The following is a 72,089-nucleotide window of genomic DNA, read 5'->3' as shown; positions in this document are numbered from 1 at the left end:
GTTGAAAAAAACATTTGGATAGGTACATGGCATGAGTAAGATTGGTATAGGGTCAAACGCAAACCAATGGGATTATCCTAAATGGGGCATCCTGGTCGAGGGTGTGGACGAGTTGGGTGAAAGGACCTGCCTCTGTGTTAAATGACTCAATTGCTCTAATAGGATCAAAAGCAGACAATCATAAAGATCTGAACGCCGACATGCTTGTGGTTTAAAAAGAGTGGCATTAGAGAAAGTGGACACTTGGCTTTGACCTTCCAGTACATGCACTGGCACATGGCAAAATAACTCCACTATTCAAGATGGGGAGATGGGGTCGAGGGGGGTAAGGGAGCGAGAGGGGGAAAATAAAGCGCCAAGGACTAGATTCATTGCGAAGAAGCATTTGAATGATCATGCAATAATGCGGCACTTAGAACCATAGGCTGATATTACACTTGGATTGGTGGAGCTGTTTTATTCAGGTACCTGCCATTCTCCAGTGAAAATTAAAGAGCTGTAGATGCTGGAAGTCTGAAATATAATCAGAAAACGCTGGAAGCACTCAGAAAGTCAGTCCACATCTCTGGAAAAAGGAACACAGTTATTGTTTCTCGTCTGAGATTCTTCGTCGGGCCTTTGGGCTGAAGCATTAATCCTGCTTCACTGTCTACAGTGGGCCACAAACAGACACAGTGGTGCAGCGGTAGAGCTGCCGCCTCACAGCGCTAGAGATGCGAATCCACTCCTGACTTCACTTGCTGTCCGTTTGCCTCGTGGGTCTCCATGTGACCGCGTGGGTTTCCTCTGGGTGCTTCGATTTCCTCCCGCATTCCAAAGACGCGCAGGTTTGTCGGTTAATTGGCTTCTGTAAATAGCCCCGAGCGTGCAGGGTGGGATGGCACAGAACTAGGGTATGGGGAATCGATGGTCGGCATGGACTCGGTGGACCGATCGGCCTGTTTTGTACGCTGCATCTCTAAAACTAAAACTGAAATTAAAAGATGCTGCCTGACCTGTTGACCAGCATTTTTTTATTTTTCTTCTGGAGTGCCTGCCATGGCTTCTAAATTGGTTCCCTACTGTTGCCTTTGGAATAATGTTTCTGCTGCTGAGCGAAAGCTCAAATCTAGTTGGAAGTGGAAAATCTTTTACTTTTAGCCCCCAGTGTGAGAATGACCCAGCTTGGTTTACGCTGAGCGTGTGACAGATGCAAAGTGAAGCTCCTTCACCTCATCGTGAAAATTCATCTTAATTGCAATTTCCATGATCCTGTCGGGTTTTCACCATCGGATGTAGCAGTCTTTCCTCAGAGAAAGGTTGGAAATCTAACACCAATTAGTGTTAAATTATGGCCAGATTTATGCTGTGATCTCGTGAGTTTGAGCCGGTTTGCCACCATTCACATTTGTTTTGCAGCTTTCCAAAGCGATGGGTCTTCAGAAGAGATGGGGTGGATTGTGAAGAAGGACAGCATGGAGTCCCACTCTTTCAATCCCCCCTATGCGAATTTCTTTGTCCTATCTGGGGCATATGACAATTAAACACACTTGACTCTGGATACGACCATCGAGAGATCTCAATAGACAATTAGACAATAGACAATAGGTGCAGGAGTAGGCCATTCGGCCCTTCGAGCCAGCACCACCATTCAATGTGATCATGGCTGATCATTCTCAATCAGTACCCCGTTCCTGCCCTCTCCCCATACCCCGTGACTCCACTATCTTGAAAAGCTCTATCTACCTCTCTCTTGAAAGCATCCAGAGAATTGGCCTCCACTGCCTTCTGAGGCAGAGAATTCCACAAATTTACAACTCTCTGACTGAAAAATCTCCTATGATGTTCATTCTTTAGCTCTTAAACTCTTTACCAAACAAACCCTGGATCCAATAGCACAGTTGCACAACTGATAGAGATTGAGGTCACATCTTTCCTACCCAACTTTGGGCTTACCAGGCACTACCCTGCCTGAGGTAATTTGTGTCTGGTCCTGGTCTGTTCTCGCCTCCACAGCCCCCCTCCCCCCCACCCCCATCCCAGCCCCTACTTGAAGAAGGGTCCAGACCTGAAACATCACCCACCCTATTTCTCCAGAGATGCTGCCTAGCCCTCTGAGTTACTCCAGCTCTTTGTGTCTATCTCGAGCTACAGCCTCACAGCGCCAAAGTCACAGATTACATCCTGACCATGGGTGCTGTCTGTGTGGGGTTTGCACCTTCTCCCTGTGAATACATGGGCATCCTCTGGGTGCTCTGGTTTCCTCCCATATCCCACAGATGTCCGGGTTTGTAGGTTAATTGCCCTAGCGTGTAGGGAATGGATGTGGGATAACATAGAACTAGTGTAAACGGGAGATCGTTGGTCAATGTGGACCCGATGGGCCGAAGGGCCTACTTCCATGCTGTAATTCCAAACCTATCTAAATAATAATCGGTGTTAAATTTTAAAGGATGTAGAGGACTGGGTAGGTCTACTAAAATATAAAGGAAAGAGTTATTGTATAACATCCTTTTTAAGACTTGTCTCAAAAAGAATATGTTGTGGTGTTGCTTCATGTTTGGATGTCAGCGTGGGACTATTATTCCTGATATTAACACAGAACAAATCCAATAACGAAGACAAAACTGACACAGTATTTGCCAAGGTAATTAAAGTTCTGGCTATTACAAAATAAAAAGGGCTATTGAGATAGCAAGGGAGAGCTCCTTACGGCCGTTTGTATCCACTTGACAATTGTCGCCCCAGTTCGGTAGCTGCCTTGCGCAGAACAAATGGATTCTCTGCACATTGATAGCTCTCTGTTCTTTTCTCTTGCGCCACTGGCCAATCCCATTGTGGTGGACTGACCAGGAAACATTATCCTGTGTCCCAGAGCTCTGCATTTGTCTAGCGCTCTGAAGAGGTGGGCAAGACAGAAAATATTTACCCTCACAGGGGCTGGTGGTGGGGGGGGGGGGATTGCAGATGTAATGGGGTGCAGCTTCTGAAGAGGGAGATATTGAGGAAGTTCTTCTCTTAAAAGATTGACAACATTACGTTATGTATTCCAGAGATCTTTGGAGTTTGAACCATTGAATAATTTCAAAGCAAAAAAATGGAGATTTTTTTTTTTGGAATCGAGAGTTTCAGGGAAAACAGGAAATTGGGGCTGAGTTCAGATCATCGGTGATTTTATTGGATGATGGACAGGCCTGAGAGGGTAGATGATGCATATAGTACAAGGAAGACTTTCTGTTGCAATGTATTTAACTGTAATAGTGTCCAGGCAGTTTTTAGCATCTTTCTTGGCCAATTTGATGATTGCCTTCTAATATCTAATATATTTTTTTTCCCCAATCCTTCCTTTGCTAATTTTGACATTCTTTCTTTTGCCCAGCTATTGTTCCATGCATGTTCCCACTCAACTTAAACCATTGATCCAAATGTCTGGATTGATGTTAAACTTAAATCCAATTGGACTGTGATTCCCACGACCAGTCCAGCTACCGGAGTTCCACAAACAACATGCTGAGGAACTCAAAGGGTTAAGCCACATCTTTGGAGGTAAATGGATAGATGACGTTTCAGATCGGGGCCTTTCTTCAGTCTCCATCTACCTGAATTGGCCATTTGAGGGATGTCAGGACAAATGGGTGGACCAGGTCACCAAGTGAAAGTATTTCAGGACAGCCAACTGAATGTGTAGGAAGGAACTGCAGATGCTAGTTTATACCGAAGATGGACACAAATTGCTGGAGTAACCCAGTGAAGATGCCACCCTTCCTGAAGTCATCGGTTGCCAGCCCTGTTTCGTTCTGTCCTTCTCTATCTTTCAGTCTGAAGAATGGCTCCAACCCATACACCCCCTATTCCTTTTCTCCAGAGATGCTGCCTGACCTGATGAGTTACCCAGCATTTTGTGTCTATCATCAACTAAATACGCATTCTTGACAAACCCTAATGGCCCAGGCATTGAAAGCTTACAATTATAGAAAGTTATGCAGCAAGGTAAAAAATTATTTAAACAAAAATGACTTACCATGGTACGATAGTCATTGAGTCCCACAGCATGGAAACAGGCCCTTCAATGCAACTTATCCATGCTAACTAACAGTGATGGCCCCATCTAAGCTAGTCCCACCTGCCCACATTTAGCTCTCTCTTAAATTCATCCAGTAATTTGGCCTCCACTGCCCTCTGTGGCAGAGAATTCCACAAATTCACAACTCTCTGGGTGAAAAAGTTCCTTCTCTCCTCAGTTTTAAATGGCCTCCCCTTTATTCTAAGACTGTGGCCCCTGGTTCTGGATTCCCCCAGCATTGGGAACATTTTTCTTGCATCTAGCTTGTCCAGTCCTTTTATAATTGTATATGTCTCTTAAAAAAAAAAAACCCTCTCGTCCTCCTAAACTCCAGTGAATCCTATTGTCTGTCCCCTTAAACCTATCCCATTAGTTTTTGATTCCTCTACCCTGGGAAAAAGACTCTGTGCATTTATCCTATCTATCACCCTCATGATTATTTTCACCTCTAAAAGATTACCCCTCAGTCTCCTGCACTCCAAGGAATAAAATGTTAGCCTGCCCAATGTCTTCCTGTACATCAGGCCCTTGAGTCCTGGCAACATCCTAGTAAACCTTCTCTGCACTCTTTCCAGCTTAATGACATCTTTCCTTTAGCAGGGAGACCAAAACCAAGCACAATGCTGTGCTCCAAATGCAGCCTCACCTATGTCTAGCCTCACCTATGTCTTGTACAACTGTAACATAAAAGGACCATAACTTATGATGATTTTCACCACTGCAGACAGAGAGGTGTTGAATTTCTCACATACATTTTAATATATTACCCTTTAATTTTGAAACTATTATGGATTTGTCCATGTAAGACTTTGAAAGCGATGATGTGTAGAATGTTTTAAGACTGATGATCATCAGTTCAGCTCCAGAATATGTTAATTGTACCTTCTGTCAATAAAGACAACACCAGGGACATCACAGCAGAGTCAGCAGTATCTGATGTTTACAAACCATGGTTCAAGTCTCCAAACATAGCGGTGAATGAGTTCTTCTCCCCACAGATGCTGATAACAAGGATGCACGTTTGGAAATGTCAAGGCTCTGAAGACACATGTGTGCATGGTGCATCTCCCACACCAGAGGAAGCTGAATGCTAATTGGAATGAAATCTGAACGTGTAAAGCAGTGTGAAAAGTACAGAGAGCGATCAAGGAAATTTATGTGTTAAAATCTGGCAGCATGATGTAAACCAGAACAGTGGAGATCAATTGAACAGTGGAGAGAAATATTGGATACAATTTCTAGGATCAACCTTGCTAAAACTCCCAATGTTCATTTCTCTCACAAATACACTTTGGCTTAACGTCAGCAATAACAAGTTGATGTGAAAATAAAAACTTTCCAGTTTCCCTGAAACTCTTCTTTCTTCGTTCAGTCAGGAGATTGCAGAAGCTGGAATCTTGAGCAAAGCACAAAGTGCTGGAAGAACAGGGCTGTTCGGGCAGCATCTGTGGTGGGTATGGACAGATGATGTTTCAGGTTGGGGCCTGTCTTCAGATTGATTTTCAATTATCCTCATGTAAACGTGCAGCTTGAGCTTCCGAATTTACTGCTTTCTCAATTTACACAGTCTGGGTCAGTTCAAAGACTGTGATGACGGATAGGACAGGTTTGGAGGGATATGGACCAAACACAGCATGTGGGACTAGTGTAGCTGGGACATGTTGGTCGGTGTGGCCAAGTTGGGCCGAAGGGCCTGTTTCCACACTGTATCACTCTATGACCCTATGAGCACTTTATATGTCCCTTAAGAGAAGCATCATAGTCAGTGACTTCAAAACAAAGGTAACATCCACTCAGTGTTGCACTAAAATGGCTACAGTGGAAATTCCAAGGTAACTTTTCACCGGCACTGACCCAACAAGACAGACATCATATTCTCATGGAACAACAGTGAGGGGGCAGAAGTTTCCCTTCCCCATTAATGGGGAGGACCTGGTCAGGTGAGTTTAGACGTCAGGATAGAACTGAAAAGACATGTTTTGCACATTCCCTATATTTTAGCAGTAGGTTTATGCTCTGACCATGAGAAGCCAAAAGAATAGTTTATGTGGAAAATCGAAAAGATAAAACGGGCCTTCTTGTTAGCTTTGATGAGCATGTTTGTGGATCATGCAGCCTGGGTAAGGGAGTTAGCTCGAGATCCAGATTAATAAGCGTACAAGCAATAGAAGCAGTTATCAGCCACATATGCCCGCAAGCCTGCTCTGACATTCAGGAAGCCCATGGAGGATTATTAACTGATCATGGGGTTTGGATCTGGATGACTAGAGGACATAGGTTTGAGAGGGGAAAGATTTAATAGGATCCAGATGGGCAATATTTTCACACAGAGGGTGAAGGGTATGTTGAACGAGCTGTCAGAAGCAGTGGTTGAGGTTGGGACAATAACATTTAAAAAACATTTGGACGGGTGCAGTGGCAGGAAAGGTTTAGAAGGATACGTGCCAAGCAGAGTAAATGGGATTAGGTTGGATGGGCCTTTTTGATCGGCATGGACGGATTGGGCCGAAGGGCCTATTTCCGCGCTCTATGACTCTTGATTATGCTGGTGGCCTTGCCGAGGCAGCGTGATGGAGTCAATGGAAAGAAGGTCAGTTTGGTGTGATGGCCTGGGCTATGTCGCAGCTCTCTGCAGAGTTTAGATTTAGATTTAGAGATACAGCGCAGAAACAGGCCCTTCGGCCCACCGGGTCCGCGCCGCCCAGCGATCCCCGCACACTAACACTATCCTACACCCACTAGGGACAATTTTTGCATTTGCCCAACCAATTAACCTACAAACCTGTACGTCTTTGGAGTGTGGGAGGAAACCGAAGATCTCGGAGAAAACCCACGCAGATCACGGGGAGAACGTACAAACTCCGTACAGACGGCGCCCGTAGTCAGGATCGAACCTGAGTCTCCTGTGCTGCATTCGCTGTAAGGCAGCAACTCTACCGCTGCGCCACCGTGCCGCCCATCCACCGTGCCGCCAGTTTCTTGCTGTCTTGGATGGGGCTGTTTACCATCTCCAGAATAAAATGTTTCGAGACCAGGTGCAGAAAAAGTGAGACATGTTTATTTTAACCATGGCCAATTTACTCTGCAGGGATATTCCCATGGTAACTGAGTGCTGGAGAGCATGAACACTCTCCTTGTACCACCTGAGACTGTGGGAAATGCAACCTTGACCAACACCGCGAGAGACTGCTTCATCTGTTGTCTAAAAACACTGCAGGTGAATTTAGTTTTTACGTTCTTAATCAGTTCCCAATGGACAGGGATCCTCTGTATAAACTTTCCCAATTCTGCAGAAATTGGCTCTGAATTACTGGTCTTACATAGCCGAGGGGATGTTTAGGGTCAGAAATAAAAAGCTACTGATCAAAGGAGCTAGTTTCTTAAGGTGGATGTAGGTTTGGCATGAAATGTCAGCTCACATTAATAAAGGCATGAAGGTTTAGAGTTTAGAGATACAGCGCGGAAACAGGCCCTTTCGGCCCACCGGGTCCGCACCGACCAGCAATCCCTGCACATTAACACTATCCTACACCCACTGGGGACAATTTTTACATTTACCAAGCCAATTAACCTACATACCTGTACGTCTTTGGAGTGTGGGAGGAAACCGAAGATCTCGGAGAAAACCCACGCAGGTCACGGGGAGAACGTACAAACTCCGTACAGACGGTGCCCGTAGTCGGGATTGAACCCGGGTCTCCGGCGCTGCATTCTCTGCAAGGCAGCAACTCTACCGCTGCGCCACCGTGTCTTACAGAAAGTAGGATGTGAATCAATGGTTCCGAGGATGCAAGGCTAGACTGGGGAAGCTGTTCTCTCAGTGCAGAATGTTGAGATGAGATTTGATTCGGGTGGACAAAATTATTCTGGGGTAAACATAGGGAACCCATTCCATGAGCAAATAGTTGAAGGAGCAGGAGGTGTTTGGGATGAGGTTAGGTTTAGTTTAGGTTTAATTTTTATTGGCATGTATACCGAGGTACTGTGAAACGCTTTTGTTTCTCATGCTATCTAAACAGATCAGATACACCATACATAAAGTAGTATAAGAAGATAACTGCAGATGCTGGTACAAATCGAAGGTATTTATTCACAAAATGCTGGAGTAACTCAGCAGGACAGGCAGCATCTCGGGAGAGAAGGAATGGGTGACGCTTCGGGTCGAGACCCTTCTTCAGACTGATGTCAGTGGGGCAGGACAAAGGAAGGATATAGTTGGAGACAGGAAGAAGGAAGGAGATCTGGGAAGGAGGAGGGGACGGGAGGGACAGAGGAACTATCTAAAGTTGGAGAAGTCGATGTTCATACCACTGGGCTGCAAACTGCCCAGGTGAAATATGAGGTGCTGTTCCTCCAATTTCCGGTGGGCCTCACTATGGCACTGGAGGAGGCCCATGACAGAAAGGTCAGACACACCATACATAAATATCATCAAGTTAAACTCAAGCAAAGGGGAAGATACCGAGTGCAGAATATACAGTAGTTCTCAGCATTGTATCTCATTCTTCTACAGTGGGGAAGAGGGGAATTAGACAGTACACGAGCTCACGGAAGGACCGTTCAGAAGCTTGATAATGGAGGGGAAGAAGCTGTTCAGGATTATTCAGGGGTTATAAAATTAAGTGGAAGTAGCAGCAATTAATTCGAAACAAGAACCAGTCTTCGGAGTATCTGTCCTAATGAACAACAGTAATCAGTTTGAAATTGAAAAAGAACAGCTTTGCAAACAGACTGCCTGTCCTCAAATGCATTAGCCAAATGAAAGACAATGGCATGTGTTAATGGGCCTGTATCAACCAGAAATCTTCAACTTCAATTATTTTGCACTGTTGTGATAGAGAGGAAGGAAGTTTATAACCATACGGCCCTTGGCACATCAAACATGGTCATAGTTTCACAAAATGCTGGAGTAACTCAGCAGGTCAGGCAGCATCTTGGAGAGAAGGAATGGGTGACGTTTCGGGTCGAGACCCTTCTTCAGACTGATCATAGTCTGGTCATGGTCATAGGCTCAGTCTACCTTGGCCTAGGTGATCTTTCCAGTTGCTAAATACTTTAACTCCACTTCCCATTCCCAAACTGACCTTTCTGTCCTGGGCCTCCTCCATTATCAGAGTGAGGCCAAATGCAAATTGGAGGAACAGCACCTCATATTTTGCCCCGGCACCTTACAACCCAGTGGTATGAATATTGATTTCTCTAACTTCAAATAACCCTTGCATCGCCTCTCTCTCCATCCCTCCCCCACCGTGGTCGTCCTGTTAGTTTCACTGTCGTCCTGTTGAGTTTCACTGTCTGTACAACTCATTATCACCTACCCCGCAGCCAACAATGGACCATTGTGGGCTCCACCTTTCCTTGATCGTTGTTGCTTACTGCATATCTTTCATTCGTTTGTTCTATGTGCCGTCTGTATCTCTCGTTTCCCTTTCCCCGGACACTCAGTGTGAAGAAGGGTCTCTATCCGAAACATCACCTATTCCTTTTCTCCAGAGATGCTGCCTGACCCGTTGAGTTACTCCAGCATTTGGTGTCTATCTATGGTCATAGGCACGTTTGTCTGCCGATCAATAGCTGGGTGTTTATGTATCCAGGGTGCCACCCTTCAACACTGTACCAAACAAGATGTATATTTGGGTGTTAGGGCTCAGTGGCTGCAGAAACCTTTGGACTATCCGTAGGAATTAATTTGAACCAGCAAAGGTGTCGAAACATTCAGAGGTGTTTTGTCAGCTGTATCGTAAAGGTGTGATTCAATAGAACCTTTTGTCTGTTGAAGAAAACAATATTATTGTAGCTTTTCAAATTGTATTGGGTCACCTGCTGTTACCTTTGATCTTAAGAGTGGAGGCAAATTCTCTGAATGCATTCAAGAGAGAGCTGGATAGAGCTCTTAAGGATAGCGGAGTCAGGGGGTATGGGGAGAAGGCAGGAACGGGGTACTGATTGAGAATGATCAGCCATGATCATATTGAATGGCGGTGCTGGCTCGAAGGGCCGAATGGCCTCCTCCTGCACCTATTGTCTATTGTCTATCACAATATAGAGTCACACAGCACGGAAACAGGCCCTTCGGCTCACCTTGCCCATGCCAACCAAGATACTCTATGAGTCCTACTCACCTGACTTTGGCCCATATCGATCTAAACCTTTCCTATGAAGCCAACACAGATGTCATCTCAACATTCTGCATAGAGAGAAGAACAGCTTCCCCAGTCTAAGCTTGCATCCCCGAGACCATTGAATCTCATTCGTCTCTCTGTAAGACCATCGGATGCTTATTAATGTGGGCTGAGTGTGAACATGTTAGTGTGAACAGTTGCTGTGGTAGCAGTTCTTTAAGTCCACATGTGAAGCTGCTGTTGAAGTCATTCTCTCAGCTTCCTCGCCTCCCATGGGAACTGGCCTTGCTGAGGCACGCATGGTGGGAGATGGCAGGAGAAATGCCTACAGCACCAATGGACAAATAACAAAGTGCTGGAGGCACTCAAGATTCCAGCATCTGCAGTTTCTTCTGCTCCACTCTACCACACCTATGGACATGATGCATTGGGCCACCATTCCTATCTCGGAAGGTACAGAAGCCTGAAGTTCCACAATACCAGGTTCAGGAACAGCGACTTTCATAGCAATATCAGGATTTGAACCAACCTACACAACCCCAACCCAACCTTGGCAATAGAACACTACAGGTCACCTCTTGCACTGCTGTGAACATGCTTTCCTAATTATTTTTTTTGCACTAACGTCTTGGTATTTTTGCACAGTCTTCCTAGAAATTTTAGAAATGTTATGTATAATTTATCTTTGTGGGTTTACTCTGAGCTGCACTTGTGCATCTGAGAGTAAACGTGACCTTTCGCCTCAAGCTTTTGTAGCCCCACTGTTGTTACACGTTGGAAAAAAGCTGGTGATTGTGCCATTGTTCAAAATTCCAAGAAAAAAACCAACACGTCACGTCACTAAGGAAGATACAAACAATCTCCCATATGTTCGAGTGGCCAGAGATCCTAGGGTGACGGAGGGACTGAAGGAGATTCACATTAGGCAGGAAATGGTGTTGGGTAGACTGATGGGACTGAAGGCTGATAAATCCCCAGGGCCTGATGGTCTGCATCCCAGGGTTCTTAAGGAGGTGGCTCTAAAAATTGTGGATGCATTGGTGATCATTTTCCAATGTTCTATAGATTCAGGATCAGTTCCTGTGGATTGGAGGGTAGCTAATGTTATCCCACTTTTTAAGAAAGGAGGGAGAGAGAAAACGGGAAATTATAGACCAGTTAGTCTGACATCAGTGGTGGGGAAGATACTGGAGTCAATTATAAAAGACGAAATTGCGGAGCATTTGGATAGCAGTAACAGGATCGTTCTGAGTCAGCATGGATTTACGAAGGGGAAATCAAGCTTGACTAATCTTCTGGAATTTTTTGAGGATGTAACTAGGAAAATTGAAAGGGGAGAGCCAGTGGATGTGGTGTACCTCGACTTTCAGAAAGCCTTCGACAAGGTCCCACATAGGAGATTAGTGGGCAAAATTAGAGCACATGGTATTGGGGGTAGAGTACTGACATGGATAGAAAATTGGTTGGCAGACAGAAAGCAAAGAGTGGGGATAAATAAGTACCTTTCAGAATGGCAGGCAGTGACAAGTGGGGTGCCGCAAGGCTCGTTGCTGGGACCGCAACTATTTACAATATACATTAATGACTTGGATGAAGGGATTAAAAGTACCATTAGCAAATTTGCAGATGATACAAAGCTGGGTGGTAGTGTGAACTGTGAGGAAGATGTTATGAGGTTGCAGGGTGACTTGGACAGGTTGTGTGAGTGGGCGGATGCATGGAAGATGCCTACTCCTGCACCTATTGTCTATTGTCTATTGTCAATAGACAATAAACAATAGACAATAGGTGCAGGAGTAGGCCATTCAGCCCTTCGAGCCAGCACCGCCATTCAATGCGATCATGGCTGATCACTCTCAATCAGTACCCCGTTCCTGCCTTCTCCCCATACCCCCTCACTCCGCTATCCTTAAGAGCTCTATCCAGCTCTCTCTTGAAAGCATCCAACGAACTGGCCTCCACTGCCTTCTGAGGCAGAGAATTCCACACCTTCACCACTCTCTGACTGAAAAAGTTCTTCCTCATCTCCGTTCTAAATGGCCTACCCCTTATTCTTAAACTGTGGCCCCTTGTTCTGGACTCCCCCGACATTGGGAACATGTTTCCTGCCTCTAATGTGTCCAATCCCCTAATTATCTTACATGTTTCAATAAGATCCCCCCTCATCCTTCTAAATTCCAGTGTATACAAGCCCAATCGCTCCAGCCTTTCAACATACGGCAGTCCCGCCATTCCGGGAATTAACCTAGTGAACCTACGCTGCACGCCCTCCATAGCAAGAATATCCTTCCTCAAATTTGGAGACCAAAACTGCACACAGTACTCCAGGTGCGGTCTCACCAGGGCCCGGTACAACTGTAGAAGGACCTCTTTGCTCCTATACTCAACTCCTCTTGTTACGAAGGCCAACATTCCATTGGCTTTCTTCACTGCCTGCTGTACCTGCATGCTTCCTTTCATTGACTGATGCACTAGGACACCCAGATCTCGTTGAACTCCCCCTCCTCCTAACTTGACACCATTCAGATAATAATCTGCCTTTCTATTCTTATCTGCCTTTCTATTCTTAATCTGCCTTTCTATTCTTAATCTGCCTTTCTATTCTTAATCTGCCTTTCTATGTCTAGGAGGAGATGATGAGTTGTCCTGATTTCAGTGCTCTGTTTAGGGACACCTCGTTGTCAGCATGCGTTACTTGAAATTCAGAAATAATACGAGTCCAGAGAAGAGAAGTAATGGTCTCAACTGTTATGATAACGATTTCATATTCCAAAACCTCATGCATGGAAAATCTCCAGACTGATTTTAGTGTGAACAGTTGCTGTTTCTGCTCACAGCACTGGGCTTCTCTGGAGATTTTGATTTCCTTGTTGACACACAGTAAGAGCAATTCTTCAAGCAACAACTTCAATACTCCTCAACTTGGATGTACTCGAAATAGAGAGAAGCCTATTACGTTTATTGATTTGTTTTGTCCTATATTTACCACTAAATGTCTTTGGCTCTGCTTGACACATTAATTGGCTCTACGGCGTATACTTCAGCTAGTATCCTCTCTTCGAAATGCAATCGGGTACAGTGTTGTCATGTTGAAATGTATTCAACAACATTAACATTGTTTGAGACATAGCCAACATTGTCTTTTGACTGGAGTCATCGAGTTATAGAGCTGTAGAGCTCAGAAACAGGCCCTTCAGCCCACTTTGTTCATGCCGATCAAGTTGCAATATTGGGCTAGTCCTCTTTGTTCCGCACATATCGCTCTAAATCTTTCCTATCCATACACCTGTCAGAATGTCTTTTAGATTTTGTCATTGTACCTGCTTCAACTACTTCCTTTGGCAGCTCGTTCCACATAGCCTCCACCCCTGTGTGAAAAAGTTGCCCTCAGGTTCCTATTAAATCTTTCCCCTCTCACCTTAAACCTATGCTGTCTGGTTCTTGATTCCCTTACCGTGGTAAAGGACTCTGTGCATCTATTCCCCTCTTTATTTTATACTCCTCTACGCTCCTCCCACAGCCTCCTGCGCTCCAAGTTCACTCTTTCTCCAGTAAAACTGGGGTTGTATCCAACACTGTTGGAGGCTGTGCAGGAGTATGGAGGCTGACCACTCGCATATTTTCTGGAACTGTGCAAAGATAAGGCCATACTGGGAAAATGTTAACGCAGTTGTTAAAAATATCTTGGGGTTATAAAATCCCAAATAGCTACCCTGCGATGTATCTGGGGTGCATTAAAGATAATGTGAAGATAGAAGATACCGACTTGATTAATGTTTTACTTGCAGCAAGTAAGAAGGCCATTACCAGGCAGTGGCTTAATGAAAAAAGTTCAAAACAGGAACAGTGGCTAGAAATTGTGCGAGACATCTTAACTATGGAGAAACTGACATATCTCTTGAGAGTCAAGGAGAATTCATTTTAGAAGATCTGGGAAAAATGGGTCGTTTATTTGAGTCATGACACCAACTAGATAAATGCCTCGCTAGATATTGGAAGATTGTGTTATATCGAACTAGATGGTATGTTTGTGCGAATATTGAAATATCTCCAGATAACCAATCATAGTTACTTTTTATTTTTTTTATTTGGTGAGTGTACCACACTGTCTCATTCTAATTTTTTTTGTTTTTGTTTTTTTTCTTATTTTATTTTAATTTATGTTGATGGTGTTGTACGGTTTTATATTTATCTCTGTGAAAAATTAGTAAAAATAAACAAAAAACTGGGGTTGTATCTGAGTTGACCTCGTTTCTGTGAAGTTAGTTCACTACAAAGATACTAGAGCAGAGCAAGATAGACCACTCGACCCTAAAAACCGTAGTATGTCATGGCGCCATTTTAGTAGGCAGAAATTTGCAGAAACATTTAAAAAGAAAAATAACAAAAATCTGTGAATTGATAGATGAGAAATAGTCTGCATGTTAATGGTATCATCACACATACTGTTCCCCCAAAACACTGATTACACTGCGAGAGGCATAGCGAACGGCAGGTTTTGCTTACTAAAATGGCAGACGTTACGCTCCTTTGCGTACTACACTTCAGTATAGGCGATTTCAACGGAGTGCTTCATCTTGCTCCTCTAGTATCTTTGGTTCACAGTCACTTGATCACGCGCCCTTATAAACACTGCGGGGATTTACTGGCAGCTTTGTTGCAGCTTCTGGATCTTGTCCACGCCGCTCCATCTCATTTTCTGCAAGTAAATCAAAGCAAGCAACACCACATTTGCACCTAAAATCCCACATTTAATTGGGCCAAAGATAAGTCTTTTGTGTATCGTACATTGCAATTTGTGCAAACTGACCAGCTTTGGAACAAAGAACAGAGAGCAGTTGCCATATAATTCAGCTTCAAATGGCCACAAGTGAAGTGTTTGAAGAAGGGTCTCGACCCGAAACGTCACCCATTCCTTCTCTCCCGAGATGCTGCCTGACCTGCTGAGTTACTCCAGCATTTTGTGAATAAATCAAAGTGTTTTAAGATGTTGACTTGAAAGCTGCACTGTCTGGTTAACCTGCAGGGCTGTCTGGTTAATGTGTGACATGGACAATGGTCAAACACTGCTTGTTTGATATCAGGCAATTATAATCGTACATCCTTAACAGCCATCTGCTCACTGCCACACAAACATATTCTGTTTAAGTAACCCACATTCCACACACACAGGAGTGATCACGCTTCCAAACTGATTCTTGGTATCTTGATTTAAGCAGGGGAAATGCAGACATATTAATTCCCATGGATTAAAATTTCATTTGGAACTGATACATGAGATTGGTGATGACTCTTGGTCCTCGTAACACACCTTTGCAAACTGGATGCGAACATCTGAAAGAATGAATTAAAAGGGATTTGGAAGCACATCAACAGCTCTACTTTGATGGATGACTGAGGAGATTCGGTACATTCATGAGTATTCTATTTAATGTCTACAGGTGTAAAGCAGAGAGCAGAATACTGTTGGCATCACAGCCTGGATCGGCAACTCAAACGCTCAGGAATGAAGGAGATTACGGAGTGTGTTGGACTCTGCCCGGTCCATCACGGTTACTCACCTCCCTGACCACTGAAGGAAACTGCAAGAGGACCTGCCTCAAACTAACAGACAATATCATCAAAGGCCCACACACCCTCGCCAGGCTATCATTTCATTAAGTCCATTGAGAGGAAAGTGCAAGAACTAGAAAATCATGACCACCAGGTTCAAGACGAGCTTCTTCCCTGCAACAATCAGGCTCTTGAGCACTGCACAACACTAACCTCAGCAATTGTTATCTGCTATGGGCTATGTCTTTGGTAGCAATATTATGGTTATCTACTATATAATTATTAATTTATTGAATTATTGATTATTATATAACATCTGGGTATTATTGTGTTTACAGGTCTGTTAAGCTGCTGCAAGTAAGAATTTAATTGTTCACGTTTGCCAGCAATCACCTGTTCACATTAGTTCTATGTTCTTCCACTTTCTCGTCCATTCCCTGCACACTAAGAGCAATTTACCCGAGGCCAATTCACCGACAAACCCGCACGTCTTTAGAATGTGGGAGGAAACCGGAGCACCCGGAGAAAACCCACGCGGTCACAGGGAAAATGTGCAAACTCCACACAGACAGCACCTTACGTCAGGATTGACCCCAGATCTCAGGTGCAATGAGGTGGCAGCTCTGCCAACTGTACTGGTCTGATTCAGTCTTTAATTTGATCTGATTAAGGAACAATCTGTGGACTTGGACAGAATCAGGGATGAGCTTTGAAACCTCCTGGACATTTGGATTGGGGCAGGATAGTGATGGTCAGTGGAACTGAAGATTGGCCATAGAGCTTTTGGGTGGCCTGCTTCCCATTAGCCACCGAAGGCATTTCCTGCCTTGTGGAGTTTAAACCTCTCCAATAAAACTACATAAAACTTACAACAATTGCACGTTTTTCCACCCCTATTCCCTCTTCCACCACGTTCATTCATCCATCTCTCTCTTTCTATTTCACTTAAAAATCTGTGATGAAGTGAGCTCTGGACCTCAGTGTCCATCTGTTATGTTTGGAGATCGACTCCAATTTCACGCATGGCTTGTTTAACCTTTCTCTTAACATAGTTGAAGATTATCAATATTAGCAAGCCTGGCTCACTGCCCCATGCTCCATATGAGGGTCTGTGACAGTCTGTGCAGATCAAAGGGAACGGACCAGCCTCTTGGAAGAAGTTCAAATTAATTATTATCTTCCATTATATAGAACTGCACCATCTGTATGTGGAGGAAAGGTTGGAGAATTGGTGCAGGTTGACAGTGATTTCCAGAGAATATTTCCATGTTAAAATAAGAAGTTTCACAAGAAATGCTTTGAAGCTGGTACACTGTGAAACACTTGCAACCATTCAGGGGTTGTGAAGGTATCAGTCCCAGCAAGAGCTTCAGTGACAGTTAAAACAGGGGAGCACGGCTGTATATGGGGAGGCACAAGGAACTGCAGGTGCTGGAATCTAAAACAAAATGCAAAGTGCTGGAGGAACTCAGCTGGTCTGGCAGCGTCTGTGGAGAGAAAGGACAGACAACGTTTCAGGTCAGGACCCTTCTTCAGACTGAATCGGTCTGAGGCGATCCATCCTGGACAGGTGTCAGAGGTTAAGGGGAGAAGGCAGGAGAATGGGGTTAGGAGGAAGAGATAGATCAGCCATGATTGAGTGGCGGAGTAGACTTGATGGGCCGAATGGCCTCTTTCTGCTACTGTCACTTATGACCTTATAACCCTGTTTAGTTGTCCGGATTAGGAGGTATTAGCTACAAAGAGAGGTTGGACAAATTCGGATTGCTTTTGCTGGAGCATCAAAGATTGAGGGGAGACCTGATAGAAGTATAGAAGTTGATGAGAGGCATAGGTAGTGTTGTACGGGTTGCTGGGGAAACCAATTGCCCGGTGCTTCGAACACCAACTCCTCGTGACCTTTCCATTTTAGCTCCTACAGTAGGGAGGCACCATTGTTGCCCCTTGGGTTATCATATCATATCATATCATATATATACAGCCGGAAACAGGCCTTTTCGGCCCACCAAGTCCGTGCCGCCCAGTGATCCCCGCACATTAACACTATCCTACACCCACTAGGGACAATTTTTACCTTTACCCAGCCAATTAACCTACATACCTGTACGTCTTTGGAGTGTGGGAGGAAACCGAAGATCTCGGAGAAAACCCACGCAGGTCACGGGGAGAACGTACAAACTCCTTACAGTGCAGCACCCGTAGTCAGGATCGAACCTGAGTCTCCAGCGCTGCATTCGCTGTAAAGCAGCAACTCTACCGCTGCGCTACCGTTCCTGTTAAACCTTTCACCCTCACCTTAAACCTATATCTTCTGGTTCTTGACTTTATCTTAAACTAAATATTGAATCCTTTATCCTTTATCTGTGCACTGTGGACGGCTTGATTATAATTCATGTAGAGTCTTTTCTTTGACTGGATAGCACGCAAGCAAAGGCTTTTCACTGTACCTCAGTAAAGATTTATAACCAAGTCAAAGAAGAAAAATATATCACTGGGCAGGATAGAAGAAGCTTATCTGTGATCAGTTATAGAACCATACAGTATGGAAACAGACCTTTGGAGCACTTTGTCCATTCCAACGAAAATACCCCATTTTGGAACATTTTGTTGAGACTTAGGGCAACAGGTCAACAAATGGATAATCTCAAAGTGGAAATTCGAAGGTTATGGGAATAATCACTTTTTTTTAATAAGTAAAGGAAGTACACAGGCAGAGTTAACATAAAATGAAGAACAATCAAATCGGGCGGCACGGTGGCACAGCGGTAGAGTTGCTGCCTTACAGCGAATGCACCGCCGGAGATCCGGGTTCGATCCCGACAACGGGTGCTGTCTTCCCGGAGTCCATACGTCCTCTCCCCGTGACCTGCGAGGGGTTTTCTCCGAGACCTTTGGTTTCCTCCCACACTCCAAAGACGCACAGGTATGTAGTATAACTGGCTTGGTAAATGTAAAAATTGTCCCCAGTGGCTGTAGGATAGTGTTAATGTGCGGGGATCGCTGGTCGACGCGGACCCGGTGGGCCGAAGGGCCTGTTTCCGCGCAGTATCTCTAAACAAATCCTCCACAGTTTAGCCGCAGAGAGAGGATTACTAAATGAGATTCGGTGCACTTGGTATAAGGAATTATGAGTCTTTAAAGCCAATTATAATTAGTGCAATAATTGAAAACTGCTTCATTAGAAAAGTGATGGATGCGGAAGAAAAGTGCAAAGTGATATCTAGATAGATACATATTTCTGTCGTGCCTTTCGGATCTCAAAGTGCCATGCAGCCAAGCAAGCACTTTTCGAGGGTTAGAATTTATCATTTGGGAAATGCATCATTCCATTTGAGTACAAAAATCTACCAGGGAAACCATTGTGATGGTGCCACAGGGTGGAAACGTCCAAGACCAGAGGACATAGTTTTAAGGTGAGAGGAGCAAAGTTTAGAGGAGATGTGCTGGGCAAGGTTTTTACAGAGAGAGTGTGGGTGGGTGCCTGGAATGTGCTGCCAGGGCTGGTGGTGGAGGCAGATACTAGTGGCATTTAAAAGGCTTTGAAGTAGACAATAGACAATAGGTGCAGGAGGAGGCCATTCGGCCCTTCAAGCCAGCACCGCCATTCAATGTGATCATGGCCGATCATTCTCAATCAGTACCCCGTTCCTGCCTTCTCCCCATACCCCCTGACTCCGCTATCCTTAAGAGCTCTATCCAGCTCTCTCTTGGCCTCCACTGCCTTCTGAGGCAGAGAATTCCACAGATTCACAACTCTCTGACTGAAAAAGTTTTTCCTCATCTCAGTTCTAAATGGCCTACCCCTTATTCTTAAACTGTGGCCCCTTGTTCTGGACTCCCCCAACATTGGGAACATGTTTTCTGCCTCTAACGTATCCAACCCCTTAATAATCTTATACGTTTCGATAAGATCTCCTCTCATCCTTCTAAATTCCAGTGTATACAAGCCTAGTCGCTCCAGTCTTTCAACATATGATAGTCCCGCCATTCCGGGAATTAACCTAGTAAACCTACGCTGCACGCCCTCAATAGCAAGAATATCCTTCCTCAAATTTGGAGACCAAAACTGCACACAGTACTCCAGGTGCGGTCTCACTAGGGCCCTGTACAACTGCAGAAGGACCTCTTTGCTCCTATACTCAATTCCTCTTGTTATGGAGGCCAACATTCCATTGCCTTTCTTCACTGCTTGCTGAACCTGCATGCTTCCTTTCAGTGACTGATGCACTAGGACACCCAGATCTCGTTGTACGTGGATATGCGGGGGAAGGGAGGGATACAGATCATTTGCAGGCAGAGGAGATTTGTTTAATTACATCATATTTGGCACAGACATTGTGGGCCGAATGGACCTTTTCTGTGTTGTACTGTATGCCTATGTTCTATGAGAAGAGTCAATTCACGTGAAGCTGAATGAGTAGACTGGCAATGTCTTGGAAGGAAAGAGCCAGCGAGCTAACGATTTCAGAAACACGATAGTGTCCAGGGTGTTTCTGTGGTGGATGATGTCACCCGCAGTTCGATTGGGGAAATTGAATACTGATTGGAGTTTTCTCTCTAGAGATGTGAAGCACGAATCCTTGTCGCCTTGAAGATGCTCAGTTTGCTGTGTCTCAGTTAGGCAGAGGATCCTGGTGTGAGCTACAGTGCCAGAAACCACTTGTAATCCCGGTATCATTCCATCCAATGAATCCCTAACTTAACTATAATTCTCCTTCCCATTCCTACACAGACTTTTCTGCCCTCGGTCTCCTCCATTGTCAGAGTGAGGCTAAATGCAAATTGGAGGAACAGCATCTCATATTTCGCTTGGGCAGCTTACAGCCCAGTGGTATGAATATTGATTTCTCTCACTTCAGCTAGCCCCGGCATTCCCTCTCTCTCTATCCCTCCCCCACCCAAGACTTGGGCCAAGCCGCACTAGCTTCTCGTCTTCACCCTACAAACAGCTTACAATGTTTCCTGTTTCCTTTGTCGTGGTTACTTTTTGGCATATCTTTCATTCATTGTTCTTTATCTCTCCACATCACCATCTATATCTCTTGTTTCCTTTAGCCCTGACCAGTCTGAAGAAGGGTCTTGACCAGAAACGTCATCCAGTCCTTCTCTCCAAAGATGCTGCCTGTCCCGCTGAGTTACTCCAGCTTTTTGTGCCTATCTTCATACCAATGGCCGCCGGTATTCCCAGGTCTGCTTGAACTTTGCAAGCAACTGTTGCTGATGCGATTTGGTCATTGCTCAAACTCGATGCATATAGCAACAGGACACACATCCAAGTACACAGCTAATGGTAGGAAGGAACTACAGATGCTGGTTTACACCGAAGATAGACACAAGATGTTGGAGTAACTCAGCGGGTCAGGCAACATCTCTGGAGAACATGGATAGGTGACTTTTCAGGTCGGGACATTTCTTCAGACTGATTGTAGTGGTGGGGGCAAAAAAAGCTTGGTGAGAGGAGAGGCAGGACAAAGCATATCAGGTAATAGGTGAACACAGGCAGGGAAGGAGTGGGGGTTTGATACGCAGAAGGTTTAGTTTAGTTTACTTTACTTTATTATTGGCATGTGTACCGAGGTACAGTGAAAAGCTTTTGCTTGTGTGCTATCGAGTCAAAGACTATATACGTGTAAAGTCCAGCTGACAACAGTGCATAGAAATAAAGATCTTAAAGAGTGGAGTGATTGTAATGGATGATAACAGATCGTCTTCTGGGACCAGTTTGCAAGGAGTCGCCACACTCTGACGCCATCTTGAAGCAACCCTTCCTACGGCCACAACAACCAAGGTTCTCACACTCATTCGGCCCATCAGACTGATTCGCACTGTTGCTTGTATCGCCGCCTTTAACAAATCTCTCCACTCAGTCGGGCAGAGGATACAGAAGCTTGAAAGCACTTACCACCAGATTCAGGAACAGCTACATCCCCACTGTTATCAGGCTACTCGTTTGGGGTGGAGTACCAATCTCCCCATCTACCTTTTTTGTGGACCTTGGGAAGCAGGTGCAGGAGCCTGAACATCGTGACCTCCAGGTTCAAGAACAGCTTCTTCTCAACAACCGCCAGGCTCTTGAACACTCAACAACACTAACCTCAGCAACTATCATCCTCCCTGGTCTGTATTTTTAGGTGTACTATAGACTTCGGTTTTGCACTGTTATAGTCACCTGGTATTATTATTAACTTACCTTGTTATTGATTTTTGTGTGTTTATTTTATGCTAATGCATTAGTGGACCTATTAAGCTGCAGGAAGTAAGATTTTCATAGTTCCATTGCATAGTTCCATTGCATTGTATTAAACACTCTTGCTGCCTCTTGACCTTGTATTTTTTCTCTGCAAACTGTGTAATGCTACAATATTGTATCACCATAATTGTGGTATCTTTCTCTTTGTACTACCTGTATGGCTTGATTGTACCATGTGAAATATCATTTGACTGGATACCATGCAACAAAAATCTTTCACTGTATCTTGGTATACGTGCCAATCTTCTTATCGAGTCCACATCACGAGATTAGAAATTGTTCATCCAGAGCTGAACACACTTCTCGCCATCTGCACACAATGGCTTCTTGTGCTTCTTGTGCGTAGTGCTGGAAAGATTGGTGGAAACAGGGCCGCGGCGTGAACGCCCTTCCCTTGACCCCCATGTGGCAATAACAACCAATGCCAATTTATTTTCTGCCTCAAAAATTGAATGTGTGATTTAAAAAAAAATGTCAGATAGTTTATTCTATAGGAAAGAACTGCAGATGCTGGTTTAAACCGAAGATAGACACAAAATGCTGGAGTAACTCAGCGGGACAGGCAGCATCTCTGGAGGGAAGGAATGGGTGACGTTTCGGGTCGAGACTGCTGAGTTACTCCAGCATTTTGTGTCTATCAGATAGTTTATTATTCCTTCTCACTTGTACGACTCTTTTTAGTATCCAGTCCTTCACATTCTCCAAGAGCAGTCGAATAACCTCTCCTGCAACTAGTTCTTAAAAATATTAAACTTTCTTGAAGGTGTGGTGTTTTCCTAATGCACCAGAATCCTCTTTGTCACTTCTCCAAAGAATGGCCAGGTATCTTTATATTCCCTCCCATAAATCTGAAAAACCAGAGGGGTTTTTTATAAGAAAATAAGAATTAAAAAAATATTTTATTTAGAAACATTTGGACAGGTACATGGTCAGGATAGGTTTAGAGGGAAATGAGCCATACGCGGTTAGATGGGACTGGCGTAGATGGGATATGTTGGTCGGTGTGGACAAGTTGGGCCAAAGAGCCTGTTTCCACACTCTATGACTCTATTTCAATAGACAATAGACAATAGACAACAGGTGCAGGAGTAGGCCATCCGGCCCTTCGAGCCAGCACCACCATTCAATGTGATCATGGCAGATCATTCTCAATCAGTACCCCGTTCCTGCCTTCTCCCCATACCCCCTGACTCCGCTATCCTTAAGAGCTCTCTCTTGAATGCATTCAGAGAATTGGCCTCCACTGCCTTCTGAGCCAGAATTCCACAGATTTACAACTCTGACTGAAAAAGTTTTTCCTCATCTCCGTTCTAAATGGCCTACCCCTTATTCTTAAACTGTGGTGTAGATAGAGCTCTTAATAATCTTATATGTTTCGATAAGATCCCCTCTCATCCTTCTAAATTCCAGTGTGTACAAGTGTATTTCAAAATGTATTCATGACAAAAAATATATGTACAAAACAAAATTGCAAAACTCTTCAAAAACATTCTTGGTGTGTATACATTCGGTATTGCTAGTGTTATACCTTGTAGTGTTAGCACCTCCCTTTTTCCTTACATGTAACACCATTGCCACGCATGTAGCCCCCTGGGGTGATATCCCATCCCTTGTGTCCCCATCAGAGTCAGCCCCCCCATTGTCCAGCAGCAGAAGGACCCTGGACCATTGACCTCCCCCACAGAGCCTTGGCGTTGGTTGCCCGGTCTGTCCTTTCACCCTGTTGGTCACAGCTGATCCTGGGCCTAACATGTATTCACTGTGGGACCTCAATCCCTGTTCCTCAGAGATCCGCAGACAAAGCAGAGAGGGAGGAGAGAGAGAGAGAGAGAGAGAGAGAGAGAGAGAGAGAGAGAGAGAGAGAGAGAGAGAGAGAGAGAGAGAGAGAGAGAGAGAGAGAGAGAGGTTGTGTTGCTCTCTGCTCCGGTGGCTGAGAGGATTGAAGCAACCTTTGAAGAGTGTGTCGAAGGAAGAGGGACAGAGGCAGTGGGAGTTCGAAGTTTGAGTGAACGTTGGACTTCGGAAACTTTCCTTTGTCGAAGGATTTCTCCATTTAGTGAGGAACTCCAGCGCTTGTCTGCAGAGCTGTGGGAGCGGCAGTGGCTGGCGGATTGCCAATCGTACCTGGAGACTGGGAGTTGGGAAGATGTGGTGTTTGTGGCGATTCTAGCTCCACAATCCAGCTTCCATAACATTGTGCCCGGACTGGGACTTCGGGCTCAACAAAGTGAAGGTACTTTTCAAAATCTGGCAGATTCTGGAGGGGCTCGAAAGGCCTCAGAAAGCCCCAAAAGCTGCACTCGGCGGTGAGGATAAGCGTGGGCGTGTTCCTTTGCTCGACTGGAGAGAACTGCTTCTGCCGCTCTTTAGACTGAGACTGACTCTGAGAGCGTTTTTGTGCGAGGACTGCTGTTGTTTCGGGTGTTGTTCTGTACCCCTGTCAGGATGGCAGCAGCTCGGGGTCGGGGTCAGGGTCGGAGCTACGCAGGTGTGGCTTCGGCTGCGGCTCCGGAGTCACTCGAGGAGGAGCCCTATGTCAACTTGGGGGGGCTCGAGTACGGGATCACGGTCCAAACCGGGGACCGGTGGTCCAAGGAGGAATTAGCGGAGAGCCTGTTTGATCTCTTCAAGAAGGACGAGATTGCCTCTGCTGAGGTTGGATGGGGCAAATGTCAGTTCATCCTAAAGGAACAGCAGGATGTGGCCCTAGCTTTGGAGAAGGGGCTTATAGTGAGGGGGCTCTTTGTACCGGTGGAACCATGGGTGTCCACCGTGCGACCGGTTCTCCTGCGCAACGTTCCCACTTTCATCCGGGATGCGCTCCTTGGCCCACACCTGGCAGAGATTGGGGAGGTGCGGTCCAGGCTGACTAGACTTAAACAGACCTGGCGCAGCAGCACTCGTCTCCAAAGGAGCTATACATTTAAGAGGCGGGTGTATATGGAAGTAGGATTGGGGATGGGCGCGGAGGGAAGTTTTGTCGTTAAGAATGCGGGGCTCCAATACCGCGTGTATTGGAGTTGGGGGGAAGCACGGTGTCATGCGTGTAAAGAGTTCGGGCACTTCCGCAGGGATTGTCCCAATGGCCGGGGTGCTGCGAGAAATCCCAACGCTGCAGCCCAGGAAAACACTGCTGGCCCACCCAGGGCTGCCGGTTCCACCTCAGTGACCCGGGGAGACACTGCTGGCCCACCCAGGGCTGCCAGTTCCACCTCGGTGACCCGGGGAGACACTGCTGGCCCACCCGGGGCTGCCAGTTCCACTTTGGCGGCCCAGGGCAGCACTGCCCCTCGACCCCCATGTCCTGTACCTGCGGCGGAGCTTGGCGGAGAGGTGCAGGGGGAGGGCAAGGAGGAGGGGGGGGAATGGCACGTGCAGATGGGGAAGAAGTCCACGAGGAAAACGAGAAACCTTAAAGCGAAACAATCGCAAACGGATGGGCCCACGCCCACACCTGAGACCACCCAAAGGGTGCCTGTTGGGCCCGGAGAGGTCCAGGGGGCACCTGGCGGGGCTCAGCAAGGAGCTGAGGAGGTACGGGAGGGGGCGGGGGAGTTCCTGTTGGGATCTGCGGTGGCTGATCAAAGGGATGAAAGAGAGGAAGCTGGCGGTGTGGAGGTGGAGGACTCCTCCTTTATGGAGGTCACCAAACCACCGCCCGCCGTGGGGGTAAAGAGGAGGCGCGCGTCTGGTGAGGAAGAGGATGGCCCTGGGCATAAGGCCAGGGGGCTGCCTGCCCCGAGACCCTCCACTCCGGTAGAGGATGGTGATCCACGACTAGTGTCCTCTAGGCCGGGGGTTGCCCTTTCGTCCCAGGGGCCTTCAGAGGGTGATATCTCACCAGATGTTGGGGTTGGCTGCCCTGGGAATGTGTCCCCTGGGAGGGAGGACGAGCAGGGACAACCCGAAGGGGGGGTCTCGGTTGTAGGGGTGGTTTCCCAGCCTATGCTCCTCATTAGAACTATGAGAGTGACTGAGGGGTGCGCTGCCCCACAGACTGAGGAAGTAGGGGAGAGTCCAGAAACACTGGCTCCCTCAGTGGGCCCCAGTGAGGGTACTCCCCTGGTGGTGGAGGATGGAGACTCTCTGGGTGATGCTGGGGGAGTGGGTTCCCTGGATGAGGAGGGGGACGGGGCTGTTGCGGGTCGTGTCTCTCAGTCAGATTCCGGGGGTGAAGGTGGACCGCGGGCCCTGGGGGCGCCCTGTTTTTGTTCTTCCCCAGGCCCAGTTGTAGAGGGCGGAGAGAGTGTGCAGGAGCCTGGCCATACACTGGCCGGCTCATCGCTGTTGGAGGTGTCAGGACTCTCCCTCGACATTGATCCCGGGGGTGGGATCATGCCGGAGGGGGGGGAGGGTGTTGGAGCCAGCTTACACAGTGAAGAGAGCGAGCTGGCAGCCAGTGGCAGTCTGCCAAATCTGGGCCACGGCCTTGAGTGCAGGGAGGAGGAAGATGTTGCTTCAGGTGTCAGTGGGTTGGCAGAATGCCAGGACTCCAGTGCTGTGGCTCGAGCGGCCGGCATCATTGAGATTCGAGAGTTTTTGCATGAACATCGGCACAGTAGGAACAAAGTCCAGCTAGCTACCGAACGGTGGTCAGACCTGGGGGGAACTATCCGGACACTTAGTGCTATCCTTAACAGTAGGGATAATGCTCTAAGTGCTTGTGATAAGCGTCAATTCGGGGAGTTTTTGAAGCTCCTAAAAGAGCGGGGCTTCACTCCCACAAGGAGCTTGAGGAATAAGTCTAGTGAGCGTTCAAGTTCACAGTAGTTAGCCTAAATATAAACGGTGGAAGGGGGGACCTTCGTAGGTTTCACCATCTATCGGTCCTCAGAGAGGGGAAGTATGCAGTGAGCTTTCTACAAGAGACGCACACTGTTGTTAGTGATGAGCCCACCTGGGTCCTGGAGTGGGAGGGGGGGGTCTACATGAGCCACCTCAGTACAAAGTCAAGTGGGGTGGCTTTCCTGTTGGCCCCGACTTTCCAGCCAGAGATTGTGAAGGTGCAGGAAGTTGTGCCAGGCCGTTTGCTCTATCTGGCCGTGATCCTGGATGGCGTGCCGTTACATTTCATTAACGTGTACGCCCCCAGCACCGGCACGATGCAAGCGCGGTTACTTCAGGAGGTGACTGCTCTGCTGAGCACCATTGATTGCGGAGAGTGTGTCTTCCTTGGGGGGGATTTCAATTGTACCCTTGAGACGCGAGATCGCTCTGGTATTCAGTGTGCCCCTGCAGTGGCGAAGAAGTTGAGAGGTGTGATTGAATCTTTCGAGCTGGTTGATGCGTGGCGGAATCTCCACCCTGATTCCAACGCATTTTCGCGAAGGTCTGAGGGGGGTGGTTCCCGTATCGACCGTGTGTACATCTCCAGAGCGTATGTCTCCCGGGTCTCGGCGGCCTCTATGCGGACGGTGCCATGTTCGGACCACTGCCTGGTGCGAGTGGATTTTATTCCAGCGCGCACACGGGCTGGGTCCGCGTACTGGCACTTTAATAACCAGCTGCTGGAGGATCGCCGATTCCGGGAGTCTTTTAGGCGGTTCTGGGTGAAGTGGAGAGAGAGGCAGAGGGGCTTCCCTTCCCTTAAGCAGTGGTGGGATGTGGGGAAAGCTCACATCCGTCTTTTCTGTCAGGACTACACGGGAGGGTCGACCAGAAGGCGGGACGCGGCAGTCGAGCGACTCGAGAAGGAGTTACTCGACGCAGAGTCTCGCTTGGGCCGGGTCGGTGAAGACTCCTGTGAGTGGGGAGAGTTTCAGGAGAGGAAGGAAGCGCTGAGGGACCTGCAGCTTGAGCGGTCCCGAGGTGCTTACGTGAGGTCGCGAGTCCAGATGCTGCATGATCTGGACCGGGCTTCACCTTTCTTCCTCTCTCTGGAGAAAGGGCGAGGAGCCCGCAAACAGCTCGTCGAGCTGCTCGCGGACGATGGCTCCTCGGTCACAGACCCAGAGGGGATTAGTGCGTTAGTTCGGTCCTTTTATGGAACGCTGTTCTCTGCGGATGGTGTCAGCGGAGAGGCTCAGCGGGTTCTGTGGGAGAGGCTACCGACTATAGATAGAGGGGTGGTTGAACAGCTTGATGACCCCTTATCATTGGAGGAGGTGACTGGTGCCCTGCACCAGCTCAGAAAGGGTAAGTCCCCTGGGCTGGATGGGCTGACGGTTGAGTTTGTTAGAGCCTTCTGGGATGTCCTGGGGGGTGACTACATGAAGGTTCTGGGGGAGAGCCTGGCGACCGGGGAGATGCCCCTCTCGTGGCGCAGGGCAGTCGTTGTCCTGCTACCCAAGAAGGGCGAACTCCGCCTGTTGAAGAACTGGCGCCCGGTCTCTCTCCTCTGTACAGAGTATAAAGTTTTTGCACGGGCAATGGCAAATCGCCTGGGCGCCATACTATCCCAAATGATCCACCCTGACCAGTCCTATACAGTCCCTGGTCGGTCCATCCAAGATAACATCCATTTGGTTAGGGACCTGATCCATCTGGCCCAGGGCACTGGTCAGTCAGCTGCCTTTCTATCCCTGGATCAGGAGAAGGCTTTTGACAGGGTGGACCATGAGTACCTCTTCGGGACACTGCAAGCGTTCGGTTTTGGACCGCATTTTGTGGCCCGGGTCCGGCTTTTGTACACCGCAGCAGAGTGTCTCGTGAAGATTAACGGTGCATTGTTGGCTCCCATTCGCTTTGGGAGGGGGGTACGCCAGGGGTGCCCCATGTCTGGGCAGTTGTACTCGGTCTGTGTGGAGCCATTCCTGTGTCTTCTTAGGAGGCGGTTGGCAGGCCTGGCGCTACCAGGACCGGGGGTGGAGGTGGTTCTCTCGGCCTATGCCGATGACATTCTCCTTACGTTCACTGATCCTGTTGACCTGCGGAGGATGCACGAATGCCAGCTGGTGTTCTCAGCTGCTTCGTCCGCTAGGATCAACTGGAGTAAGTGCTCCGGACTTCTAGTGGGCCAGTGGCAGGTGGACTCCCTGCCGGAAGAGATGAAGGATTATGCGTGGAGCACCACGCACCTCCTCTACCTGGGGATCTACCTGAGTCCCACTGAGGATGCTTGGCCGGCGAACTGGCAGGAGCTAGAGACGAAAGTCGTCGCCCGGCTGGGACGCTGGTCAGGCTTGCTTAGGGTTATTTCTTTCCAGGGTAGGGTGCTGGTCATAAACCAGCTGGTGGCCTCAATGTTATGGTACCGGCTCGCCACTCTTGTCCCGCCCTCTACCTTTGTAAATGCTGTACAGAAGAGGTTAGTGGATTTCTTTTGGGGAGGGAGGAAACACTGGGTCTCAGCCGCAGTCCTGAGTCTCCCGCTAGAGGAGGGTGGCCAGTCCTTGGTATGCGTGCGTACCCAGGTGGCGGCTCTCCGTCTCAGGACTCTGCGGAGGTACGTGTACGCGGAGCACCCTCCCAGGTGGCACGCTCTGGCCACGTATTTTTTCCGCCAGGGCCAGTGCCTAAGGGGGGTTTGGCGGCTCCCGGTGGCGGGCATCAGCCGACCCGCCACACGGGACATGCCAAGCTTTTACCGCGATGTGTTGAGAGTGAGGAATTTGGTCATCTTCAGTCAGCGCGTTGCTCCTCAGGGGGAGGGGGGTGATGTGGCTGTGGTGGGGGCCGGTCCTCACGCTGTCACGGGGGGTGTTGGGGAGCGGCGTGAGCTTGGAGTGATTCCGGCCGAGCTTACCCCCGCTCCGCCGGAACTGCTCATCGGGCCCAGGCTCCGGAATATTTCCCGGGAGCCGGCCCCACACAACTTGAGCCGCCTCTCCCAGATGCCCAGCGTGCCGTTCCGTGATGCAGGCAGACGTTTACTGTATAGGATGCTCCTGCACACTCTGCACCTCCTCGCCTTCGTCTTCCGTCCGGATACGCCGTGGCGATCCGTGTTACCACCTGATGGCGGAGGCGGTCCCCAGTGGAGGTCTCTCTACAAGGGTGTCCTCCCCCTTTACATCGGGGACCTGGGGTGGAGAGTGTTGCACAGAGCCGTTGTGTGTAATAAATTTTTGAGCCGGTTCACGGACACGCCGGCCGCCTGTATTTTCTGCGGCGAGGAAGAGTCCGTGTTCCACATGTACATGGAGTGTGTGAGGTTGCTGCCCCTGTATGAGTATCTGAAGGGGTTGCTCCTCAAGTTTTGGCTGCATTTCAGTCCTACGATCCTGGTGTTTGGGCTCGGGGCTGGGAGTGGGGAGGGCCGGTCAGGAGGGTGGGATTTCCCTGTCGGTTTGCTCCTGGGCTTGGCCAAGATGGCCATTCGTGGGTCCAGGCAGCGGGCGGTCGATGGTCTTGCCAGAGTCGGCTGCCTCCCCCTCTTCCGGGCCTACGTCCGTGCGCGCGTGTCCCTAGAGAGGGAACACGCGGTGATCACGGGGAATATGGAGGCCTTCCGTGGGCGCTGGTCACCACGGGGGGTTGAGAGCATTGTAAATAATGAAGGCAATGTTGTATTATAATGATTAACTGATGTTTTGTAACCTCTGAGTGTGGTTTTGATGTGATGTATCATGTGATTGTGCTGAATAAAGTCTTTGAAAGAAAAAAAAAAAAAAAAAAAAAAAAAAAAAAAAAAAAAAAAAAAAAAAAAAAAAAAAAAAAAAAAAAAAAAAAAAAAAAAAAGAGAGAGAGAGAGAGAGAGAGAGAGAGAGAGAGAGAGAGAGAGAGAGAGAGAGAGAGAGAGAGAGAGAGAGAGAGAGAGAGAGAGAGAGAGAGAGAGAGAGAGAGAGAGAGAGAGAGAGAGAGAGAGAGAGAGAGAGAGAGAGAGAGAGAGAGAGAGAGAGAGAGAGAGAGAGAGAGAGAGAGAGAGAGAGAGAGAGAGAGAGAGAGAGAGAGAGGAGGGAAAAAAGATGCGACCAAATTATTTGCAATTCACCGGTAGCTTTCTTTTTCACATCAAAAGCCTTTGTTGTGTTCATCTATCTCTCATCTCAAATATTCCTTGCAAACAATTCCACTGCTGACCTCACGCTCACACCCAGAGCAATTGCCGAGGGAATATGCGGAACGTGTTCTGACAGGCAAAATAGCCAAACCATGCAGATGTGTGACTATTCTCCATCCTTTCAAAGCACTGTGTGATTTGTATAATCAACATCACGTGTCCAGCGAAACACAACTCAGCCTCACGTTTTACAAGAAGGAATCTTCGGCCGTGTCAGTCGTTACCCGCAACCCCGCTACCTTCTACTGATCAGAGCAGATATCAGATAGGTCAGAGGAGCAGAGTTAGGCCATTTGGCCCATCGGGTCTATTCCGCCATTCAATCATGGCTGATCTATCTTTCCCTCATTCTCCTGCCTTCTCCCCAGAACTTTTGACACCCTTACTCGCTAGATAGAGCTCCAGGGGCTAGCGGAATCAAGGGATATGTGAAGAAGGCAGGCACGGGTTACTGATTGTGGATGATCAACCATGATCATCGGGCGGCACGGTAGCACAGCGGTAGAGTTGCTGCTTTACAGCGAATGCAGCGCCGGAGACTCAGGTTCGATCCTGACTACGGGTGCTGCACTGTAAGGAGTTTGTACGTTCTCCCCGTGACCTGCGTGGGTTTTCTCCGAGATCTTCGGTTTCCTCCCACACTCCAAAGACGTACAGGTATGTAGGTTAATTGGCTGGGTAAATGTAAAAATTGTCCCTAGTGGGTGTAGGATAGTGTTAATGTACGGGGATCACTGGGCGGCACGGACTTGGAGGGCCGAAAAGGCCTGTTTCCGGCTGTATATATATGATATGATATGATATGATGATATGATCACAATGAATGGCGGTGCTGGCTCGAAGAGCCAAATGGCCTCCTCCTGCACCTATTTTCTATGTTTCTATGATTCTAATCATGAATTTGTCAATCTCAAGATACGTTAGGTCTGTCTCTCCCTATCCACCATAGCACACCTGCTTTCCGAAGGAGGTTGAACCGACATAAGAGACGGCTGAGAAACTCTGGAATATGTTATGAATCTCTACAGGTGTACAGTAGAGAGCATATTCATTGGTTGCATCATGGCCTGGTTCGGCAACTTGAACGTCCAGGAGCGGAAAAGACTGCAAAAAGTTGTGAACACAGCCCAGTCCATCACCGGCTCTGACCTCCCCACCATCGAAGGGATTCACCAGAGTCACTGCCTCAAAAAGGCAGCCAGCATCATCAGAGGCCCACACCACCCTGGCCACGCACTCATTTCACCCCTGCCATCGGGAAGAAGGTACAGGAGCCTGAAAACTGTCACGTCCAGGTTCAGAAACAGCTTCTTCCCTACAGCCATCCGGCTATTAAACACCACAAACTCAAATCAGCTCTGAACTACAATAGACTATTATTATTATTATTATTATTATTATGATTATTATTATTATTATTATTATTATTATTATTGTTGTTGTTGTTGTTATTATTCTTATTGTTGTAATTATCATTGCATTACTATTGTTTTTTTGAGTATGTGTGCATGTGTATGTTTATATATATATATATTTATATATATATATTTATATATGTGTGTGTGTGTGTGTGTGTGTGTGTGTGTGTGTGTGTGTGTGTGTGTGTGTGTGTGTGTGTGTGTGTGTGTGTGTGTGTGTGTGTGTGTGTGTGTGTGTGTGTGTGTGTGCGCGCGCGAGTATATGTGTGTGTGTGAGAACTATTTTTCTCTCTCATTTATCATATTGTTTCCAGTGTACTCTGCTTACATATTCTGTTGTGCTGCAGCAAGTCAGAATTCCATTGTTCTATCTGGGACATAAAACGTTCTTGACTCTTGACTCTTGAATTCAACATGGTGCAATGTTGTCAAGTCAGGTGGAGTTTATTGTCATGTGCACAATTACACTAAGGTACAAAACCTTGACCGCAGTAGCATCACAGGCACATAGACTCAGACCAACGCACAGAAACATAACATACACAAATTGTACATAACATTTCTCAAAGAAAGACTGCAAAAAACAAGACATTAATGAAAAAACATAGTTAGAAAAATAGTTGACGGATAGATGGGTGTCCGTAAAAAATAGTTGACGCAAGTACAATAACAACATTAAAAAAAAAAAAACATTTGGACAGGCACATGGATAGGAAAGGTTTAGAGGGATATGGCACAGGCAAGTGGAATCAGCTCAACTTGGTCAGCATGGACCGGTTGGGCTGAAGGGCCTATTTCCATGCTGATTAGGTCTATGACTCTATGCCTCTAGTATGTATCTGGAACATTCTGTATGGACCTGGTGTGTAGCTAAGGAAGTGATTGACATGTGATGGAGAGAGTGAAATAAGAGTCTATCAACCTGATTCTTACGAACCCCTGCCTCTTAGTGAATGTCTCTTGAAAGATATTCAGGCAGGTACATGGCTAGGAAAGGTTTAGAGGGATATGGGCCATATGCGGGCAGGTCGGACTAGCATAGACAGGCCATCTTGGTCGGCATGGACAAGCTGGGCCGAAGGGCCTGATTCTGTGCTATATGCCGCTATGTCTCTATAACATGATGGATGTAAGTTCACACATGTACCCGTTAAATGCACAATTCAGTCACAGCAGCAAGGTATACTCTACTCCCAGAACTTTGATGCAGTGAAGTTGGTGGAACTGAATTTCAATTTTAGGCTGGAGTATGCAGCTGCCCAACACAGAAGAAAGATACTTGGAGAAATTAAGAAAGATACATCGGAATGGTGACATCCAAGAAAGCAAGGGCAGCATCCAGAGAAAATTTAATAGAATGTAGATTTTATTGCAGTTGGACAGCCTTTTAAGTGGCATTGGAGAGATATTTGAAGTCTTGGCAATTTTAGCAAGTGGATTATGCAAAACCAGATGTTCTGGGTACTTTGTTGAAATTAATGCCACTTTAATGCTGATGAATTAAACAGATGAATTTATCCTACTACTGGGCTCAAATCCAATGAATACAATCTTCCAAGTATGTCCTGAACAATGATCTAAACTAACAATGACTTTTTGGCTGGAAATAAAAGATTCTCAAGGCGCTTTTCAACACAACATCCGATGTAGGTAATAACTTCACATTGCCAGACGTTTTCAGTAAATTGGCAACAATAAAATTAGAGTCAGTCATTAGAGTGGAAACAGGCCCTTCAGCCCAACTTGCCCATGCCGACCAACATGCCCCATCTACGCTAGTCCCACCTGCCTGCATTTGGTCCATATCCCTCCAAACCTTTCCCATCCATGTACCTGTCCAAATGTTTCTTAAGCATTGTGATAGTACTTGCCTCAACTATCTCCTCTGCCAGCTTGTCCCAGATATCTACCACACTTTGTGTAAAAAACGTTTCCCCCTCAGGTTCCTTTAAAAATTTCCCCCCTCAACTTAAACCTATGTAGTTCTTGATTCCCCTACTCTGGGTAAATGACCCTGTGCATTCACTGTATCTATTCCTCTCATGATCTCGTAGTACACCTCTACAAGATCACCCCTCATCCTCCTGCGCACCAAGGAATAAAGTCCCAGCCTACTCAGACCCATGAGTCCTGGCAACATTGTCGTAAATCTTCTCTGGTCCCATTCCAGCTTGACAACATCTTCCCTATAGCAGGGTGACCACAACAATTAAAATATTTAATTTGTGGCATCAGTGTTCTGCTTGTCATGTACTCTGTAGCACAAACATCACAGTTCAACTGCATGGTGAGTTTGATTGATTTCCTGTAAAGATATGAAGTCGCAGGATCAAAACTTACCACCCTGACATTCAACCAGGCTCTTAATGATGTGTCTTTAATTACACTATGGACTTTGGTTTTGCACTATTATGGTCACCTCACTGTTTTAGCTTATTATACCATCGATTATTATATATTTCTAGTTTAGTTCAGAGATACAGCTTGGAAACAAACCCTTTGGCCCACTGAGTCCTACTGAGGTTAGTGTGGACTCAGTTGGCCAAAGGGTCTGTTTCCAAGCTGTATCCCTGAAGCAAACTAGAAATATATAATAATCAATGGTACAATAAGCTAAAACAGTGAGGTAACCATAATAGTGCAAAACCAAAGTCACCCGTACACTTTTTCCATGCTGCACACTAGGGACAATTTACAGACACCAATTAACCTACCAATCTGCGTGCCTTTGGAATGTGGGAGGAAACCAGAGCACCCGGAAAAATCCCACACGGTCGCAGGTAGGACGTAAGAGTCTCCGCACAGACAACACCCATAGTCAGGATCGAACCCGGGTGTCTGGCGCCGTAAGACAGCAACTCTACCGCTGCGTCACTGTGCAGTTGTACTCACCCTGATGGAAAGTCCCACCCCTTGGACAGTTTGCAAACGAGAATTTGCAAACGAATAAAACGACTTGAATAAGAACAGGGGAAACAACACGGCAGCTGTGATATATCTTTACAGAGCTCTGTGTGCCTACTCAATATTCCATTGAGTAGCACCATAACGGATTATCTTGATGTCGCATACACTCCCTTCAAAAGCTTCTTTTGATAGACTCCTGGAGGTGGTGATCTTTGTGCGCAGTGAGAATTGCATCATCAGAAGCCTTTGAAATTTGAAAAAGCAATCTCTGCAAATTAAATTGAATCTCCAAAGTCCGAAATAAAGCTCAGAAGATAGGACAAGCTTGAAGGCTCATCTCCAGAGGCCGGTATATACGGTACACCACATATATGGTACAGAGTGGTCCCATTATGTTTTGGTTCGGCACCTCGAAGGAGATTACAGAAAGTGGCACAAATTGCCCGGTGCATCACGGACACTAATCTCATCACCATCAAAGGCATCTACTGAAGATGCTTCCTTAAAAAGGCATTCAATATCCTCAAAGCCCAACATCACCTTGGCCACACTCTCATCTCACTGCTACCATCGCGAAGAAGGTACAGGAGCCTGAAAACCAACGGGTCTAAGAACACCTTGTTCCCAGCAACCATCAAGCTCTGAAGAAGGGTCTCGACCCGAAACGTCACCCATTCCTTCTCTCCTGAGATGCTGCCTGACCCGCTGAGTTACTTCAGCATTTTGTGAATAAGCTCTTGAACACTACATAACATTCACCTTTGCAATTAGGCTGTTCTATGGGCTGTGTCTTCGTTGTACTATGGAATTTGCTTTAAATTGCACTATTATTGCTGTTGTTAATTTATTGTATTCTTGATTACTGTATTTTTTATCTGTGTGTTGTGTTAATGGGCCTGTTAAGCTGCAGCAAGTAAGATTATTTTTTAAATGCAATATAATGTAAATATAATGTTAGCCCCCAATATAGAGTGATTTAAATGTGCTCAATTGGCTGTGAAAAGCTTTTTGTTGTACAGAGTTTGGGAAAGATAGTACATTTACAAAAAAAATTTGAACGTAATAAAATCTGTGAAGTGATAAATGATACTTAAAGGTTTAGTTTTCACTTTGATAAGTTATGTCACAGGCCAGAATTTATTACTAGCTAAGTAAATAATGAATGATCACTGCTGGGGTCAAAAATCCAAACTTGAGCTTAATTTAAACTTTCGATGCAACCTGAATATGAAGAATTTATTCCATGGAATATTTTCTGCTTTTCCTTTCAGAGGATCTAATTATTGCTAAACCCTCAACCATCTGGAAAATAATTAATTTTAACTCTGTGGCTGCCCCTTGTCATTGTTAGATTGGGGTCAACCCTTTTCCCAAAGGATTTGATGTGTACACCCAAAAATAATGAGGTTTCCACCTCATTTGATTTATGTGCCCCAGCATAAAAAATGATGCTTTGAAGGCTCTCAGTGAATGCTAAAACTAATTTAAATTTAGTTCCCCTCCCAACCGCAGTGACATCCAGTCAGTACCTTGACAGGCACCGAGAGAAAAGTAAGAATTTCATTGTTCTATCTGGGACATATGACAATAAAACACTCTTGACTCTTGAGGTGAGAGCAAAGTATCTGGCGTAAATCAGCGATTATGAGCAAAATCTCCAACTGACTGGAGAAGTGGTCAAACATGTGCAATACTTATTTTTTTCCCCTGAAAACTGTTTAATGACAGAATGACAAGGGGTTATGATATTCATTAACAAAGGCAGACCCAGCATATTTTAAATGCAGAGTCAGTAACCGAATTGTGCATTATTCATGAGTGGAACATGAATACTCATTAGTTTGACTGCTCAGAGATAACAGAGCAAAGTTTTTTTTTCCTTCTTTCTTTGTTTGACTGTGTTTCTGGGCCAGCATTGATTGGGCACTGGTGCTTTAAGATCTCACTATTTTATCTATTCTAACAGTTTCTACAATCTGTTATTGGTATTCGTTTATTAGTGTCACAGGTACCTAGATGCAGTGAAACACTGTGCTGTCAAGTCAAGTACAATCAAGAGTGTGGAAACAAGGAACTGCAGATGCTGGTTTACAAAATAAAAGGCAAAGTGGTGGAGTAATTCAGCAGGTCAGGCAGCATTCCTGGAGAACATGGATAGGTGGCTTTTCAGATCAGAACCCTTCTTCAGACTGGTCTGAGTCTTGTGACTTTTTCTTTACACATGTTTTACAGGTTAAGTTTACTTTAGTTTAGAGATACAGCGTGGAATCAGGCCCTTCAGCCCACCAAGTCCGTGCCGACCCATACACATGTTCTATCTTACATTCTTGAGACAATTTATAGATGCTAATTAACCTACAAACCGATATATCTTTCGGACGTGGCTGGAAATCAGAGCACCCGTAGAAAACCCACGCAGTCACAGGGAGAACGTACAAAACTCTGAACACATAGCACCCATAGTCAGTATCGAACTTGGGACTCTGGCGCTATAAGGCAGCACCTCTAACACTGCGCCACCGTGCCGCACCAACAGGTGGTGCAAAGAGAAGAAAAGAACAAGATTGCAGAATATAGTACAATGGTGTTATAGTGCTATTGTTACAGAGGAAAAAGTCTAAGGTCCATATTGAGGTAGATTGGAAGATTGGAACTGCACCCTAGCTTATGGGAGGACAATAACATTTAATTCTGACAAGCAGTTTCTGTGTGTCGGGTAACAAAACCTGCCTGATCTAACATTGGGCTACGTGTTGACAAAATCAGGTGCGGCACGGTGGCGCAGGTGGAGCAGCGGTAGAGTTGCTGCCTTACAGCATTTGCAGCACCAGAGACCCAGGTTCGATCCAGACTACGGGTGCTGTGTGTACGGAGTTTGTACGTTCTCCCCGTTACCTGCGTGGGATTTCTCCGAGATCTTCGGTTTCCTCCCACACTCCAAAGCCGTACAGGTTTGTAGGTTAATTGGCTTGGTATCAATGTAAATTGTTCCCAGTGTGTGTAGGATGGTGTTAAAGTGCAGGGATCACTGGTCAGCGCGGACTCGGTGGGCCGAAGGGCCTGTTTCTGCACTGTATCTCTAAACTAAACTAAACTAAACTAAACTTATCATTTGGTGAGATGGGTTCAAGACTTACAACATGTTCTATAGTGAAGCAAACAAATTCATTCAGAAACAGAGTGTAAAGACCAGAGCATCGGAAGCCCCAGTAGAGTGTGGTCTAGATCAATAACATGAATGCCCAGGAACGATGGAAGCTGCGGGAAGCGGTAGACAGGTCGTCAATGCTTCAGCAGTAAATGGAACCTTCGTTTCACTTTAACCATAATTTTCAGACACCAAAACACAGCGGTTTTTAAATCAGTGATTTATGGTTCTGCCTGAACTGCCCTGTTCTGCTGACAGTTCCCAATCAACACGTCAAACTTCCTTTCTGTTCCCAGTTGGAGATCAACTTGTCGTGCACTGGACGTAGGGGGAGAGTCGAGGACCAGTGGGCACAGCCTCAGAATAAAAAGATGTATCTTCAGAAAGGAGGTGAGGAAGAAGTTCTTCTTTAGTCAAAGCGTGGTGAATCTGCGGAATTCATTGCCATAGACAGTTGTGGAAGTCATGAAGTTATTTTAAAGCGGGGATTGACAGGTTTAGCTTTAGTTTTATTCAGTTTAGTTTATCATGTATTGTCTTTCCGCTGACTAGTTAAAACGTGGCAAAATATTTTCACTGTGCGTGACAATAAACCAAACCCAAACTCAAACTCAAATCGGTGATACAATCCACAAATAGCGATCTATTCAATACCATGACTGATGAAGGCCAAAGTATCAAAATCCTTCTTCATGATGCTGTCTGGGCTGCCACGTGACCATCTAGATGCACACCCAGGTCTGATCACCCTGCGGTGGGCCTGCCTCGACTGAGGGTGTCTTGTGATAAAAGGCCAAAACACCCAGTGACATTGAGGTACACAACTGAAGATGTGTCTGAATGGTAGCAACATCACCTAGTGGTCACCCCCAAGAACAACACCAGTCAATTGTAGTGCAAACCTTAGGGACTGTAGCATCCAGTCCTACTAATCTATATGTGCGATGCCACATCAGGGAACCATGTGCCTGTACTCCGAGATCCCTCTGCTCTGCCACACTCCCCTGGTTCTCTACCGTTCACCGTGGTCATCTCCCCTAAAATTCGACGTCTCGTCCACCTGAGCCCTTGCCCCGACACGGGTTGCCAGCACGGTATTTGGGACAGAGCTGCGAGAACGTTTCCTGCCATCAGATCACAAAAAGAAGCAAAAGCAAAAGCTAATCCCCCGTGTAAAGAGGATGAACTGCGAAAGATGAAGAAAGATTACACGTTAAAGTGCTCTAAGAATGCAATTTAAGTGGAAGGGGGGGAAAGAACACCATCTACTGTAGCTGCATAAAATATTAAATAGCAGAGATAAGGTAAACCTAGATTGTTGCTTCAAAGTAATCCAAGAAATCAAAAGCAGAGGATATAAATAGAAAAAAATAAATGTACATGGGGAATAGATATTGAATTATTCAATGGGTTGTAAGCATTAGAATCCATTCCCGCAAGCCATGTATACAACATTAAAACTCCAGACTTATTGATAGCAGAATTGTTATTTTGATTAACTACGTGCGTTGGTACATTGTGGAGTCTCCAAAACTAACAAGGTGAAGTGAACCCATCGAAATTATCCAGTCCCAAGACCCCGTATGAAAGGGTGGGCGCCTATCGAGAGAATGGAAAGACTGTTATTGAAATGTAGCTGCGTTTAGTAATGTCGCACACCCATTGTAGACGACACAACGGTGATCGGGCTTATCACCAACGGGGATGAAACAAACTATAGAGCGGAGGTGCAGAACCTGGCGGACTGGTGCTCGGATAACAACCTGTCCCTAAATACCACCAAGACCAAGGAGCTGTTCATCAACTTCCGTAGGTCACATAACGGGGAATATGCCCCGATCTCTATCAACAGGGACAGTGTGGAGAGAGTGTCCAGCTTCAAGTTTCTGGGCACTCATATTTTGGAGGACCTAACATGGTCCAATAACACTGCTGCGCTGGTCAAGAAGGCACAACAAAGACTGTTCTACTTAAGAACATTGAAAAAGTCTGGTCTACCCCAACAGCTGCTGACGACCTTCTACCGCTGCACCATAGAGAGCATCCTAACGCATGGCATCCCTGTGTGGTACCTCAGCTGCACGGAGGCAGAAAGGAAAGCTCTACAGCGGGTAGTCCATAGAGCTCAGAGGGCCATCGGAACACAGCTACCAGACTTGGAGGGCATCTACAACACACGATGCCTCAGAAAAGCCACCAGCATCCACAAAGACTCTTCACACCCCTGCAACAGTCTGTTCGAACTCCTTCCATCGGGCAGACGATACAAGGCCTTCTACGCCCGCACCTTCAGACTCAGGAACAGCTTCATCCCCAGGGCCATAGCTGCTATGAACCGGTCCTGCAGAGCCGGATGGCCACAACGCATAGATCAACTTGCACTTTACCCTGTCTAAAAACTGTTACAATTGTTTCGTTTCGTTGGGTTGCTATTAATTACTTAAATTATTGCATCGTATGGGAGGTGCATTCCCAATCTCGTTGTACCCCTGGGTACAATGACAATAAAGATATATTGTATTGTATTGTAAGGCCTCACAGGAATCCGAACAAGTGCATTCAGACAATCACCACAATATGTTCCTGCAGTGGAATTTTAGTTAGTCGTGCGTCGCAGAGGGAATCAGTTACAGTTATGTGCGGACAAGTGGCCGGTGGAATTAAATCTGGGCAAGTCAGAGCCATTGCACTTTGGGAGGTCAAATGTAAGGGCAGCGCGTGCTCTTAATCAATCTCTCCTTAACTCTATCCACCTATCACTCACCATCATTTGCCATACCCTTTCCCCTCACCTCTTTCTATCAGCTATCTCCCCTCTACCCCAGTCCTAAAGATGGGTCCACACCTGAAATGTCTTCAGTCTATTCCCTCCACAAATGTTACCTGGCCCGCTGAGTTCCTCCACTAGTTTGTTTATTACTTAATTATCTTTATTTTTGATACTGCTCACAACTGGATAATAATCATACACAATCTTTTCTTTGACTGGATAGCACGCAACCTTTAGGAAAACACGAAGTGCTGGAGGAAGGAGATGAGGAGGAATTTCTTCAGTCAGAGGGTGGTGAAGCTGTGGAATTCATTGCCACAGATGGCTGTGGAGGCCAAGTCATTGAGTACTTTTATGGTGCAGATTGACAGATTCTTGATTAGTAAGGATGTTGGGGGTTATGGGGAGAAGACAGGAGAATGGGGTTGAGAGGGAAAGATAGATCAATCAGCCATTGATGGGCTGAATGGCTTAATTCCAATCCTACAACTATGAACATGCTGGAGGAACTCAACGGGTCAGACAGCATATCATATCATATCATATATATACAGCCGGAAACAGGCCTTTTCGGCCCACCAAGTCCGTGCCGCCCAGCGATCCCCGTACATTAACACTATCCTACACCCACTAGGGACAATTTTTACATTTACCCAGCCAATTAACCTACATACCTGTACGTCTTTGGAGTGTGGGAGGAAACCGAAGATCTCGGAGAAAACCCACGCAGGTCACGGGGAGAACGTACAAACTCCTTACAGTGCAGCACCCGTAGTCAGGATCGAACCTGAGTCTCCGGCGCTGCATTCGCTGTAAAGCAGCAACTCTACCGCTGTTGATATTTCGGGTAGGGACCCTTCTTCAGGCTCAGCAAGAAATGTAAGCATTTTGTTTCTGCTTCTCAAATACAACACAGCCGTTTCCCTGATTTCCCATTTTGCTCTTTACCAACTCACTTGACTTGATGCGGCCCTGAAGGTATCCAATTAATTTCTCTGTCCTGCTCTATTCAACGAGACAACACAAAGAAGTTTCAATGAACCCCTGACTATTCGTTTTGAATAATAGACTGATCCTCACTGGATTAACTGTGTGTTGCTTACGCATCTTGTTATATGATCAGAATTGAATCTATTGAGACCTGGAGCTTGTTAATGCTGCTATCGATATGAGTAAGTTCCTTCCTACTAATCTAATTGAAGCACGGATTTCAAGAAAGGAGAGTGGATTTGAATAATCAAAGAACTTGTGTCGGCAAAATGTATTGATCCAAATGGGAACTGGAATTTGAATTGCCTCTCTTTATCTGGAGATGCAGTTATGCAAGACACACAAACACTAACAAATGATCAAAGTCAGCAAACATTCACATGGACTTGTTCAGAATAAGGAAGGATGTGCAGTGTTTGGTTAGAGTGCACTGCAGACTAGATTTTCACTGTGAGTTTTGGAAAGCTCTGCCTTAGATTGTGGTAATGGATGAGAATCACCAGTGGTGCAGCTGGTAGAGCCGCTGCCTCACACCGTATGAGACCCGGGTTCGATCCTGACCTCAGGTGCTGTCTGTGTGGTGTTTGCACGTTCTCTCTGTAACTTTGTGAGTTTCCTCCGGGTGCTCCGGTTTCCTTCCACATCCCCAGTTTTGTTGACTCCATCACAGTGAAGGGGTGTTTGGAGTCACTGTGATGGACGTTTGTGTTGGGGTCATGTGTCTTGTGTTCTTTTTTTTTGTGTGACTGCTATGTAATTTCGTTCGGTACCTTGGTACCGAATGACAAATAAAGCTCTGTATTCCTGCTCTGTATTCCAAAGATGTGCAGGTTTGTAAGTCTAGCTGGCATACGTAAATTGTCCCTGGGGTGCAGGGAGCGGATGAGAAAGTGTGATAACATAGAACAAATGTGAAGAGGTCATCATTGGTCAGTGTGGACTCAGTGGGCCAAAGGTCCTGTTTCCATGCTGCATCTTCCAATCAATCAAAAAACAAGATGCAAAATGCGATGCATAGTAACAGGCACAGCAGTAGAGTTGCTGTTTTACAGTGCCAGAGACCCGGGTTCGATTCTGATTATGGGTGCTGTCTGCACGGAGTTTGTACGTTCTCCCCCGTGACTGCGTGGGTCTTCTCTGGACGCTCCGGTTTCCTCCCACACTCCAAAGATATGCAGGTTTGTAGGTTAATTGGCTTTGGTAAATGTCCCTGGTGTGTAGGGTAGTGCTAGTGTACCAGAGATCGCTGGTCGCCGCAGTCTCAGTTGGCTGAAATGCCTGTTTCCAGGCTGTATCTCTAAACTAAACTAAAATAAACTAAATGGAAACAAAGACTGAATGAGGAAAAATAGACAAAACTGAAAAGATAAAAAATGAAATTGCTGCCTGTAAAGTTACCATTTTTAAAAGCTCTGTCAACAGTTTGCAAACTTAAATAACGAGACATTAGGATATACATTGTTTTGTTTCTGGGCCCGAGTTATCATATCATATATATACAGCCGGAAACAGGCCTTTTCGGCCCTCCAAGTCCGTGCCGCCCAGCGATCCCCGTACATTAACACTATCCTACACCCACTAGGGACAATTTTTACATTTACCCAGCCAATTAACCTACATACCTGTACGTCTTTGGAGTGTGGGAGGAAACCGAAGATCTCGGAGAAAACCCACGCAGGTCACGGGGAGAACGTACAAACTCCTTACAGTGCAGCACCCGTAGTCAGGATCGAACCTGAGTCTCCGGCGCTGCATTCGCTGTAAAGCAGCAACTCTACCGCTGCGCTACCGTACCGCCTTGACAATCGATGGTCAGCGTGGACTCATTGGGTCCAAGGGCTTGTTTAATGCTGAACTAAACACTCCTTGAATTTATTCCCTGGATTGCAGAGAGTCGTTTTTAAACAATCCTGTGTGGGATTTGGCAGCCTTTCCCCACAAAGACGATGGAGTGGACAAGAGGGGCATTTTCCTGACTCACTTGTGAGGGGCTTACAAGAGTCAGGAGTCAAGAGTGTTTAATTGTCTGGGTAAATGTAAAAATGTAAATGTAATGTAAAAATTGTCCCTAGTGGGTGTAGGATAGTGTTAATGTACGGGGATCGCTGGGCGGCAAGGACTTGGTGGGCCGAAAAGGTCTGTTTCCGGCTGTATATATATGATATGATATCATATGATATGATACCGACAATGGAACATTGAAACTCCTATTCAAAACAGTTTAGATTTTTTTAGATTTAGAGATACAGCACGGAAACAGACCCTTCGGCCCAACGAGTCCATGCCGCTCAGCGATCCCCGCACATTAACACTATCCTACACACACTAGGGACAATTTTTTATTTTATTTTTTTTACATTTTACCAGTCAATTAACCTACAAACCTGTACGTCTTTGGAGTGTGGGAGGAAACCGAAGATCTCAGAGAAAACCCACTCAGGTCACGGGGAGAACGTACAAAATCCGTACAGACGGCGCCCGTAGTCAGGATTGAACCTGAGTCCCCAGCGCTGCATTCGCTGTAAGGCAGCAACTCTACCGCTGCGCCACCGTGCCGCTGGCGCATAAATGAAATTACACATGTTGGCTTAATTATGGTAGAGCTATAGATGAATGTCCATCATCAGTTGTTTCCGTAATCACAGGAGGACTTACTTATTGAAACATAGAAACATGGAGTACAGAAGATATCCATTTGCCCCATCCTGTCAATGGCAGCTGAGTTATCGCCCTACCCCATCCCACATCTGTAGCCCAGTGAGGGGTAGCAGACCAAACGCTGATCTGTGCACCTCTGGTATAATGTGATGAGGACGTCTGCCCTCACTCCCTGGTCAGACCCGGCCATTCCCTCTTCTCCCCTCTCCCATCGAGCAAATGGTATAGAAGTATGAAAACGCACACCTCCAGATTCAGGGACAGTTCTTCCCAGCTGTTATTGTTGTTGTTCCCTGATCCTCGAAATTAAGACAGGCGACACGGAGAATTCTTCAAGAAGTTAAAAGCCTTTATTTGCAAACAACGGCTGGAACAATCAGGAAGCCAACCACCTGACTGCCCACTTAGTACATCGGACAGCTTTTTTTAATAGGATTATTCCAAACCTTATCTTCTTTACATTACCTCATATCCACACTCCTTTCTTCAGTCATTCATTTCTTAGCAGTCACCCGTCTGTCCCGCCACCATTAAATCCCATTCAGTAATATATCCTTATCTCAATGCTCACATCCCTTCATACTTTACCACACTTATTTCCCTGCTAGTCCATCCCTCACATCCATCCATCACCCCAAGGCCTATGTCTTTCCTTATCTCGCCACCATTATCTTTCATCCAAATGTAACAAGGTTACAGACAGTTGCAATGTACTAAAGTATAAAGAATGCCTACGCTGTTAAATTTAAATGGCTAATAATGATTACAGCAGTTACAATGTAACAAACTAATATACAAAATACAACATTATCAGGCAACCGAACCATCCTACCACAACCATAGAGCAGTGCTGAGCTACTATCAACATCATTGGAGAGCTTTGGTCTATCTTTGATCGGACTTTACTGGACTTTGTTTTGCACCAAATGTTATTCATGTTATTCCGTTTATCATCTATCTGTACACTGTGGATGGCTCGATTGTAATCATGTATTGTCTTTCCGTTGGCTGGTTAGCATGCAACAAAAGCTTTTCACTGTACCTCAGTACACGTGACAATGAACAAAACTAAATAAACTCAAACACAGACATTTTGTGTCTATCCTCGGTGTAAACCAGCATCTGCAGTTCCTTCCTACACAATTTGAGAATGCACATATTTTGGTGAAAATACATTTTCCTCGCTCCTCTCTATTCTCATCCATCTTATCTCTGAGTTCCCTTGTTGCTGTTATGGGCACATTGGGAACTTGAGTCCACCATGTCCAGGCTTCTGAACATTTTTAACCTTTCCTCAAAACTACCGAGTCCGTGCCGACCAACAGCCACACATACACTAGTCCGATCCTGCACACGAGGGACAATTTACAAAAGCCAATTAAACTCCACACGTGCACATCTTTGGGATGTGGGAGGGAACCGGAGCACTGGGAGAAAACCAACCAACGCGGTCACAGGGAGAACGTACAAAACTCCGTACAGACTCCCACCTGAAGTCAGGATCGAACCTGGGCCTCCGGCGCTGTAAGGCAGCAACTTTACCGCTGTGCCACTGTGATGTAAAGGAACTTACAGAGCATCATCAAAATCAAGGCACCACGGTTGGAGTTTAAAGCAGGTTTTATTAGGATCACACAGGCTGTTGGTGAGACCACTATTAGAGTAGAATATTCAAGTTTGGCCTTTTCAACCTAAAAAGAAATATACAGTAACATTGGAGGCAGTCTTAAATAGATTTGCCAGGCTATTTCCTGAGATGAGAGGGTTTTTTATCCAGAGGGTGAACAGGTTGGGCCGATATTCTCTGATGTTTAGAACAATGAGAAGATATCTTATTAAAATATAGAACATAGAACAGTACAGCACAGGTGTAGTAGACCTTTTGGCCCACGATGTCTGTGCCAAACATGATGCCAAGTTAAACGTACCTCCTCTGCCTGCATTGATCCATATCAAAGAGCAAAGAGAACCATTTGTTCATGTCCAGTGTTGATCCTGTCTTGCTGTTTAGTTTAGTTTAATTTAGTTTAGAGATACAGCACGGAAACAGGCCCTTCGGCCCACCGAGTCCGTGCCGCCCAGCGACCCGCACACATTAACACTACCCTACACACACAAGGGACAATCTTACATTTATACCAAGCTGATTTACCTACAAACCTGTATGTCTTTGGAGTGTGGGAAGAAACCGAAGATCTCGAAGAAAACACAGGCAGGTCACGGGGGAAAACCTGTACAGACAGCACCTGTGGTCAGGATCGAACCCCGGTCTCTGGCACTGTAAAGCAATAGCTCTACCGCCATGCCAGCGTGCCACCCTGCTGTAACTCTGCACCATTTACAGACCATCCCTGAGTTATGTGCATGGACGCATCTGCAAGTTTCTAGGTCAAGTGCACAAATTTGCAATCTATGCAGGCAGTTGAGATCAGTTTAACGGCATCGTGTTCAGCACAGACTCCGTGGGCAGAAGGGCCTGTTCCTGTGCTACATTGAAACTCAGAAACATAGAAAATAGGTGCAGGAGTAGGCCATTCTGCCCTTTGAACCAGCACCGCCATTCAATAAGATCATGGCTGATCATCCAAAATCAGTACCCCGTTCCTGCTTTTTCCCCATATCCCTTGATTCCATTCGCTCCAAGAGCTAAATCTAACTCTCTCTCGAAAACATCCAGCGAATTGGCCTCCACTGCTTTCTGTGGCAGAGAATTCCTGTTGTGTTCCTGTGGTGCTGTACTGTTCCATGTTCTGTTCTAAGTTATGCCCATCACAGAGCAAACCTGAGCTCTGCCACAGTGCACTGCTATTGTTGCCACAAGACCATTTTGATGAATTATTTGAGGTGTTATTCGGTTAAAGGAATTGCACGACGCACTGTTTAATTTGTATTGACTTCCTCCGGTAAGGCTTGATTAAAAGGTTGGCTTGTTAACCTGTCCATTGATGTCTGTTTTGTGTTGTGCATTTTTTAATTTGTCTCTTTACTGGATCCTTCTTATCTTTGCAAAACCTCCTTAGAATGTCCTCATTATTAAGAGAAAGCAGGGCAATAAAGAAAAGTTGCAATATTAAAGTGGTAAAATCCGTTGAATCAAAAGAAAATCTCTAATATAGCAATTCCAGGTTTACTGGTGAGGTGACGATTAGTCGAGATGTACCTCTACTAGGTGAAGATGAACCTAACTTCACTGCTTGGAATTTCTTCATGAAGATTGTACAATTTATCTTGAAATTCTAACACCTCAGTTCTGCTCAAAGCTCATTATTGAAGAAAACATTGTTTACACCATGTCTAAATGTCAATAAAACATAGTAAATTACAGACAGGCACAGTGGCATAGCGGTCGAGCTGCTGCCTTACGGAGACCCCGGTTCGATCCTGACTACGGGTGCTGCCAATACGGAGTTTATACGTTCTCCATGTGACCGCGTGGGTTTTCCCCGGGTGCTCCGGTTCCCTCCTATATTCCAAAGATGTACAGGTTTGTAGGTTAATTGGCTTTCGTAACATTGTAAATTCCCCCTCGTGTGTTAGTATACAGGGTTATTGCTGGTTGGCGTGGACTCAGTAGTCTAAAGGGTCTCTTTCCACGCTGTATTTCTAAAGTCTAAAGTCTAAAGGAACAGGCTCTTTAACCCACAATGTCATAAGGTCATAAGAAATAGGAGTAGAATTAGGCCTTTTGGCCCATCAAGTCCACTCCGCCATTCAATCATGGCTAATTTATCTCTCTCTCTTAACCCCATTCTCCTGCCTTCTCCCCATAACCCCTGACTCCCGTACTAATCAAGAATTGATCTATCTCTGCCTTAAAAATATCCACTGACTTGGCCTCCACGGCCTTCTGTGGCAAAGAATTCCACAGATTCACCACCCTCTGGCTGGAAATTTCTCCTCATCTCCTTCCTAAAATAACATCCTTTAATTCTGAGGCTATGGCCTCTAGTCCTGGTCTCTCCCACCAGTGGAAACGACCTCTCCACATCCACTCTATCCAAGCCTTCCATGTCCATGGCCGTGCCGAACATGACGCCATGTTAAAATAATCTCCTCTTCCTGCACGTGATCCATATTTCTCCATTCCCTGCATATCCATGTCATATCTAAAAGTCCCTTAAATGCCACTATTGTATCTGCCTCCAGCACTATTCCTGGCACCCACCATCCTCTGTGTAAAAAACTTGCTCCATGTATATCCTTCAATCTTTGTCCCTCTCACCTTAAGTTTGCCCCTCTCACTTTAAATGTGTATTGTTAATTTGCATTAAATTATAAGCCTAGATAGAACAACAAGGATTGATTTCCCTCAGCAGTTGCTAAGTGGAGGACAAAGATTGAAGCTTCTTGACCGAGGGAAGTTGAGGGAATTATTTATTTAGCCAAGGAACGGTGGGAATCTGGGGTCATTGCCGAACAGACAGATCAAGATTAAAAACCTTCATCATGTTTATCACCTTCATCAGCTTTCTCTCCCTCACTAAAATCAATCTGAAGATGTGTCCCGCCCCAAAACATCACCTGCCTATGTCCTCCAGAGATGCTGCCTGAACCGCTGAGTTCCTCCAGCAATTTGTGTTCTCCAGTCACCTGGTTAAACCAAAGACACGTGAAAGCATAAAACAAAGTGCTGGAGGAACTCAGTGGTTCAGGCATCTGTGCAGGGCATAGATAGGTGACGTTTCAGGTTGGACTGAAGATATTTTGCTCAAGACATTTTGAAGAAACAGTGCTGTTGGGAAGGAAAATCCAGGATTTAGATCCAGGATTCAGATCAAATGACATTGAAGGACTGATCGAAGGTATTTATTCACAAAATGCTGGAGTAACTCAGCAGGTCAGGCAGCATCTCAGGAGAGAAGGAATGGGTGATGTTTCGGGTCGAGACCCTGGACTGATGATGTATTACCAAGACATCTGAACATTTGAGGCATTAGCTCAAGAGTGGCTGTTGTTCGAGCTGCCATATAATGCAAGGAACAACAGCTGCCAGCAGTTTGCTGTTCAGTAATCAATATGAATTCAAACAATCTGCGCAGCAGATCAGCACAGATGGCATCTCTGATGTGCAAAAGCCTCTCTCTTCCAGAACTGTTGGAGAATTATGTCTGTGATTTCAGAACATTTCCTGGTGAATGTGATTGTTCAACATGCCAAGTAATGCAGTATTCTAGGTGAACAACTGGCACCAGTGCAATGTTCCAAGATTTCCACCGTTCTTAAGGCACGGAAGCGGAGGGGGCGGCTGCTGGAGGTGACGGACGGTGGTCGCGGGCGGCGGTGTTGGCGGAGACGGCCGTGGGAGGCCCTACAGCAGCCGGGGGAGTGAGCGGATCGAGCGCAGCGTGCGGCAACTGGGCCAGGCCCACCCCTACTTCACCCATCCTGTGCCTCCACGACACCGGGCCTTAAAGTGAGAAAATAAGAAACTGCAGATCTCCTTGGGCCAAGATCAGATTTGTCAGAAACTTGGAAGTTGGAAGATGGCGCCGGGATGTAGCAACTCTCCGCTTGCTGTTCCAGATAAGGATCCATTGTACTCATTTACAGTATTATTTGAGTTCAGTTTAGCGTATTGTCACATGTACCGAGGTACTGCGAAAAGTTTTTTGTAGCGTGCTAACCAGTCAGCAGAAAGACAATACATTACTACAATCAATCCATGTACAGTGTGTAGATACATGATAAGGGAATAATGTTCAGTGCAAGGTAAAGCCAGCAAAGTTCAGTCGAGGATAGTCCGAGGGACATCAAAGAGGTAGATGGTAGTTCAGCACTGCTCTCTGGTTGTGGTAGGATGATTCAGATCCTGATAACAGCTGGAAAGAAACTATCCCTGAATCTGGAGGTGTGCGTTTTCACACTTCTCTGCCGTCTGCTTGATGAGAGAGGGCAGGAGAGGAAGGGACCAGGGTGCGACTCATCCTTGGTCATGCTGCTGGCCTTGCCGAGGCAGCATGAGGTATAAATGGAGTCAACGGAAGGGAGGTTGGTTTGTGTGATGGTCTGGGCCGTGTCCACAATTCGCTGCAGTTTCTTACGGTCCTGGATGGAGCCTACGGTCCTGGATGGAGCCTACGGTCCTGGATGGAGCCTACGGTCCTGGATGAAGAAGAGACCTGACCCGAAATGTCGTCTGTCCTTTCCCTCCACTGATGCTGCCTGACCTACTGGGATCTTCCAGCACTTTGAGTTTGTCATAATTAGATTTCAATGGACAGCATGCAAAACTGTATCTCTGTACACGAGACAATAAATAAACGAAACTAAATGAAAGTTGCAAACATCCTGGTCAGGCAGAGGGAAATCCAGCTCCCTGGAACAATTTTACTTTTCTCTCTGTACATATCAAAGACAACGGATTCATGCATTACTGGAGAAAGCATGTCAAATTCGAAATGAGGTAGTTAGTGTTTGCAGACCGGATAATTGCACTACAAGGCACAACAAATCCCAAGAACATAAAAGACGTAAAATAGATTTACATTTGTGCAACCTCCGTTTAACCCAATGTGTTTTACAGCCAACCAGTCTTTTAGAAGCGTGGCTACTGCTGGAATGGAGGATACAGAATCTCAATGCAGCAATCTTTCAGAAATTGACCTCTGTAAATTGCTCATTGTCGGTAGGGAGCAGAGCATCTTGCTTGTAGCAGCATAACAGGCTTGTAGACACAGTAGTCATAGATAACAAAATAAACAAAAAAGAATCTATAGATTCAAAACAAAAAATCCCCAAACTGTTTCAAAAAGCCAGAAGTCTTTAGTGCAACCAAAGACTGTCCATAGTTCAAGTCAAGTCAAGTTTATTTGTCACGTACACATATACGATGTGCAGTGAAATGAAAGTGGCAATGCCTGCGGATTGTGCACAAAAAAGAATTACAGTTACAGCATATAAATAAAGTTAATAAGTTACTATAGTGTAGACAAAAATTTAGTCTCTGGAGTTATAAAAGTTGACAGTCCTGATGGCCTGTGGGAAGAAACTCCGTCTCATCCTCTCCGTTTTCACAGCGTGACAGCGGAGGCGTTTGCCTGACCGTAGCATCTGGAACAGTCCGTTACTGGGGTGGCAGGGGTCCCTCATAATCTTGCTTGCTCTGGATCTGCACCTCCTGATGTATAGGTCCTGCAGGGGGACGAGTGTAGTCCCCATGGTGCGTTCTGCCGAAAGCACTACTCTCTGCAGGGCCATCCTGTCCTGGGCAGAGCTGTTCCCAAACCAGACTGTAATGTTGCCGGACAGGATGCTCTCTACAGCCCCAGAGTAGAAGCAATGAAGGATCCTCAGAGACACTCAGAATCGGGGTTAGTGTTTGTGTCGTGTTCAAGAGCCTGATAGTTATTGGGAAGAAGCTGTTCTTGAACCTGAAGGTCATGATTTTCCGACTTCCATACCTTAGAGAGGTAGTCATAGAGTCATCTTTTTAAGAAGGGCCCTGACCCAAAACATCATCTGTCCATTTCCTGCTGCTTGCCCAACTGACTTCCTCCAGCACTTTGTCTCATTGTACAGGGGCCTTACTTTATTCTCAACAAGCCCCCACACACGATCCAAGGGTATTTTAATCTCTCCTGATCTCGGTTCCTGCTGCGCATAAACTCTCCGAGGCTCCGTTCCGACTCCTTGAGGTAATTCCTCCAATTTGCCCATTTATCCTGGTGTCGTTTCTTCGGAGAGAGTTTTAATTTTAGATACAGTGAGGAAGCAGCCCCTTCAACCCACCGAGTCCATGCCGACCGGCAAACCCAGTGCATTAACACGATCCTACACACACTAGGGACCAATTTACAATTATCCTACAAACCTGTACATCTTTGGAGTGTGGGACGAAACTGGAGATCTCAGAGAAAACCCGTGGGGGTGACAGAAAAAATACACATACTCCGTACAGATAGCACCCTTAATCAGGATCGAACCCAGGTCTCTGACGCTGTCAGGCAGCAACTATTCCGCTGTGCCACCATGCCTATGATTCTACTCTTTGTCCCAAATATTCTTTACATTGGGCAAAATATGGTAGAAAGTAACGTTGGTAACAGTTGTCACTAATATCATATCATATCATATATATACAGCCGGAAACAGGCCTTTTCGGCCCTCCAAGTCCGTGCCGCCCAGCGATCCCCGTACATTAACACTATCCTACACCCACGAGGGACAATTTTTACATTTACCCAGCCAATTAACCTACATACCTGTACGTCTTTGGAGTGTGGGAGGAAACCGAAGATCTCGGAGAAAACCCACGCAGGTCACGGGGAGAACGTACAAACTCCTTACAGTGCAGCACCCGTAGTCAGGATCGAACCTGAGTCTCCGGCGCTGCATTCGCTGTAAAGCAGCAACTCTACCGCTGCGCTACCGAGCCGCCCTATGGTAGAATTCATGAATTCTTCGTGAATTTTCCTTCGAATTCACATTTTTATTTTACTTGGTTTGGATAATCTTCCTTGGCATTAAATGTTTTTGAATACTGATCTCCACTAACTGTTTTACAGCCCATAATCCCAATGTTCCCTGCTCCAGAAAACTACGCTAAGATGCTTATTAGTGTAATTGGCATTCCTCGCTTTCCAAAACAACAGACTAATTTATCTTTTGATGGCCCTTGCCTTTCTGCTAATGTGTATCTGGAAAAGCCATTATTGCTTTTTAATGATTTTGTTAATTTTCTCTCTCAAAATATCTTATTTCATTTTTCTGGAGGGGTTAGTGTTTTTTGTAGCATCTCGGCAGTCATCTCCCTCACCTCTTCGCCGTTTGTTCCCTCAGCACAAAGAGCTAAACTGACATTGCGGTCCAATACCGAGATGCTGTCAGATGTCCTATTTTGAGATGCTGTCAGCTGTTTAGATAAAACATTAAACCTTCTATATCAAAGAAGAGCAGGAGAGCTGACTCTAGTGTTTTTGCGTGGGCTGAGGGACATTTGTTCGTGGGTCGAGCCGGTTGAGGCCGATGGAAGAGGCCCTACAGCAGCCTGGGGCTTACCAGGATTACAGGGGCTCTCCAGTACACCCAGCATACAGACTATGGACTTGGTCTTTTTGTAAATATGGCGACTGTGTATGCATGAGCTATGCAAAAAGAATTTCACTGTGCAGTGGATATGTGGCAATAAAGAACCAATGAACCATTTTAACCAACAGAGTACAGAATGGTCAATGTGCAGAAACAAAGAGCTGTAGATGCTGAGGAGGAATTCCTTTAGTCAGAGGGTGGTGAATCCGTGGAATTCTGTGTCACAGAGGGCTGTGAAGGCAAAGTCAGTGGATATATTTAAGGCAGAGATAGATAGATTCTTGATTAGTATGTGTGTCAGAGGTTATGGGCTGTAGGCAGGAGAAAGGGGTTAGGAGGGAGAGATGGATCAGCCATGATTGAATGGCGTAGACTTGATAGGCCAAATGGCCTAATTCTGCTTCTATCACTTATGTTCTTATGATCTTGTGATCTTATGCTGGTTTATCCCAAAGATAAACACAAAGTGGTGGAGTAACTCCGCGAGTCAGGCAGCATCTCCGGAGAAAAAGGATAGCCTCCAGCTCTTCAACACCCCCACCCCCAACTTTCAGTCTGAAGAAGAGACCCGACCTGAAACATCACCAGTCGTTTCTCTCCGGAGATGCTGCTTGACCTGCTGAATTACTCCACCACTTTAATAATAATAATAATAATTCATTTATTTTATATAGCGCCTTATCACATGCTCAAAGTGCTTTACAAAAACAATTAACATAGAAACAAACAGACAAACTATCCTGACGGAAAAGCGGCGAATACTCAACGCCAGCGTCCTCTCACGTCAGGGTCCGGCAGTAGACATCAAAAAGCACAAGACACACAGATATAATTTTTTACACAAACAGCCATCACAGTGATTGCTCTAGGCATATCCTCACTGTGATGGAAGGCAAAGTCTTATCTCCTCCTCGTTCTTCTCCCGTGGTGCCACGAGGTGATCGAGGCTCCCAACTTTTTGAAGCCCCCACCAGGCGATGGAAAGTCCCAGGGCCGAGCCGAGCAGGCCGATGAAAGTCCTGAGCCCCCACCGGGCGATGGAAAGTCCCAGGGCCGAGCCGAGCAGGCCGATGAAAGTCCTGAGCCCCCACCGGGCGATGGAACTTTGTGTCTATCTACAGACACTACCTGCTAATGGGCTTCAGTTCAGTGGGATTACTGGCTCCCAACACTGTGATGTCAGCAAACTGCAAACATCAAATTGCATTTTAGAAACTTTTGGATAGACACATGGATATACAGGAAATGGAGGGACAGGGATATTGTGCAGGCAGGTAAGAGTGGTCTTGGCATTATGTTCCGTACAGACATAGTGGGCCGAAGGGCCAGTTCCTGTGCTGGAACATTCTATGTTCTAAATCAAAAAGCAAAATGAATATATTTTTTAAACCGAGTAAGGTTAGAAGTAAAGATTTGAATGCACAAGTGTGACTAAAAGCAGAACTTGAAATATCATAAGTAAACATTTTAATTTTAATTCTGAAATCCCCTATATATTGAAATATTTATCTGAGGAGTCGACAGCCCATTGATTTAAAGTCAACTTTTTAGAACGGGCTTTCGAAGAGTAATTGTTGTTTGGTACATTATTAAAAACTCACTTAGATCTTTTGCAATCAATCGTAAGATATTCAGGACACTTTACAGAGGCTGAGCTTGTAAATAACTGACATTCTCAACAGTTTGAGAGGTTTCTCTTAATTCATTTCCGAAAGGTGGCAAATTGCACAGAAAGCAGAGTTTGGTTTATTGCGATTATTATTGTCACCTGTACCTAAGCCCCATAGCAGAAGCGTCCATGTCGCGGGGGCTGGAAACTGGAAGTGTCCTGAGCTAATTCTGCTACCTCCATCATCTATTGTACAAGTGATGGCTCCCACTGACTGTCGACGGAAGCTTGCGCCCTTTTTAGGACGGACGATGGCAGCGATGTAACATTTGAAACGTAGAAGATGGACGCGAAAGAAGAAGACCCGCACCTAGAAATGAGCGAAACACTTTAGAAAGTAGACACAAGGAACTGCAGAAGCTGGAATCTAGCGTAGATAAGGGTAGAAGAGATTTGAAAGGGGAATGAAATATAAAACCAGACGAAGGAGTAAAGCTAGTGATTTTTTGTTTGTTTGTGTACTATCCAAACAAATCAAATCAGACTCTACATGAGTCCAATGAAGCCATACACAAATACAACAGGAAGTGCAAAGAGAAAAATACCAGAGTACAAAATATTTTGTTACAGCATTGTGGCATTACAGTTACAGAGGCAACGTCTAGGTCCATAAAGGGGCAGGTTGGAAGTTCAGGATTACACCTAGTTTATGGGAGGACCATTCAGTAGTCTAATAACAGCAGGGAAGAGGCTGTGAAAACGGAGAGGATGAGACGGAGTTTCTTCCCACAGGCCATCAGGACTGTTAACTCTTATAACTCCAGGAACTAAATTTTTGTCTTCTCTGTATTAACTTTAATTTATATGCTGTACCTGTAATTCTTTTTTTTGTGCACAATCCGCAGGCATTGCCACTTTCATTTCACTGCACATCGTGTATGTGTATGTGACAAATAAACTTGACTTGACTTGACTTGACTTGTTTCTGAATTTGGTGGTACGTGAATTAAAGCTCTTAGATTTTCTGCCCGCCCGGAAAGGAAAGAAGAGGGAATGGCAAGTTGGGCCGAAGGGCCTGTTTTCAAGTTGTGTAACACTATGACTCGAACAACCTTAACCCCTCCGAACCACCACAGATATTCACCATGATGGTTTCTCCACATACTTTGGTTTTTGTGATCTCGTGGTCTAGTTGACTGAGAATAACTGAGAATTTATTGTATGTTTATTGTTATTGTTGTTGTATCTAATGTGCCTGTAAAGCTGCAGCAAATAAGGATAAAGACATTTAGTACATTCGTAAACTCTCCTGTGATCTCTAATTGTTGGCTGGACTCACTGTGGGAACGGTTGGTGTTTTATCCTTTACAGAGTGCACCATCTGCTGGTTGATGCAGAGACTCGGTGATGGCTCGGTTCCAATTAGCTGTGTGACTGCGCTGGATTGCCTGACACCCAGTCACAGTTTGTTGCTCGAAACGTTTTAATATTGATGGCGCGTTATCAAGCTCCGCAACGTAATTGGATGGTTTTAAAGAAACGATTGCTTGGCTTTGGATGGAGCTGTTGCGTTGGTGATGGGCACCAGTGGCTCATTTCTGTTTGATTGCTGCTGTTGACGTTTCAGCATCTTTAGTATCAAACGGCAACAAAACTGTCTGCAGCAGAATGTCAGTGCACAGCTACCATGCACGTCAGCAAACGAGATTACTCAGGCTCTGCTTTGAAAAAAATATGATGGCTTATTCCTTTCTGGACTAGGAGAAGTGGCAGGTGAAAGTATAAGGCAATGTGGGATCTCTAATTGCAACATGCACCAGAACAGAGCTTCTCAATTCCTGCTATTTTTGCAGACTGTGGTTTATACTTGTTGCCTCCTGAAATGTTCAACACTCATAATAACATTATTTCTGCGTTCATGCACCATTGATCCAGGCACTTCAACCCAACTCGTCCGCGCTGACCAAGATACCCCGTCTAAGCTAGTCCTATTGTCCACGTTAAACCTTTCCTACCTTTTCCCTGCCTTACAGCGCTTGAGACCCGGGTTCGATCCTATCTACGGGTGCTGTCTGTATGGAATTTGTATGTTCTCTCCCTAACCATGGTGACTTTCTCCAGGTGCTCCGGTTTCCTCCCGCATCCCAAAGATGTACAGGTTTGTAGGTTAATTGGCTTCAGTAAAGATTGCAAATTGTCCCTCAATAGACAATAGACAATAGGTGCAGGAGGAGGCCATTCGGCCCTTCGAGCCAGCACCGCCATTCAATGTGATCATGGCTGATCATTCTCAATCAGTACCCCGTTCCTGCCTTCTCCCCATACCCCCTGACTCCACTATCCTTAAGAGTTCTATCTAGCTCTCTCTTGAATGCATTCAGAGAATTGGCCTCCACTGCCTTCTGAGACAGAGAATCCCTCGCGTGTAGGATATTGCTAGTGTACACGGATCGCTGGTCAGCACGGACACGGTGGGATGAAGGGCCTGTTTCTGCATTGTATCTCTGAACTAAACTAAACTAAACTACACTATCCATGTACCTTTCCAAATGCTCTTATAATACCTGCCTCAAACACTTCCTCTGACAGCTTGTTCCATATACCCACCACACTCTGTGTGAAAAACATGTCCGTCGTGTTCCTGTTAAATCTTTCCCCTCTCACCTTAAACCAATGTCCTCTCGTTCTTGAAGATAGACACAAAAAGATGGAGTAACTCAGTGGGTCAGTCAGCACCTCTGGAGGAAAGGAAGTGGTGACAATTCGTGTCGAGACCCGTTGTCACCTATTCCTTTTCTCCAGAGATGCCGTCTGACCGGCTGAGTTACTCCAGCTTTTTTGTGTCTATCTTTGGTTTAAACTAGCATCTGCGTTTCCTTCGTGCACAACTCTCGTTCTTGATTCCCCTACACTGGAAGAAAAGAAATTTGCACAGTGTCATTTTGCTGTGCTGTGGAGAGCACAGACCTAGAATAAAACAGTGAATAACCTCTCTTTATCGTTTATGTGCAATGAGTTCAGTGCTCACGATGTGGTCTCCTCTAAGGAGAGATCCACAATGGAAACCCTGAGCTTCTCACTGCCTGTATCTTTAATTCTCAACCCCACTCCCTTCTCTCTACCACCTGCACCGTTCCAATGAATCCCAACACAAACTCAGAGAACGTAACTTCACCCATCACCTGGGTGCGTTGCAGATTTCAGGGCCAAATATTCACTTGCTTTCATCATGGGAAACAATCCAAGTTTGTCCAAACTCTCCTTATAGCTAAAACCACCTCTCCATGTAGCTAGGAATTAAGAACTCACACTGGTTGAGGGATCTGAACTGTGAAAATGGCATGGCCATTATGCTTGAGTGCCTATACCAGGCGTGAACCCATGGTATAGGCATTCTGTCAGGTTAATCACTCTGCAAGTTGATAGAGTTATAAAGTCATACAGCATGGAAACAGGCCATTCAGCCCAATTTGTCCATGCCAGCCAAGATGCCCATTCAAAGCTTGTTCCATTTGTCCATGTTTGGCCCATGTATCTTGAATCCAGGTACCTGTCCAAATGATTTTTTAAATTTTGCTGGTGTATCTGACTCAACCATTTCCTCCAGCAACTCATTGCATTTGTGCACCACCCTTAGTGTGAAAAAGGTGTTCCTCGGGTCCCTATTAATTCTTTCCCCCTCGCCTTAGACCTGTGGCTTCCTGTACTTGATTTTCCTATCCTGGGAGAAATACTGTGCATATTCACCTTGTCCAGGTCCCTCATGATTTCATGCACCCTTTATGGTTCTCCTCGATCTCCTGCACTCCATGGAATAAAATCATAGTAGGCCCAACTCCTCCTTGAATCCTGGCTACATTCTAGTAAAGCGTTGATACACTCTGAAGCTTAATGCCATCTTTCCTACAGCAGGTTGACCTAAAACTGAAAAGATATTCTAAGTGCAACATTACTAACATCTTGCACAACCATATCATAACACCCCAGAAGTCTGAAGAACGGTTCTGACCCAAAACATCACCTATCCATGTTCTCCAGAGATCCTAAGATAGACACAAAATGTTGGAGTAACTCAGCGGGACAGGCAGCATCTCTGGAGATAAGGAATGGGTGATGTTTCAGATTGAGGCCCTTCTTCAGACTGAAAGTCATGGGAAAGGGAGACGAGAGATAGAGACGATGATGTAGAGTGAAATTGAACAAATGAATGAAAGGTATGCAAAAAAGTAACAATGATAAAGGAAACGGGTCATTAGATCTTGAGATCCTGTCTGACCTGCTGAGTTATTCCAGAACTTTGTCGACCTTCTGTCCCAATCTTTACCCTCAGTTCTCCGATTAATGAAGGTCAGCATGCCAAAAGCCTTCTTCACCATCCTATCTACCCGTCAAACTCCTGGGGCAGGGTATCGACCCGAAACAATAATGTTTTCTTTATCCCCACAGATGCTGCTCAACCCATTGATCTCCTCCAGCAGTCGTCAGATGCAGCAATAGATTAACTAGTAACAGCAGAGCATTGCTGTTGAAAAGTACCAGTCACGAAGGGGTTAGCCAAAAATTGCTAGACTGGAGCAAAGTCAAGGTTTTGCGCTGCACACTCCAATGACTGCAGTGAATTTGATGCTCAGGCAGTGGCTGTAGATAGTGATTCAACTGGAACGGCAAGCAGCTAATTAAGAAATGTCTTGCATTGTGTCAAGGCATATCGTCTAAAGCATTCATTACCGGAATGTAAATTTGCTTAATGTATATTCAACAGTATGCTATTTACAAAGTCTACAAATTAAAAAAGATTTTTCAAATTTAAAGCATTTTCTCGGAATGTCAATATGTTGTGCACGTATATACTTTTCAATTGTATCAGTGAAATAGCTTTGTTAAGAGGACAACTGCAGTTGTAAATTGAGTAATTTGTACTGAGGTACAATGTTTATCGAAAATGTGTATGTGTTAATGGAAAAGGAAAATCAAATGCTTATTAAATCATCATAATAATATTTCGGAGCCACAAATCAGTGATTTTGGCCATGCCAGCCCATTGCTGTAACAAGCCAAATGGTATTGCATCAAGCAGAGGATTTTGTGTATCATTGCTGACCTCGTCAACATCAGTCCCAATCTCGCTGCAGATCTGTATTTGTTACAGTCCGCCGGGGCGGGAAGGGTGGGCACAAACTCTAGACGTAGGATTAGAGGGGTGACATTGGGAGCAGTTGTGCTGAGATTTGGAGATGGGCTGAGGCTTCTCGAAGTTCCAATAGAACGTCTGGGATCCGAACGCAAGCCTGGCGCAAAGTTCACCGAATGACAACTCGGTGGGAGAGTTGCACACTCATCGTGCAGAGAGCAGAGAGGTTTTTATTGATGGAGCTTCATACTCCAGTTCCAGCCCTAGCTTACTCTCCCTGTCGTCCATTCATTCAGCATTGAGGATTGATCGGGGTGGCTGAGAGCGAGAAGCCAGGTGTGTAAAACAAATGTTAATGCAGCATAAACTGAATCAAATATTGGCAACTCATGGTGTATAATATTGATTGAAAGATATAGCATAGAAACAGGCCCTTCACCAAACAGAGTCCACGCCAACCATCGATCACACGTTCATAATAGTTCTACGTTATCCCGCTTTCTCATCCACTCCATACACACTAGGGGTAGTTTACAGAGCACAAATGAGAGCAGGTGCAGCAGAGAGTGTAAATGTTATTTGGCCATTTCATAGATTGCACCTAAGGCACTGCAGATAACACCTGTAGAATGAAGCCAAACATTTGCCTCAGCAAGAGTTAAATGGTGCAATCAGCAGAGCTATTCAAAGGGACAGGAGCTGAGCCAGATGCCAATCACTGACTTCAACGCAGCTCAAAACAAACAGGAATCAACATAAATCAGCGGAAAGGCTTGTGGAATGGAATGTCTCAATTATGTTCTCAATAGACAGTGAGAATCTATGCTATTAGCTGGTATAGTCAATTAGAGATATTATATTTTGTTGTAGTAAAGATGGTTTATTTTGTTGTTTTAGCTAATATAAAATGGATGCTTATTTTAGTGGAAAGCAGTAAGATGGATGCTTGTGGCAGAAACGTTATCCTTGGGAACAGAATGTGTTTGTCCCTTTACGAGTGATAAGGAGTGTACAGAAGAGATGGGCTATTGTCCTCTCCCACTCTATCTGACTGCGAGTACTGTGTATTGAAACAGTAAAGCAAGGTCATGCAGCTGCGAGATTGCTCGTCTATAGAGATAAGAACGTTTCTTTCTTATTAGCAACTCCTTATTTGGGTGCGTGTGAAAGTAGGAAAAGTTTGGATCCACGCTAGGTAAATTGATGCGTTTCTCTAAATACATGTGACTTATATTAATGGTTTGGTGTTTGAGCATGTGACCTGTATCAATGATTTTGTCTTCTCTGTAACCATGGAAATTGTATTAGATGTGTAATTGATCATTGTATTAGATGTGTAATTGGTCCTTGTATTAGATGTGTAATTGGTCCTTGATTTCTTTTTGTCACACCTCTCTTTTTCTGTATAAAAAAGTAAACAATGGTGGAGAAGTTGTTCTTCCCCTCCCCTGAGTTGGAGAAGTTGTTCTTCCCCTCCCCTGAGTTGAGGTCTTTTCAGACACTAGTGTTGTGTCTGGAGATCTTCTCGGGAAGAACCCCATGGTGGAATAAATCTGATGTGCTAATCCAGTATCACGTGTGATTATTCAGACTGAAGGTAAAGAATTTGATTTAACATTTGGTGGCAGCGGTGGGATTTCAAAAGACAATTACCACGAGTTCGCGGCCAAGGAGCTGAGAAGTCTCGGAGGCAGAGAGAGGAATTGGGCCCCCGATGCAAGTGGTTTGTTTTACTGCATCGGTTTCCTCTGATCTGTCGTCTGATAATGAATTGGCCATTCGCTAACTCTTGTGTGATATCTTGACGAAATCAGGTCAGTCTGGTGAATACTGGAAGCGGCAGATATTTTGGTCAGTGATTGGTATCACTGGGAGTCGACTATAATTAAATGATATCGATATCAATACCACTGGGTCAGGTTTCAGTCCTGAGAGAGTGGGGCACAGGTCAGGTTTCAGTCCTGAAAGTGCGGACGTTGTTCAGGTTTCAGTCCTGAAAGCGTGGGTTACAGTCGCTGTAAGATTGGGTCCGATTGTGTGTATGAAAGTGTTGTGAGGTGTGTGAACTTGTGTGACGTGTTGTGGGGGGTATTAAGATGTGTGACGTTTGGAATGCGACTGTGTAATTTGTGTCATTTGAAACGCACTGTGTTGAATTATCAGTCAGCAAGATGGGTAATCGTTTGGATGCTACAACTGAATCAAACAGTGCTTTGCAAATCTTATGTGAACGGTATCCTGACAAATCGGAGCAATTCAGACAATTGTCGGGGGAGTTAAACAAGAAATTAGGGGATGACTTTTGGCCATTAGAAGGAATAAAGGCTCTGGATGATGTTAAGAAGGTTCAGGAGATAATTTGGAAGAGTAATAGGGGTACTCTGGCAAAGGAACTTATTGCCCTGTGGAAACAGTATTGTCAAGAATTAAGGGAAGCTTCAGTGTTGGCAAGTTGGCAGGATAATGCTTTGAAATTGGGAATAGGAATTACAGGAGGGGGAGTGGCTAAATCAGCCGGAGTGTTAAAGAAGGAATGTGCTCATGAGAAACGTTTGAGACAGAAGTCTGGTAAGACCCTGATGGGGTCTGGGGATATGGATGTAAGGGATTACGTAGTCCAATGGCTGGCTTTCCCCGAACGAAGGGAGACTGTTTGTTTCCTGATTTGGATGAATGGAATCACAGAATTGCCTGAAGTCCCTAAATCCCCCATATGTTGTCAGGATGGCAAACTGGAGTCAGCAGCTTTGAGCATTCTGCTCAGCCAGCTGAACTAGTTGTCCTAATACAACAGAGCAGATTTCCGTTATGAAATGATCTGCCCATACAACAGGTCAAACACCGGTGGATGTAGGGAACCGGTTGGGCCAGACTGAAAGCTCAAATAAAAGCAAGTCTCCCTCGGAAAGGAATGCCAACCATCCAAGACGTCATTAAATTACAGGAGGACGCTCCTGACCGGGATAAGGTAATGTGGAAACAGCTCGGGTGCACAGTTGATTGTGAATCTAAACTGTGGATCACCCCTGCTGGACAGGCTTGTATGTCAGATGATTTAGCAATGTGGGTTATTGAATATATACACTTTGCAACTCATTGTGGTGGTAAAGCAACCAGTGATATGCTCCTAGCCACATGCTGGCATTCACGGTTACAATCTCTGGCTCAAGGTATTAGCAATCGTTGCCTGATTTGTCAGCAACATAATCCTGGAAAGGGTGTACCTTATGAGATGGGTAAAACACCATTGTCCGTGGATCCCTTTGAGACCCTCCAGATGGACTACAGTGAGCTGGAGAGATGTCAGTGTTATAAATATGTATTAGTTATTGTAGATGAGTTTAGTAAATGGATTGAGGCTCACCTGACAAAGGATAACAAAGCCTCTACTGTCGTGAAGTGTTAAATGAGATTATTCCCAGGTATGGAATTCCAAGCCGATTAAGTTCAGACAACGGCTCTTATTTCATGGGTCAAATAAACAACGAATTCTGTACCCAGATGGGCATCCAGTAATAGTTGCATTGTGCCTACAGACCTCAGACTGCCGGACTAGTTGAAAGGGTTAATCAGACCTTAAAAGTAAATTGGCCAACTATAGGGTGAAATGGGAATTACATGGGTCAAATTACTTCACGTAGCCCTGTTCCAGATACGTACTACCCCGGCTGGGGAAGCACGGCTGAGTCCTGCTGAAATTATATCCAACAATCTGACCTGGACCTTGAAGGGAGTAAAAGTGCACTATCAGATCCTTTGTGTCTGGACTCCTGAAAAAGGTTCCTGGGAACACAGTGGTCACATAGAAGCCAATAAGCCAGTAAGAAAGTTTTATGAATTGGAGACTTTAAATTGAGTAACCCGCCCCAGGGAAGATGGGGTCTGTAGAAATACTTTATAAATTGGTCAGTGTGTTAACCGAGTTTCCCTCCTGGAGGGGAAGGGGGGATATGTGTTACTTAGACCCTGGAAAACGTACATATTGCACACAGTTATCAGCTTGTAACCAAGAGATTAGGAGACGAAGGATGGTCAGCGTGGGGGAAGCATGGAATGTAAAAGCCGAAGGCAAAGCAAGTTTATTTATATGGCACATTCCAGCAACAAGGCAATTTAAAGTGTTTTACATAAAACATTAAAGAGCAGGAAGCTGAAATAGAATAAGACAGGTATAAAATACCAGAATAAAGGTTACAGTGCAATGTTAGAATGAATAATTATTTGATTTAATAAGAGGCAGCGTCAAACAGAAGTCTTCAGCCTCGATTTAAAGGAACTGAGTGTTGCAGCGAACCTGCAGTTTTCTGGGAGTTTGTTTCATATATGTGGTGCATAAAAAATTAAACGCTGCTTCTCCAGGTTTATTTCTGACTCTGGGACAGAGAGCAGATCTGTCCCAGAACACCTGGGAGGTCTGGATGGTTTATAGTGTAGCAGAAGATCAGAAATGTATTTTGGCCCTAAACCATTCAATGCTTTATGAATCAACAGTAGTATTTTGAAATTAATTCTTTGATAGATTGGATGCGAGTGTGAGACCTCAGAACTGGAATGATGTGATTCACTTTCTTGGCCTAAGTGAAACTTGAGTGGCTGCTTCTGAAACCGCTGCAGCTATCCTGCTGAGCCATGTCCTTTAACCCTTGAGATATTCTTAAGGTGATAGTAGACTGACTGAAGTCAGTAAGCAGGCGGAGTAGGTGCTATGAGAAAGAGAGAGAGAGAGAGAGAGAGAGAGAGAGAGAGAGAGAGAGAGAGAGAGAGAGAGAGAGAGAGAGAGAGAGAGAGAGAGAGAGAGAGAGAGAGAGAGAGAGAGAGAGAGAGAGAGAGAGAGAGAGAGAGAGAGAGAGAGAGAGAGAGAGAGAGAGAGAGAGAGAGAGAGAGAGAGAGAGAGAGAGAGAGAGAGAGAGAGAGAGAGAGAGAGAGAGAGAGAGAGACACAAGAAATGGAAGAAATAGATTGAGGAATGGAAATATGAAGAAACAGGTGTGGGAGGAGTTTCAGCATATTGGATGGATAATCTAAGTTGTAGAGGGATAGAGTTACATACGAAGGAAGGCATATTGAAAGGTTGGGATGTATTATTGGCAGAGTGCCAATGGCATGATGATCAGGAGGAAAAATGCAGTTGGCCAACAGGATTGTAAACAATTGGTAATGCAAAAATGGAAACTTAAGCGAAATAACCCCCGAGGACTCCTTGTCTGGCATGGCGACCCTGTTTATAGAAGAGGAGGATGAGGAGTAAATTGGGAAAGTCGGGAATGGTGTAGAACACCTCCCCCATATGCCCCTAGCCACCTGTCCCCAAGAGCAGGAACTGCCCCACTAAGATCCCATCGGGGGGGCATCGGCACCCCCACAGGGAAGGGCATCCCCAGAGGAAGATGATACCGATAGCGACCGGGAAACTGAAAAGGAGGATGAAAGGAGGGGAAGGGCTGAGGCAGAAGAGGAAGGAGCAGCAGTAATTGAATTCATCAGTGAGAGAGTGCAACGAAGAGCAAAGGAAACGCGAGGCTGAGAACCAGCAGGAAATTAAAAAGACTAAAAAGATAATGCTACTGAGAGCAATGCCAAACCCATTAGCAGGACAGAATGGGGTGCAGGCTGTGATGCATGTATACACCCCATGGAAGTTGCAGGGAATGATGAAAATTTCTAGGAATGCCCCAGACTGCGTTTGGATTTGTGAATTGTATAAGATCAACATTAACCATGTATGAAACAGTCGCAAGAGATGTGTTCACCCTAACGTCCGCTATCCTGAATCCAACCGAGGGGGTACGATGGAGAACCCTTTGGGAACCATACCAGCCCGACACCCCTAGACGGATGAGGGGTTTTTCTGGGCTTGGTGAATTTATGCCGGAGTGGATCCCCAACGTGGCAGTGTACATTAAATTACTGTCACCCTTGCCTCTGCCAAGGCACCGCAACAATTTACTCTCTCACCCTAACAAGAAGAAGCGTGCCTCAATCTAAAACAGTGCTAGTCACTGCACCAGACATTGGATGTTCCTTATAAGATTGCCCATTTTCAGCTTTATGTGATCAATCTATTGCAAGCCCCAGCTCTCCCAACACAACTGGCCATTATCAAGTGCAATGCCCATCCGGGTGGCCGCGACTAAAATTGCCTGGGAAATGCCCTTTGCTGACATCACTGCCCGCACCGTAGCTTGCGAATCCTGCACTATGGTCCCCACAGAACCAAAGATTCTAATGGGCAGAACGGCCTTGCCAGACATGGGTGATGTAGGGTTAATGCAGGGGGATGCCTCTGCTGGGCAACGTGATCTTGGAAATGAGAGGATTGTGCCATTGACTCCTTGACTGGGCTCTGGCTTACCCCTCTTGGGCAAATTTGTGTACCTGATGTTTTTCTGCCCGTTCCTTTCAACTTTATACACTTCCTTACGCATGCTAGTAAGGAGGGTATGGTCAGGATGGCAAAGGAAATCTGGTTGCATCCGAAAATTCACCAGGAGGCGTTAAAACAAGCCTCAGATTTTGAAATTTGCAGATGAAATAATCCCGGAAAGACAAAGGGAATGACACTCATATTGGACTGACCATCCGTCACTGAAAGGAAGTATGCAGGTACAGCAGGTAGTGAAGAAAGTCAATGGAATGTTGGCCATCATAACAAGAGAAGTTGAGTATAGGAGCAAAGAGGTCCTTCTGCAGTTGGAGAACTGCACCTGGAGTGAGACCACACCTGGAGTATTGTGTGCAGTTTTGGTCTCTGAATTTGAGGAAGGATATTCTTGCTATTGAGGGCGTGCAGCGTAAGTTTATGAGGTTAATTCCCGGAATGGCGGGACTGTTGTATGTTGAAAGACTGGAGCGACTGGGCTTGTATACGCTGGAATTTAGAAGAATGAGAGGGGATCTTATTGAAACATAGGATTATTAAGGGATTAAACACGTTAGAGGCAGGAACGGGGTACTGATTTTGAATGATCAGCCATGATCACATTGAATGGCGGTGCTGGCTCGAAGGGCCGAGTGGCCTACTCCTGCACCTATTGTCTATTGACCCTTTGAGTGTATATAAGTAGATCTTACAGAGTTGTCAGGGGCACATTATGATTACGTGTGTGTAAGTTATTCTGACCCACATGCCCTCAGCGATGAATTAATTATTTATGCACAGCAATTAACCCCTGCTTTACCAGTCCTGCATTCCCAGGTACAAGAGGCACCGAAGCCACTACCAGTTACATAAGGGGACGAGTCCATAATACCAGGAGACTACGTGCTGAAATCTCTCCTCGGAGTACACGAGGTTAACGTATAATGAAAATGCCCCTGGTGATCATCTGTCTTAAAGCCTTGCAGATTCCAGGTATGATGGAGGAAAGAAGTGCAGGCCGAACCAACCTAACCACGATCACCACCTGTGCCAAGGAGATGTACTCTAATGCGATGATGATAACCCGGAGGGATTTGGAAAATGGAACGTCAGCCGACTGAAGGCCTGTAATGGACTTTTGAGGCATCTTCACTTTTCGTGACTGTTGAAGGACTGTCATCATAAAATGTTACCTTGTTATTGGACTAAATGTAAAATTTGATGATGTATGTCGAAGTGCGGTAGGTTGGATTCTCACAGAACTATGTCTGGTCTCTCCACTACAGAGATGTAAACATGATCTCAAGTTCCTCGGAGAAGTCCCAAGAGGTAACCTATTTTTCCGAGATCACTCAGCTATGTACTCCCCACAGTCAGTTGTTTGCTACCCACCCATAACCTCAGTACAGGCATTATTCAGCATGACCAGAATGGGACCCCCTAAAGTACCTTATATGTGATAATTGGAGGGAGAAAGCAAAAATAAAGGCGTCTAAACCCCCTTATTTATGAACCCTTTACTGCCCCGCCTGCTATTGGTCTTCCGTTACCAAAGGATAATTCACATTCACAGGACGTATGTTTGGTCGCGGATATCGCCAAACCGTGCAAATTCACACCCAACTTTTACCCAGATGATGAAAGAAAGAGGTGGCAGAGATGCACAATGGTTCTCTGAGCAGTTTAGGATCTTGATAGAGGGAGGTGAGTTAAACATGTATTCGATATGTCATGGCACTTTGTTTTTAACGGATACAAACCTTTTCTTTTTCTTTAATGGTACAGCCACTAATGTCCTGAATCCACCAGTCCCGAGGTGGCAATAGGAACCCTGATTCATATGACAATAACCTGTCCCTCCCAGTGGGTCTCTCGTCAAAGGTTGGTGACTAAAACTGTTTCAGAAGAATTTTGTTCAAAGTGGAAAGATCCCACATCTCTAGGAACACATGGGAGCTCTGTGGGATAGAGATGGGCGAGCTTCTTTAGTCTAGGCTTCACTGGAGGTTATTTGGCTGCCAATAATCGCAATTACCTCATTTGTGGTCTCACTATCTTGGGTAATGCAACCACGGGGGCCCTCGACATGATTACCCAGGGACTTACTGAACTTAGGCTCTTTACTATGCAGAACAGATATGCCCTAGATTATTTGTTGGCTCTGGAAGGATGTGTCTGTGCTATAGTAAAAGGTAGTTGTATGATGGGAGTTAGGGATCAGACAGAGAATATTACTAGTTTTATTACAAAGATAAGAGAGTAAATGGATAACATGAAGGAGTCGAATAGTTGGGGTGATTAGGATTTTGGGGGCTGGTCGGACAAGTTGATTAATATAGCATTGCATATGGGAATTTTAATTGTTTGTATTTTTGTCAGGTTGGCTATTCTGAAATGCGTATTGAGAAGAATGGAGATGGTGTTAGAGTGTATTGGTACTTCAAGAATGTTAGTGGTAAGACAAACTGAATTATATGATAAGGAGGTTGAGGATGTTGATAGTGTGAAGGAAGAGTTTTGAACGACTAGGAAGATTATTAGATTAGGAGGTAAGAGTGAAGGGGAAGATGAAGTGGTTTTGAGGATGAGCAACATAATAGAATAGGTGTAATCGGATATGCGCCCTTTGGAGGGCTATACCAGAAGAATGATGCATGTGTGGAGTTTTGAAACTAAAAGGGTTAAGGTGATGTAGGCAAGAAGCAGTTCATGTAAGAGATATTGTAGCAGGGAGCAGTTTTCTGGTGTCAGGGGTCATTGTTTAGAAGTGTTAATGGTGGTCAAGTATTGATGTAGTTTCCTTTTTAGTTTGATTTGATTAGAAGTTGAAGTTTGATTTGATTAGAAGTTGAAGTTTGAAGTTTGATTTGATTAGAAGTTGAAGTTCGATTTGATTAGAAGTTGAAGTTTGAAGTTTGATTTGATTAGAAGTTGAAGTTTGAAGTTTGATTTGATTAGAAGTTGAAGTTCGATTTGATTAGAAGTTGAAGTTCGATTTGATTAGAAGTTGAAGTTTGAAGTTTGATTTGATTAGAAGTTGAAGTTTGAAGTTTGATTTGATTAGAAGTTGAAGTTCGATTTGATTAGAAGTTGAAGTTTGAAGTTTGATTTGATTAGAAGTTGAAGTTTGAAGTTTGATTTGATTAGAAGTTGAAGTTGAAGTTTGATTTGATTAGAAGTTGAAGTTTGATTTGATTAGAAGTTGAAGTTTGATTTGATTAGAAGTTGAAGTTTGAAGTTGATTTGATTAGAAGTTTGAAGTTTGATTTGATTAGAAGTTGAAGTTCGATTTGATTAGAAGTTGAAGTTTGAAGTTTGATTTGATTAGAAGTTGAAGTTTGAAGTTTGATTTGATTAGAAGTTGAAGTTTGATTTGATTAGAAGTTGAAGTTTGATTTGATTAGATGTTGAAGTTTGAAGTTTGATTTGATTAGAAGTTGAAGTTTGAAGTTGATTTGATTAGAAGTTTGAAGTTTGATTTGATTAGAAGTTGAAGTTTGATTTGATTAGTTGAAGTTTGAAGTTTGATTTGATTAGAAGTTGAAGTTTGAAGTTAGATTTGATTAGAAGTTGAAGTTCGATTTGATTAGAAGTTGAAGTTTGAAGTTTGATTTGATTAGAAGTTGAAGTTTGAAGTTGATTTGATTAGAAGTTTGAAGTTTGATTTGATTAGAAGTTGAAGTTTGAAGTTTGATTTGATTAGAAGTTGAAGTTTGATTTGATTAGAAGTTGAAGTTTGAAGTTTGATTTGATTAGAAGTTGAAGTTCGATTTGATTAGAAGTTGAAGTTTGAAGTTTGATTTGATTAGAAGTTGAAGTTTGATTTGATTAGAAGTTGAAGTTTGATTTGATTAGAAGTTGAAGTTTGAAGTTTGATTTGATTAGAAGTTGAAGTTTGATTTGATTAGAAGTTGAAGTTTGATTTGATTAGAAGTTGAAGTTTGATTTGATTAGAAGTTGAAGTTTGATTTGATTAGAAGTTGAAGTTCGATTTGATTAGAAGTTGAAGTTTGAAGTTTGATTTGATTAGAAGTTGAAGTTTGATTTGATTAGAAGTTGAAGTTTGATTTGATTAGAAGTTGAAGTTTGAAGTTGATTTGATTAGAAGTTTGAAGTTTGATTTGATTAGAAGTTGAAGTTCGATTTGATTAGAAGTTGAAGTTTGAAGTTTGATTTGATTATATTTAGAAGTTTGATTTGATTATATTTAGAAGTTTGATTTGATTAGAAGTTTGATTTGATTATATTTAGAAGTTTGATTTGATTAGAAGTTTGATTTGATTATATTTAGAGGGTTGGTTGTACTTAGTTTGTTTTCTATCCACCTGAGGTAATATGAAGGAGTTGTTTTACTCTTGAAGTGTTTAAGGTGATTTATTGTTTTAAGCTTTGATAGTTATCATAGAAAGATAAAAGGAGGGAATGAGAATCTATGCTATTAGCTGGTATAGTCAATTAGAGATATTATATTTTGTTGTAGTAAAGATGGTTTCTTTTGTTGTTTTAGCTAATATAAAATGGATGCTTATTTTAGTGGAAAGCAGTAAGATGGATGCTTGTGGCAGAAACGTTATCCTTGGGAACAGAATGTGTTTGTCCCTTTACGAGTGATAAGGAGTGTACAGAAGAGATGGGCTATTGTCCTCTCCCACTCTATCTGACTGCGAGTACTGTGTATTGAAACAGTAAAGCAAGGTCATGCAGCTGCGAGATTGCTCGTCTATAGAGATAAGAACGTTTCTTTCTTATTAGCAACTCCTTATTTGGGTGCGTGTGAAAGTAGGAAAAGTTTGGATCCACGCTAGGTAAATTGATGCGTTTCTCTAAATACATGTGACTTATATTAATGGTTTGGTGTTTGAGCATGTGACCTGTATCAATGATTTTGTCTTCTCTGTAACCATGGAAATTGTATTAGATGTGTAATTGATCATTGTATTAGATGTGTAATTGGTCCTTGTATTAGATGTGTAATTGGTCCTTGATTTCTTTTTGTCACACCTCTCTTTTTCTGTATAAAAAAGTAAACAATGGTGGAGAAGTTGTTCTTCCCCTCCCCTGAGTTGGAGAAGTTGTTCTTCCCCTCCCCTGAGTTGAGGTCTTTTCAGACACTAGTGTTGTGTCTGGAGATCTTCTCGGGAAGAACCCCATGGTGGAATAAATCT

This window comes from Rhinoraja longicauda, chromosome 32 (genome assembly GCF_053455715.1).
Source record: "Rhinoraja longicauda isolate Sanriku21f chromosome 32, sRhiLon1.1, whole genome shotgun sequence".
In the NCBI taxonomy this organism is placed as follows: domain Eukaryota; kingdom Metazoa; phylum Chordata; class Chondrichthyes; order Rajiformes; family Arhynchobatidae; genus Rhinoraja; species Rhinoraja longicauda.
The sequence above is the reverse complement of the archived record's forward strand: the minus strand, read 5'-3'. Positions refer to the sequence as shown.